This window comes from Micropterus salmoides, unplaced genomic scaffold (genome assembly GCF_014851395.1).
Source record: "Micropterus salmoides isolate LMB-PRFRI ecotype aquatic unplaced genomic scaffold, ASM1485139v1 Ms_hic_scaffold_8, whole genome shotgun sequence".
Classification (NCBI taxonomy): domain Eukaryota; kingdom Metazoa; phylum Chordata; class Actinopteri; order Centrarchiformes; family Centrarchidae; genus Micropterus; species Micropterus salmoides.
The window spans coordinates 23,250,510-23,322,598 of record NW_024044570.1 but is presented as its reverse complement, the minus strand read 5'-3'; the positions used below and the strand labels follow the sequence as shown (position 1 = coordinate 23,322,598).

The 72,089-nt window shown below is 41.4% G+C and overlaps 2 protein-coding genes across 2 annotated transcripts; one reads left to right on the top strand and one right to left on the bottom strand.

Moving 5' to 3' along the window:
• The first annotated feature begins 58,153 nt into the window (after positions 1–58,153).
• rag2 (recombination activating gene 2) lies at positions 58,154–60,186 on the top strand. Its single transcript, XM_038705154.1, has one exon. It carries the CDS (start codon positions 58,161–58,163, stop codon positions 59,757–59,759), a length of 1,599 nt encoding a protein of 532 aa, XP_038561082.1. The 5' UTR covers positions 58,154–58,160; the 3' UTR covers positions 59,760–60,186.
• A 600-nt stretch (positions 60,187–60,786) lies between these two features.
• Positions 60,787–66,530, bottom strand: rag1 (recombination activating 1). Its single transcript, XM_038705015.1, has 3 exons — positions 66,196–66,530; positions 64,975–66,107; positions 60,787–64,111 (listed from the first exon to the last, which is right to left on the bottom strand). The coding sequence occupies exons 1-3, from the start codon at positions 66,528–66,530 to the stop codon at positions 62,364–62,366; spliced, it is 3,216 nt and encodes a 1,071-aa protein (XP_038560943.1). The 3' UTR covers positions 60,787–62,363.
• Between the last annotated feature and the right edge of the window lie 5,559 nt (positions 66,531–72,089).

The window sequence follows — 72,089 nt, the reverse complement described above, 5'->3', positions numbered from 1 at the left end:
TAAGGTCAGATTTCACCCTGCAATCATCCAGCAAGGCACCGTACCTGTGTTTAATGTGAGCAGTATACAGAAAGAGGGACTTTAATGGATAGATGCAGCAAGTAATTCAGGCACTGCATGGGACCTAATGAGGGATAGAATTCAGAGAAACCAATCTTTTTTACCCCATTGATGGCGCCAGGTTTTTTCATAGAGCTACACTGCCCTCTGAAAGGTCTGAGAGGTACTGCAGCATAGGTTCAGACACACTCAGGCTCTGGTAATGTCCCTTTTTGTGGATTTTAAAAATGTTGATTCAATAAATCCTCATTGTGTTAGCCCCACTGACCAGTAGATCCCACTGACTCCATATAGACATGTTGCAAAATGCTAAATTTGAAGGTTTGCCACACTGCACAGCCTTGGAATATGCCTAAGGGGAAGTCAAGGAAAGCACAAATGTGAATTGATCTCTCCAATCAACATGATGAACGAGGAATGCCAGGCGTTCTTTCTGTAATGCCAGGTCTCACGCTGCAGTGTTGTTCATTCCAATGTGTTTTCAGAGAGGATCAAGGTTTTGTAGTCGATATGCCTTTAGCCATAAAGTGAGGCTATGCTGTTATTACGCAGGTCAAGACAATATTTACATGGAGGTTTTTGCAGATTTGTTGCTCGAGTCTTTGGATTTATCTCGCAAAAACAGACTGAGGGATGCAATCCTGGTGAAGTAAAACATTTTCATCACGCATAACTGAATGTGGGTAGTCTGCAATCTTGCATCTCAGTGTTTCTTTTCATACATTTTTTATGGACGATAAAGGCAGTGAGAGTAAAAGGCAGCCAGGTGCATTGTGATTGCAGTTGCTTTATTTCAAACCTGGCTTGCATGATGATGTGCCCCTCTGATTGGTGGTTACAAAATATTTTCAAAACATCTCAAAATGATACATATCCAGATATGATAAAGAACTTCAAAGATCTATGTTTTCTTTAACAGCAGATCACATGTACAGTGCATCCAGTACATCACATACATAATTCCTTTATATCAGTTAGTTATTCTTGCCACCTGCTCTGAGAAATGCACAGTGTTCATATCAAATACATATCGAATTTAATACTTTATGCACTGTTTTTCCTCTCCAGTTCTCCCACTCTCTAGACAACAGGGTGCACAGCAGATGGTAACTTCTGTAAACTTTGCCTTAGATTGCTCACCATTGGAGGATCTCATTAAATGTGGGCTTCATGCATTGCTTTTAATACTCTACATAAACACAACATTTATCTCTTTGTCATTGTTACAGCTTCACAGGGCTAAAGGGCTGCACCGCTGGGCTCTACAGGAAATATTTTATTTACAATCTGAGTGCTTTTTTATAATTTTGATAAATCATGTTTATGATAACATTATAATCTCCATCGTTACTGTAGTGACTTTGGGCAGCAGCACCACAGAGTATCACAAACACAGACAGAAATGTTCAATTCAGCTAAACTATGTAAAATCTCATTTGGAGATGAGAGGCAAGGTGAACATCCCCATCTACAGTACAACCATCTTCAGAATTTTGTCATGCTTAATAAAGTGCATTAGCAATGTTTTGCAGTGTTTTTCGTTTTTGCTTTTATTTCACCAACATTGGGTTACAAATATCAGTTCGTTAAGGCAGATTTCGTGGACAGGTGATGAATTGAGGTGGGAAACTCAAGCATGATCGCTGGTGGAGAGGTGCAGAATGACAAGAAGTTAGAGAACAACAAAGAGAATAATCGGATGAACTAGAGCAGAAATATACTGAAAATATTTGGGTCTGAATGTAATGAAGTAACAGGAACATCTTGAGGTTCTATATGAATATTTTAAAATATTTTAGTTATTCTATCGTTTACACAAATGTTTGTCTCATTGTACTGCCACTCAATTTGGCCAGATACAGATAATAATATTATCCATTGTGAGTGATAGTTTAATTAAGTTTATGGAATTGGAAATTATATATTCATTTATTTATCAGTTTGGAAACCTGAAAGTCGTTCCAAAAATATTTCTTTCCCTCAAGACACAAGTAAGATGTTAAGTTAATTTATGATTTTATTTGTATGAGAACCATTTTATCATATTGGTTAGATCTGACCAGTGCTACAACTGGAATCATCTAAGAGCACTTACGTAACTGCCGCTGATTCTTTCCAACAACAGTGTATGTCAAATTTGCAAAACATCCTCCTTCGCTGCAAATAAACACCAACATTTAAACTGGAAGTCTTTTTAGAATATAATCTCATTTAATAAAACTAAGTAGAGTCAAGTGTGTCATGAAAAGGCAGTGGCTGATCTGCTTAGTCTCTATACTTTGATAGGAAGGTTGGTGCATATATGAGCAATACTGCACTATTGATTTTGTGATTCCAGCAGATTAAAAGCAATCGAAGGGTGTCCTTTTACCTTGTCAGATGGCAGGTTAACAGAGTACCTTTTTTCATACAGTTCTGTTTTTTCCTTCCCAAAAGGTAACGTCACAGGGAATGATCCTTTAATGTTGATCAATTCTGCCACCTGACACCACCATGAGTACAATTAACTTCTGTGCCAGCCCTGAAAGGAGACATGAGGGGAAAGCTAATTCTGTGGACAGATAAGCTTTGTTCTGAGTGCTGGCTTGTGTGCCAAAATCTCCAGTCTCAGTACTATTCTGCCGCCCTGTGCGTAATGTTTGTGGCACTGTTATCAAGTGGACTTCAGATTTCTATCCACCCCACTAGAGTGGCTTTCAAACTTCTCTGGGAGCCTTTTTGTTTTGTGACCCACAATAATTTAATGGACTATTGTGCGGGCTTATCGAGCAAAATGTATCCCATTTTCAGGCTACTACTAACCTGTTATAGTGTTTTATTCAGCTCATCACCCATTGCAGAAACCAGAAAGGGCTTTGGCAAAATAACATGGCTATAATTTTGATACAAGCTTATACAGAATCATTCCTGACCCAGTTTAATCTCCCTATGAGTCATCTTTGGGTTTCTACCCAAATGATCTCTAGCCTGTTAATTTTGTATGCAGACTCTGATGGCAGCCAATTGTCTGTTGTACGTTAATTATTATTTCATATCACACACAAGTGATGACACTAGGCAGCAACAAATAACAGCCTCCATATGCCCCCCAAGGGTGTGTTAATAGGAAAGAAAACAAAGGAAAATTACACAATAACATATAGAGTGACTTTTACTCTCCTTTATTATATGAGGAGGTACCACATCTCCAGAAATGTATCCATGCATTCACACACCATTATTTCCTAATATTCTCTTCTGTGTGAGCTTGGCTGGACACATTTCTCCTCTGCGTGGCATCTTCCCATAATCATCTTATGCTCTCACACACAAGGCAATGTGTGTGTGCAGAGTGGTCTGGAATATAGGAGAACCACAACTGATGGAAAGGCAAAATGAGAGAGAGAGGATGAGCTTACTCATTCAGGCCATCTCTGCCAAGACAAAACAAACCCTGAGAGTGAAAATCATCTTATCAGGACGATAGCAGACAAATAAAGGGAGACTGTCAAGAAATGATCGCGTTGGTATTCAAGCCATAACTTGCTATGTCTTGTCACAATAAAACAGAGGGAATGCAAGCAGAGGCTCAGAGAGTGCGGGGCAGAGAGAGAAAGAGAGAAAGAAAGAGAGAGAGAGAGAGAGAGAGAGCTGTTGATCTGTTTAGCCTGCTTGCTTCATGTCACTGCAGTGCATCTCCTGTGAAATGGCTGTATTTGAAATCAGCTTTATAGAGTAGAAGACACTGCAGAGCACTGTGTGCCCAGGCATGCCTGTCAGACCCAGGAAGAGTAGACTTCACGGATGAATTGTGATTGCTTACATACACAGCTACACACCAAACATTAATCACAGACAGCAGTCTCTTTCCAAAAATACTAAAATCCATTGGAGGATCAGAGACAGGTGCAGAGCTGTATTGAAAGTCAGAGGGCAGGATGGAGTGAGAACAGAAGAACACAAAGAGTGGGTGAGACCTGGAGAACATAAGGCACAGGCTATATGTAGTTTAAGGTACGAGAACACTTTATTTTACCATGTAGAAAGAAAGAGTGCAGTGGAGAGATTGCGCGCGCTTGTGTGTGAGTGCTGCTTGCAATTTTAATGCAAAGCACGGCTCTACTGCAACCTGTCTGAGACAGCAGGGACTCTCTCAAGTGGCTCTGACAGGGACCGTCTGTGAACCTGCCTGTGGATCATCATAAACCCTGCACCTGCTCATGACTGTATCACAGTGCCCCACCGCTTTATATGCACATTGCATACGGCTCAACACATGCTGAATATATGCACCATTATGGACCATAATTCATCATGTGTCGTGGGGTATTGATTATGTGCTCAGTGATAAGGCAGTAGAACATGCTTATTGAATATAGATAAACACATGTATCTGCATTCATTTGTCCACACATCTAATTACTGATGAATGCAGCGAAAAAAATAATAACAAAGGAGCTAACAACTTTAATTATATGAAAAAAATGAAGAGCAAAGGACACCGCCCTACCAAGCTGAAGACATGTTTGGATGAGAAATGTGCACGCCCCATCACTTTTCTTTGTTTGATGCAGACTTTTGCTGCTTTTCGCTCTAATCGCTCTAATCTAAACTTTCATGGCAAAAGTGATTTGTAATTAATGGTGGTTTTGTAACTCATCTATATCCCTGAACCTTGACGAGACCGATCAATAGCTCTGCCTGTGGCCTGCTCTGTGTTCTGGCTCTCTCTCCCTCACTGCAGCAGAACCCGGAGTTCTCTCAAAGGAGGCCACGTATACACACACAATGTCAATTTGATAAAAAACAGAAAATATTTTTTTGCCTGCATGAACATGAATATAGTCTTCAGTAAGTGCAGTATTTATTTAATACAGGGTTATTAATTATCATTATTGGGGAGGGGTTTACCCAAGACTTTCTAAAGGCCCAGGATCAGATGTGATTGATGATTTGCTGATGTCATTTGTTTCACCCAATGACCAAGAAGCTAGGTCGGTCTGCCGCTGCTGCTGCTTCTGATATGGTAAGTAGAGTCTTTAACACCTCCAGCGATGATTTTCCACACAGACGAACGCAAACGTGCAGCACCTAAAACGACCAATAACTGCGGGGGATTAGTTGGATTCTAGGCAGTTTACAGGGACTGTTGGGCAGCAAAACAATCAGACAGCTGATATTAACATAATATCACTTTATAAAGTTTATACAGCTAACATGTTAGCAAACAGTTGCCTATTTACTCATTCAGCAGATACGGAGCAACATTAGCATAAATTTGGAGTCATGTTCCTGCCCACCATTTGAATGTAAGTAAAATTTTTACTCTTCTTTTATCTTTGGTTTGGTCTCCACCAACTCGAGAGGGAAATATCTGTGTCTGCTAAATCCTCAGCAGTTGCCAACGTTATTCTTGAAAGAGTGAAAATGCTGTAAAGAGCTGAAGGGAACAGGTGATCATTCTCTGTGGGTCCTGGGTGCTTTTCACATTACACATTACGTTGGTTAGTTGTTATTTTTTCCATTGTTAATAAAAGGGTTAGGTTAGTGCAGCTTTAAAGTTATCATTGTTAAGATTTACGTTCTGGGTTATTAGGCAAAATCGTGTGGTCACTGGTGGTGGCGTCAAATGTGTTTTAATCATAAAAGCCCCAGAGTCCTATTTTAAATAACACAGAATATGAACACATTGAATGGCTATTGCTGAAAAAAGGATGGCCACATACAATAAAGTTACATCAGACATACTGAAAATCTTAGTTTTGCCAATGAAAGAGTACTACTGCATGCGAGAACAAAGTTGCACAACACCTTTTGTGGCTCCAGAGAGTTGTGTCTATTGTGAAGTCATCTGGTGTGGGGTTAGGGTTAAGGACTGAGATTACCAGACCTCTGTAGTTCACCATCCTCATCTCCACTTGAGGCTACGTTAGACAACGTATAGTTTTTTGTTTTTTTTAAATGTGCCAGCAGTTTGCGCCTGACTGCTTCCTTTTTTTCCTGCCATACAGAGATATTTACTGTTGCATCCCTCTGCTCATTGCACAGCCTCTATTCAGTTCATACAGGTCTACAAAACTCCCAGCTCACTCCCTGGGCTCGTAGTCTGCTTTGGTCTTTATTTGATTTTATGTCTCTTTCAGACAAGTATCTTTCAATCATTCCCCTTAGGGTCATACCCCTGAGTTGTTCACATAAAGAACACTACACCACCAAATTTACGCTTCAGTAAAAAAGAAAAAAAAATCTAATTCAGGAAATAAAAGAAGAAATAAGGCGACAAGGATGGGGAGGGGGAGAGAAAGAGAGATGGGGGGTTAATGATAGACACCAACAACATTTTTCCTGAAAGGTCACTTCACAGACAGATGGCAGCCCTGTGCTGTTCTGCTAATGTTCCCCATCATAATAGGTCCTGATTTTCATCTTCCATTTCCTTCATTTTGGGAGTCACCCATTCATTTGGCAGTGGGAAACTTTCCATTCTCCTTGACACAATATCAGTCAGACCAGTGTCACAACCAAACAATGCAGGCATCACCAATGTACAACTTATAACAACCTTATCAGATAAGACAGAAACGAAACCAGCTGCCTTTTACACTTCAATCTCCAACACGAGATGACATGAACAGGTGCGCAGCGATGACACAAACAAATTAGAAGAGAAGGAATGTCTGACAGGACGTGCTATCACCTTGTGTTAGGTCCATGAGGAGTGGCACTGTATTCAGTTGTGTCAGCACTCCCACACACACGCAGACACACACGCTCTGGATAGCTGCTAAGGAGCCTGAAGAGTGGGATGAGGTTGCTATAAAAGCAATTTCCTCACGAGAGAAATGTCTCATAATTCTTGTGAGACACAGCATCTGGGATGATTGGGGACAGATGGGAAAAACTGTATGAAATTCAGCAATGTCCTCATTCACTACAATTGTGTTTTTGGTAACCTTTCTCTTGAAAGTTTCTCTGATGCATTTCCCCTGTTTTTGAGGGACTTCACATTAATCATGGTTGACAAGCAGCAAGGCTTTCCTGTTGACAGCAGTGTTTCAAATGTGGAGTGTGTCTACATGGATAATGTATTGCTCTGGCAATAACACATGTATCCAGTCATCTGGTCCAGAGCGACCTTTCTTGATCAATTATCAATGAACATATATTCAAAGTCACAACATTTTTTGCAGTATTTGCTAGATATGCATCTGAAGTAAAAAAAGACAAAACACAAATAAACAAACATTTTGTATTATGTTTGTTGTTCACAAACGCTCATTTGTGCATACTTTCAAACTAGGAAAAAATTGGGCTTCTTCTGTTGTATCAAGGAGAAAATATCGAGCCAAGTGAAGGACCTGGAGCTTGACCCTGCTATTTTGTCCAAACATGGGAATGACTTGACTCCCTGATTAAAAAAATAAATAAAAATGGTTGTAGTATGGCGGACCAATTTGAATCTGTGTATGGTTCGTTCTTTGATTATTTCGTTTCAAAACAAAATCCGAAAAACAAAACAAGTCATTTTTTGTTTTTTCTGTTTTAAAACCAAAACTGAAAAACTAAGCAGCTGCGTTTTGCTCTGTCTACGACCGGTGTTGTATCCCTACTGGTTTTCAAACTAACTGGCTGCTGTACACGTGCGCCTGTTGTTTGCAGCAGCAGTGATCTGCGTCGGGCTTCATCCAACCACAGGGAATGACCACCAACCCTCCACAGCGCACCAGGCCACTCCCGCCCTCCTCTCCCTCGCCCTAAATGCTCCGGCTCCCCGCTCCCTCTCCGGGAGACCTACTATGGGTTGTGTTGCCAGTGGAACTGGCGCACTGGACGGTCAGTGGCTGTTCCCTCTGGCTGGATGAAGTCCAATGCTCCTGATTTTATGCATAAACTAATCCATGTGTTACTGCAGCTGGAGGCTCTCTGTAGCGCCACTGCAGAGTTCCTAAATTCTTCCATTTCACGAAGAAAATAAATCCGTGTATGATTTGTTAATATACAGCTCACCGATTTGACTAATAACAGTTCATGTTTGCTGTGTACCATTGGATGTACTGACAACTATCACTGAATTAATTAGATTCTGAAGAAATCTTAAAAACCGGAGGATTCGTAGGCAACTTCTGAGGCGTTCCTTTCCCAGTTGCTAGTGATTTACAAACTGAACGGTGAGCGTCCTGTTTTTCTAACTAAAAACCCACCTATGTTGATGTTCAAGCTAATCTTAATTACACTTAATCAGGCACCGCCCTCACCCAAGTGTATCTGCTGCAGGTTTATCAAGTGTAACACACAAAGCTACACTAATTGGATACATTAAATATCAAAATCAATATTTTTACATTTTGGTTTTAAAAGAAAAAATGACTTGTTTTTTTGGTTTTTCCAATTTGGTTTTGAAACGAAATAATCAAAGAACGAACCATACATTAGTTTGATTAGTCTCAAAACCACTGCACATAAAACCACGGGCTTGTAGGCTATGTGATTGCTCAACACTCACAACGCACCCCCAACTGCTCAACACTCACTCACTCGTCAGCATGACTTTTGAGACTTTGGAGGTGTGGATGGAATAGACAGTGTCTGATGTCACCCCTCCTTTGAGTGGTTTCTTTCAACACCCACTGTCTCTGATCCTTTTTTGGCGGCAGAATCATCAAGAAGATGTAAAGTGAGGAACAGCCACCTCTACAATAGGCTATTTGTGTTGACAGCAGTCGTTCCAGATCTGCAACTTGACGAGTGAGTGAGTGCTGAGTAGTTGCGAGCATGTAGGACCGCATTTGTGCACCAAAAATGGAAATGCTCCCTTGTGAGAATGGTTTTGTGCTCAAGGATACTGTTCTGTGCACTCATGTCATGTGACTCACCTGCTTTTTATATGCGTGGATTTTGAGACTAATTAAGCACCATATTGTGGCAGGTGAAATTCTGGAGCAGATCCAGGGACCATACTTTGTGGTGGTGGTGATATCTGTGCCCCCTCTTTCTCTCTCCCTCCATCTTTTTCTGCATTGGTTGCAAAACTTAGCACAAACAAACCTGTAACAATATCACTTTGCTGATTTCACAGCTGTTCCTTTGGTTGGCAAAACTTATGTTTGGAGAATCATGTACCCTTTATTTCTTTTCATTGAGTCCAAGGAAAATTAAAGTCAAGCGCAACTGGATTTTTTGACATTTTGTCCCTCATCCAAGAGACTTCTTCAATTCTGACTGACTGGTAGGGAAACTCAGCTATTTAACCTCTGTAAGGTCGTTTGCCAAGATCATCAATACCGCTGGTTCGTTAGTGCTCCTGGCTGTTGTAACGACAGTCGCTATGTTCATTAGAGCCACCCCAAATGGACATTTGTGAAAACAGCCACAAGATCCAGGAAAAACACCAACACAACAGGGATAAGACAAATGCAACAACATTGAGATTCCATACGTGTCTGGAGTATCAGAGAAACTCTCTGAAGGATTTTCAACAAACACCACATCCCTGTGTTTTTTAAACCCAAAAACAGACTAAGACAGATACTCGACCATAACGACTGTCAGGAACACTAACGAACTAGCGGTATTGATGATCTTGGCAAAGACTCCACAGAGGTTAAATAGCTGAGTTTCCCCACCAGTCAGTAAGAAGTGAAGAAGTCTCTTGGATAAGCGACGAAATGTCTTCTAGTATCTTCAACCAAGTCCAGTTGCCCTTGATTTTAACTTTCCTTGGATCCTATGACCTGGATAACTGAGAACCTTCACAGACATCTTTTTATCTAAACTGTAAAACGTGATTATTTTCTACCAAAAAATGAAATACTCTTCTATAGAAATGTAAAATTATACATTTGCTGATGAATTTCAGTTCAGAAGTTTTTTTATGCAGCACAAGGACCACACTGAATGTAACCATGTATAGTGCAGCCATATAATGTAGTGGTTTGAAAACTGTAGTATTGCAATTTTGGTAAGAAATACCAAAGAGTAAATGTCGCCAAGACCCAATTAGGAGTAGTAGGATGTATCGGCGCACTGGCAATCCTGACTCTGGTTAAATCTACATCTGCCCACTGCAGATACACTATCCACAACCTGGCCGAGTAACTGGGATATGCTAAAAGCTAACGTGTCAAGAATCACAACCATCCATGCATAACAATGAAATCAACATTTGAAAGTTTGCTGTAGCACATTAACCTTTTTTTAATGTCCAGCCCCATCCAGGCTATGATTGGTCAGTTCACAAAAAGTGGCACTAACGAGCGCATCGATCAAAAATTTGAAGATGTTCCTCCTTGTGTTCCCAACGAAATCCCTGGATACTTTCTCTCCTCTCTACTTTTAGTGTTTCACACAAACATTCGGGAATGTTTTCAAAGATCTGTTGTGTCATCACTTGACTCTGTTCGGGTTCTCTCTGTGCCCTTTTAGAGCCAGGCTTTGTAATGTTGCTCGAATTGCCGACGACACAGAAAAGCAGACAGATGAGAACAGGAACAGGTGAGTGCCATTATGAATCGCCTGGAAAACCTGACATAGAGACTGCAGAAAAGTACCGGCAGCTTGTGAAGTGCACAGTAAAAGTCATGGTACACTAAAGAGTAAAATGTAGAAGTGCCTGTACTGCATAGTGTGTACTGGCCCACTTCAAGCACTGGTTTAAAAGAAGAGAGAAAGAACGTATGTTTTTGATCACAAACCATTAGCTGAGACACTATACCCCCCGCTCCCCTCCACTGCTCTCCATTTATCTTCCCTTGTGTCACTGTGTTCTTCAACAACTACTATGTGAAGCAACACAACAACCATTATCCGGAATGAAAGACTCTTTGCCAAGAAGAGTATTTTTGGGATTTAGTCAGCAACTGGCATACAGTTTGCACAATTATGCTGCATTTTAGCAGCGCGTTTCAATGAATGTGGCTACCATCTTGTTTATCAAAATTACAGTATTGTAGGCTTTTAAGCAACTTTATGCAGCTTTAATTAAAAAACATTGTCAGCACTGACATATTATCACTTTTAAAAGTTGTTGTAGCAACCATTAGCAAACAGCTGCCTATTTACACACCCAGGAGACATATAAGCAATAAGCAGCATATTTCAGGCTTTGGCTGCTCAATGCTTTGCAAAAAAAAACAAATGCAAAACAAGTTTTTGGAGCATTTCACTGGAAATGACTGCCTGCTGTGTCTAGAAACAATACTGATGAGAGAGGTGAGAGTAAACCAAAATAGTGAAGTTGCGGGCCGTAAAACCAAAACAATGACAGAAGCTAAAATGCTTCGTAGAGCTAATGGGTTGATAATTTGGGTGATCTCCCAGGTGGGTGCTACATATTGGAGGTGGTTGCTTCCCCCCTTCACTCTGAAGTGTTTTGAGTATCTGAGATAAAGCGCTATATAAATGAAATCCATCATTATTATTATTATGATTCTCTGTGGGTTTGTCAAATGAGTGACCCTTTTGCCATTGCATACTCTATGGTCATTTTATCCAATGATGATATAAAAAAATATTGATTACTACAGCTTTAAAACTTCAATGATGTTTTATTTTTAAAAATGAGTGCAATTACATAAAGCTGGACACATTATTGTGCACACGTCTGCGAAATCTAAGTTTTGTCGTGTCCTAAAATAGAGGAGTGCTTTTTTTATGTGTTGATGAATAATTTAAAGGTATGGGCTGACGAGATTTCAAAGGTCTGGAAGAAATAGATGAAAATGCAAAACAAATGGGTAATGAACTCTTGAACATGTGAGGATGCATGGGGAGGGAAGTCGAGGTGAGAGCATGGAGGGAGCTGCTGAGTGGGACAAGCTGATTGGAGTCTACACTGCTGCACTGTCAGATCAAAACGCCTTTCTGGGCATCAAAGACACCTGCAGCAGCAGTGTCTCCAGTGATAAAGATGCCACTCTCCCTGCCTTCCTCCTCCGATTTTAATTACAAATATTTATAAGCCGCTTAACTGCATGGACAGGGGTTTTTCTTTACCAGGCGAGGGTGTCTGGGTATCAACGCAGCTGTTGGATACGATAAGATTATTTACCCTTTTTTTGTTTATTTCCTGTTAATTATTCATACCCCCACACGATCATCGACTCCACTTTCTCCTCCCCAATACGTTAAATGGGGGATAACATAAATAAATAAAAATAATAATAAATAAATAAACTATACTTGGGATAAACATTCTCAGTGAAACTCTGGAGGGTAAGCTTGTTTCCATGGAAGTTAAGACTCTTGTCTTGTGAGTCTGAGACTGAGAGAAGGTTTCGCATGTCAATTCCTTCAGGATGTTAATGTCCTTACTTAACAACTTTCATATCTTTTTCAATCAATTTTTCATCTCTCGTTGCACATATTGCATTAGGCATAATGCAACATGGTTCAAAACTGCTCATCTGACAACAGCTTAACTTTGGGATACCTAATTTCACCAAAGGTTTAGAGCCTATAATGACAGAAAGCAAGAGACAGAGTGGGAGAAAAAAAGTAGAGTGCACCACACTACTTTAACCTCCATGGCACATTATAATCCTAGAGAAGTGTGGAAGTCACCTTGTATGAGGAGAATGTAAAAGGGAGACAGGCGGAGGGAGTGTGTTAGGGAAAGAGATTGTCAACACAGTTGCTTTTTTCTGTTTTCAGTGCATTTCAGAAACTTCAGAAAGCAACATACATTGTTTTCCAATGAAACAGGCTGAAGGAGGTTGGGAGGAATTTATCTTATTTGGTTCAGATTTCGTCCAACTAAGCATTTTGGTAAACTGGTAAATTTCCTGCGGGATACTGTTAGAATGTCAATAACTCAGCACCTCCTGTAATTCTCTGTTTTTTAATCAGTTCATAGATGTCAGGAAGACTGTGGTGGCTGAGCCATCAGCTAATGAGAATCACAATGAAGAGCCTAAACACCGATCTCAATAGTGACAGGAAAGCCAATTGTAGCGCTGAGTGGTGATGAAGAAGGTGTGTTCTCTTCCCAGTGTTCGGAGCCTCAAATGGGAGTGCAGAAGGGGTTTTTTTTGTTTTCAAATTGGAGGTGAACAGTAATTACATTTAGTCTCATTAGTTGTTCCCCCTTGACTTTGCATGGTCATCAAGTTAATGTATGTGGCCCTTCCTGTTTGGGCAAAAATGGATTTGTGCTGCATTAGCTGATGAGGCAGGTAAATTACATTATGTCTCCCAGTGTGATCTTAATGTCAGGGTTTCTGGGATAGATCAGCCATGTGGACAGTCTCAGACTTGTAAGCGTATGCCGTTTCACCACTCAGTCTCTCTTTCTGCAATAACACGGGGTAAAGAGACAGGGTTATGCTGCTTATGCAACAAATACAAATTTCAAAGAAGAGTTAGTGAAGAGTCACTCTGTAATTCTCTTTCATTTCTGACTCCATTTTGTGCCAAACAGGACTATTGATGAGGTATTACAGGAGCAAAGATATGACGGTCAGTGAATTACCCGATAAAGCAAAGGGTTTGAATGAGTGGCACAAAGGGGGGAGGGGGGGCTTTATGGAATAGAATGAAAAAGATGAGCGCATCAGCACTTTCATCAATCTTTTGAAGGCTTAGTGTCCTTTCACTACATTTCAGGGAAAATAGATTTAGGTTTGCTCTGCTACAGGTGTATTTTTAAAGTATATTATTTTGTTTAGTGTAGGAAGTGTGTGTGTAATGGAGGTCTCACAACAGCAAAGTCATATACTAATACAAAGTCATGTATAGCCATGCAGCCATATTCTGTTATATTGAAATCCTCTGTGAAGAAACTATCAACTCATTTTTAGGAAGCAGACTAACAGAAGCAGCTAATGGACTTTATTATTTGGCCTGACATTTATCAAGACACTGATCGCTGCCCCATCTGTCAGAACCGGGTGTTAGGGGTAATTTGGGGTTGAGCATTTATCCTGACATTTTAATATTATTCAAGAGTGTGTGAGTCAGTGAGCTCGTGTGTGTCTCTGTCAATGTGTGTATGGTTACAATGTACTTGAGTTGTGTGATTAGTGTGTGTGTGCCCGACAAAAGATAAACATCTGTGTTGATATAAGCACAGTGCCATGTTCCCATTATTGTTCACTACTTACAGTACAAATATGTATTCAGTTTACAGGATGTATAGGGTGTTATACGCTGTATTCAGTAGGTACACCTAACATTATAAAACATGCATTAACACTGACATGGCACATTTTGTATGAAAACAAACCCACTGAAACCCCCTCTAAAATTGAAGAAATGACCCTGGCCTGGCAAGTCTAAATCCAAGACCAAAAACAGTGGAGTCCCATTGGTACGCAGACCAAGTCAAGTGTTTTCCTTCATTTTTTCCCCCCTTTGGCCTGATGAGGGTCTGATTTATGAGTGAACTAAATAACCCAGAACCACTCAGAGCGATCTACTGCAGCTAAATGTGTGATAAAAGGCATATAATGAATGGTTAGATCATTTCTGAAGTAGTGGGCAGAGGATGACCTGAAATTTCAACACAAATTCTGGTAACTGTCTAATCAAAGTGAGTACAGTGCACATGCCTGTTTTCCGGTTGACTACACCCCTGGAAATGACACAAACCCATATAATCAATTACTTACCTATTGGTTGCACTTGATGTAATATTTTGCTGACTGGACTAGAGCAATGGTTCTGAAAGTGGGATCCGGGGACCCCCAGGGGTCCTTGAGGTGGTTCCAGGGGGTCCCCAGCAAAAAGGGGAATGATTTATTTTCACTATAATTCCATCCATAAATAACATTGTGACTGAATGCTTGACTATTTTAGTCATGGGTTTCATACACTTTCTTTAATAAAACATCTAAAAGCAAAACTGGACACCAAAACAGTCAGTCAGTGCATGGAAGCAAACATATTTGGTACATTGACAGAGTGAAGAGTCTCTCACATGTGATATCTAACAGAATTAAAATGACACATACTCATTAATGCTCTGATGACCACGGGTCACGCCATAAAGGTTTTTATGAGAATTGCTATCTCTGCTTTGTTGGGTTTTGCCAGTAGTGTAAAAGACATAATTACCAGCAAACTAAATAAAAAATAAAAAATGTATTAAAAATTAAAAAATTAATACAGCTGTCAGATAAAATAGTGCAATGTAGTACAACATTGAAATACACAAGTAAACAGCAGGTCCCTTCAGAACTGTTGTGTGCAGCTAATAAAGTTCTGCCAACAGAAAAGTCACACGCAGCCATATTCTCTATTAGCCCAGCACTCGTTCAGTAATTACAGCAAAAGGTCTGCTTCTTTCCGGCCTTTGGTTATCAATAACCACAGAAAGCAGATATGTTACTGTTTGATCCTCTCAAAAATAAAGCATAGATATTTGAAGGTTTTGTGTTCTCCCTGGGGAACTATAATGTTTTTGGCATGCTCTACTGTTTTGTTTGATTTACATTCTGTTTCTGTTACCTTCAAGGGAAAGATATAAGGATGAGCAGGAAAAACTAGGCCACCCCCCAAAAAATAGATTCAGTACGTTTTCAAGGTCTAATATTGTAATATGCGAGACAAGACCAGAGTTAAGGTCCACATGAGAAGCATGAGCAACATAAAAGCCAGAGAAGAAAGTTTGAACCAGCCTTAAACCTTGCTGTACTCAGTAATGGTTCCTTTCTACTGAACAAAATCAGAAAACCCAACCTTAAAAGCATGTCAGATATTAAAGGATATATGAAACTATTAGCTTCAAGAGTTTCACTGACACACTCAACGGATTAAGATTGGTCCCCAAGCTTTCAGCCACATGTTTTCAGAGCAAAAATGGATCAGTTGGGACCAAACCAATGAATATAGCAGTTTCAGGGTAATTCCAGGAGAAAATGGGACATGCAGCCTTGGGTCCTTCCACAGTTCTTGTTCACTGGATGAGAAGCAAAAAAATGTTGTAATTCACTAGGAGGTACTAAACAACTCTATGAAGTAAATAAACACCATAACTTAAGATGTGATTCGTTCTCAATGAAACAAAGTCAACAACAGCACATGAGATTAACATGTACAGGCACAACGTCAATACTGATGTAACATCTGGGTCACAGTGGTAGAACAGACTCATACAGAAAGAGATATTCAGTGTAGCTGTGTGTGTTTTAAGCCACACTGTGGAGTAACAGCTTTACTCACCACTGTACCTTACTTGCATTAAAAGTGCTGATCAGAGCCAAACTGCAAGACCAGCATAGACTATAATGTTTTAACAGATCAGTATCCGCTGTATGAACCCTGATTAATTTCTGATTCTTTGTTTATTATTACACATCACTCCACATATACACTAGCTATCAATTACACCCTATTGGACTTGACTTCAAGTGGAACATATTTCTGTTACACAGTGTTGCCGGCAAGTAAAATGTAGAGCAGCAAGCATATAGAAGCCACCAGTTTCGCACATTGCAAGCTGGTTTGGGTTTTTAGAATGACAGGGCTAAATAAAAAAAACTGATTTATTACAACCTGGATTTATTTTTGTTTTTTTGTAGCAGAGGACACTGGTATGATAACAATGTCCTTACCAATGTATTTGCCAAGATCTTGGAATTTGGCAATACAACAGGGCAGTCAGATAATGATGCATGATGTAAACAAGCCGGCTGTCATATTGGCAAAAACATTTTTTAGGCAAACCCATAGTTTCCCTTAAAGCAACATTATGCATGATTATTTTTTTTGTCACTGCTGTCGTAAATATGGACAGCTGTACATATTCGAAAACTCACCAAAATTGCACATGATTCAGGCGGGGGGAAAATTTTCGTATTTTATGGGTTTCGTGCATGGATGTGGCAAAATGGCTCGATAGCACCCCCTACACTGCAGACAAAGTTTCACCTACATGTACGAAATTTCTGTGGTACGTGTATCATGTCCAGAAGTCCAAAAAAGCCTCTTGGAACCATTGCCTAAACCCTAAAACTCGGTCATTTTGGATTTAATGGAAGTTTTTTTTTCATACTCCGTACTTTAACAAACTCCTCCTAGGGAATTAGTTCAATCGACATCAAATTTTCAGTGCAGTCTAAACCCATTGACGATGTGGTGTGTCGTCAAAAATAAATGATTCACCATGAAACAGGAAGTTGTTACAACAGTCTACATGCTCACATCTGCATCAAATTTTACATGTATAACAATAGTCCAGCTCTGAACACATCCATATGCCAATATTCACTCAAAGACATAGCGCCACCTGCTGGTAACAGGAAATGACACGTTTTACACTGTAATGTACTACTCCGAGCAGGTTAGACATATCAACTTCAAAACTGTCCCCGGAAACCCTTAACACATTGATGAATTTTAACAGTGTGGCAGTGGCGGAAAATTTCCACGATTCGCCATGACACAGGAAGTTGTTGTAACTTGACTGTACATGCTCAGATTTGTACAAAATTTTACATGTTTGATAGGAGTCCCGCCCTGAACACATGTACATGCCAATATTCATGCCACCTGCTGGCAACAGGATATGACCTTTAACGAAGCAGCCCCCGTGGCACATTTCACCTACATGTATGAAATGCATTGTGTGGCACGTGTATCATGTCCAGATGTACCAAAAAGCCTCATAGAGCGATGCCCTAAACCCAACAGGAAGTCAGCCTTTTTGGATTTAATTTTTAGTCATTTTGGATGATTTACACACTCTATACTTTAACAAGCTCCTCCTGGAGAATTAGTCCGACTGACTTTAGATTTTTGATATCTTTCTAGTGTAATCCCACTGACGATTAAAAGTTGTACAAATGGTGAGTTTCGTGGTACGGTGTAGCCGTGGCGCGGCGTCCAAAATCAATGATTCGCATGAAACAGGATGTTGTTGTAACTTCAGTGTACATGCTCACATCTGCACCAAACTGCTTGATAATGGTCCTGCTACAAACACATCTACATGCCATTGTTCAGTTATATTCCTAGCGCCACGTACTGGCAACAGGAAGTAAACTCTCTCTGACTCTCAGTGTGAGATTTAAATTAATTTTCACCATGTGTTTCACACTTGACGTGGTGAGACCTAACGTATAGATACCAGGTGCTCTGGAGCACAACATAGGTGACAACAGGAAGTGATGTTTAAGTCCTCTGTGTTCGAAGCCTGCGACTAATCAGAGCCGCAATGGCAGAGCTGCGGAATATACAGCACAACCTCGTCACACCCCGACACGCTACACGTGCGACGGCCAAACCAACGCTGCTTGCAGCTTTAATTGAAATTGTATTTAAAACTTTTTTATGTAAGCCTGCTTTTGGCTCATTTTGAACTATGCTGCACTATTGTTAAAGAAATATAGAACTATCAGGCTAGGACTTTTGTCTGCATGATTCAGACCAAGATAGATAATAGCACATGCCAGATAATTAGATGACGAAACATCACACTTTTCTGGAAACATAGCTGTCAAAGTGTGTCTGAATCGTACATACACTTGATTAACTTGTGACTACTATAGAATGTTGTGGAGTTACATAACGCTGAAAATGTGTGCCTCCCGCAGATGTACAACAATAAGCTAATTATACAGATGTCACTCCTTCCCACTAACATGCTATGATTTGAATGTTTGCTTGTCATCATATAAGATAATTGCTGACAACAAGTTCAGAAAATTGTGAAAAAAATGAACATCAGTCAAAAACAAAAATAAGTTTTATAGATTCTGGAAACTCACAAACAGCGAGGATCAATCTCTCTTCCAATGATTTGTGCTCTCTGTCACGTAGAAAAAGTTCAAGACAATTCAACTTAGGCAGCGTGAACGTGAGGCAAGCACAACTGCGACAGTTTAACAGGAACGCAACCACTTGTCGCTACACCTTGTGCTCGACCGCTTCACCTCACTCTAACAGGGACACTTGCTACTGAACATTGACTGTTTATGCTGCTCCCTGATAAAAGAAAAATGTTTCTGCTGATACCTGTTCGGGAAACCCTCCCAAGAAAACTGGACTCTGATGGTAACTTGTTTTAACAAGCTAGATAAAAGATAATGCCCTAGCAGTGGCAAATAGCTTTGGTTTAATATTTGATTTGATTACGTTAATGTTTAAGTTGAGATTTACAAGAAATATTTTATTGCTACTGTGTAAAGACAGTGATTTAGAAGTCCGGCTCTGCACCTTGGTAGATCAGTCTTTAGCTACTGTAGCTAGCCAGTCCCCGGTAGTCGGTGCGGAATGGCCTGAGTTAGCCTGTGGTAGCCATCCCCTGGCATCTCCTGAGCAGCCAGGAAAGGGTGGCTGGGTGACTGTCCGAAGGAGGAATAGTCGTAAGCATTCAAAGCCCACGGGTCACCACCAACCTGTTCTCGTTTCTAACCGATTTTCCCCACTCAGCAACACACCTGCTGAGAAACCAACTCTGATCATTGGCAGCTCCATTTTGAGAAACGTGAAGTTAGTGAAGCCAGCGGCCATAGTTAAGTGCATCCCTGGGGTCAGAGCGGGCAACATTGAGTTTTATTTGAAACTGCTGGCTAAGGATAAACGTAAATACAGTAAGATTGTTCCCCTTCGAGGGAACTCAAACTGCGTCGGTGATTACACTATAGGAACGCCTCTGGGCGTGGCAGGGCTGAGTTATGAATGAAACTACTCAAATTCTATTGGTGTTGCTAGAACTGTAGCATGTGATGGCGTAACTGGAGGCGTATATAAACACGCCGGCACACAGGACACATTAGCTTCTTTCTATTCAGCAGGCACTGTCATCACATAACATATCATGTCCGTTAAGCGTTTCCGACAGTGTGTCTTCCCTTGTCTGCGCTTCATCATAGAGGGGGATACCCACGAAATGTGCGTTTCCTGCCAGGGGATGTCGCACGCCCAGGCAGCTCTCGAGGGGTCTGCCTGCGGCCGTTGCGAGGCCCTGCCCCTGAGGGTGCTGAGGTCTCGTGCGGCTCTCTTTCTGGAGGATGGTCGGATGCGCTCCCCCTGTGGCACAGGCCCCGCGGTCGCTGAGGCGTCGCGGCGGCTCCGATCCTGGGGATCACAGTGTGAGATCTCCGAGGGTGCCGTGACGGATGAGGCCTTTTCCCGGTCCTGATCTGCGGAATCCTCCTCCCCTCTTCCCCGGTCGGGAGCCCGTTTCTTGGCTTCTCCCGCTTGAGGCATGCACGGTCTGACTCTGAGGAGCTAGACGTGCTTAGCATTCTGGAAGAAGACTTCAGGGAGCCGGGCCCACGTCATCAGTCCTCACCCGGATACGATGAATTATTGGAAGTGGTGACGTGGGCTGTGGCCAAGCTGCACATTGATTGGCCAGTGCGGTGCAGGAGCCTCCGGCTGGCAGTAAACTTGATGAGCAGTTTCTGCAGCACCGAGCACCACCCCCGCATCGGCCATTGCCATTTTTCCCGGATCTACACAATGAGTTGTGCAGATCTTGGAACAAACCCTCCTCCGCACGGCTGTCTACGTCCCCTCGGCTGGACTACGGCAACGTAATGGGAATCAGACAGCACGGCTACGGAGCGATGCCGCAGGTAGAGGAAGCGCTTGCGAGCTACCTTTCTCCCACCCGCGTTTCATAACTCCAGACGCCGGCGCTCCCCACCAAGCCGTGTCGGATGACATCCGATTTGGTGGGAAAGGCCTACGTGGCAGCGGGTCGTGCTGGTGCCAGCCTGCACACGATGGCAGTCTTGCAGGTGTACCAGGCCGATCTTCTTTGGGACTGTGACCTGGGGGGGGGTCCCTCTGAGGAGGACCTGACCCTCAACCTCTAGGGCATCCAGGGGAAGGAGAAGGCTTTTCTCCTGGATGCGCCCCTCTCTCCTACTAGCCTGTTTTGCGAAGCAGTGGATGCTGTCGTCAGCAGGTTTCAGCACGCTAAGACACAGGGAGAGGCATTCGAGCAGTATCTCCCCCGCCAGTCAGGCTCCAGGACGACTCAGCCCCGAGGGGCTGGTTCCCTTGACAAATTTCACGGAAGCTTGGCAGAGCCTCGTGAACATTTCCCCGTGGGTCCTGCGCACGGTAGTGGATGGCTACAGGCTGCAGTTCCAGGTTCGCCCCCCCCAGATTCTACGGGGTGGTCTGGACTGCAGTGCATGCATGGCAGAGCCGGGTGTTGGGACAGGAAGTTCGCTCTCTTCTGGAAAAAGGGGCCATAGAACTTATTTCCCCGCCGGTCAGAGAGGTTCTACAGCCGATACTTCATAGTTCCCAAGAAGGGTGGAGGGTTGCGTCCGATTTTGGATCTGCGGTCCCTGAACCAATCTCTGAGGAGAATCAGGTTCAGGATGCTCACCATCCCCGCCATCATCAGTCACATCCAATCCGAGGATTGGTTGGTCACGATAGATCTGCAAGACGCTTATTTCCACATCTCCATCCGTCCCTCTCACAGGAAGTTCCTGAGGTTCTTCCGTTCGGCCCACACTCTCTCCCCGCACGTTCACCAAATGCATGGATGCAGACCTGGCCCCGCTGAGGCTCCAGGGCATCCGCATTTTAAACTACATCGATGACTGGCTCATTCTGGCCCAGTCCCGGGAGTTAGCGGTTTGGCATCGAGATGTCGTCCTCGCCCACCTTCAGCGTTTGGGGCTGCGGCTCAACGCAAGGAAGAGCGTGCTGACGCCCGCCCAGCGGACTACGTTTCTAGGGGTGGTGTGGGACTCAACGATGATGCAGGCCCACCTGTCTCCCGCACGCGTCGAGTCCATTTTGTCCTCAGTGACCAGAGTTCAGTTAGGCCGCGCCATCACTGTAAAACACTTTCAGAGGGTGTTGGGTCTCCTGGCAGCAGCGTCCAGTATAATACCTTCTGGACCACTGCACATGAGAGCCCTGCAGTGGTGGCTAAAATCCAAGGGATTCTTCCCGAGGGAAAACCCGCTCCGTCTGATACGGGTTACGAGCAGCTGACTTCGTTCCCTGTCTTGGTTCCTGTCCCAAGGGCCCGTGTTGGGAGCGATCTGTCACCGAACAATTATTTCCACAGACGCCTCACTCACGGGATGGGGCGCGGTCAAGGACGGCCACTTTGCGAGAGGCTCCTGGCAGGAGCATCATTTCTTCTGGCACATAAATTGCCTGAAAATGTTGGCGGTATATAAGGAGTTTCCTGCCCGCCCTCCGCGGTCACCATGTCCTTTTCAGAACCGACAGTACGGCAGTGGTGGCCTACTTGAATCACCAGGGGGGGTCTGCGCTTGCGCCCGTTATGCAAACTGGCACATCAGATCCTCCTGTGGTCCCAGCAGAGACTGCTGTCCCTGGGACCCAGAATCAGGGAGCAGACCTGCTGTCGAGACAGGGGCTGAGGCCCGGGGAATAAAGACCCCACCCCGAGGTGGTGGAGTGGTTGTGCGAAGGTTCGGCCCAGTAGCCATGGACCTGTTTGCGTCTTGAGAGACTACGCACTGTCCGCTCTGGTTCTCCCTCTCGCCCCAAGCCCGCAAGGGCAGGATGCCATGGTGCAGACATGGCCGAGGCTGCGTCTGTATGCTCTTCCCCCGGTTGCTCTGCCCCCGGGGGTTCTGGAGGGGTCCGTCAGGACGGTGTCACCCTACTATTAGTAGCCCCGTGTTTGGCCGGCCCGAGTGTGGTTCTCGGACATAATATCGCTCCTAGAGGGCTCGCCCTGGCAGGTCCCTCTGAGGAGAGACCTGCTGTCCCAGGCAGAGGACCGGATCTTTCACCCGCACCCCGCCCTGTGGCAGCTGTGGGTCTGGCCCCTGAGGGGGCGCAGTTCCTGGAGGCGGGCTTAATGGCAGGAGCGGTCGAGACACTACTCAGCTCTAGAGCCCCATCCACGAGAAGGATGTACGGCCTGAAGTGGAATGTGTTCGCCACCTGGTGTAGAGAATGGGCGGTGGACCCAGTTACCTGCTCGGTAATTATGATACTGGAGTTCCTCCAGCACCGTTTCTCCGCGGGCCTCTCCCCGTCCACGCTCAAGGTGTATGTGGCTGCCATTGCAGCGTTCCACACCCCTCTGAGTGATGGGCCCCTGGGGAGGCTTCCACTGGTCATGCGCTTCCTCTGTGGAGCCCGGAGGATGAGACCCATGACTCGTTCCAGGGTTCCCACCTGGGACCTGGCAGTGGTTCTCGAAGTGCTGGCTGAGGCTCCCTTTGAACCCCTGGAGTCGGCTGAGGCCAAGCACCTGACCCTTAAGATGGCCTTTCTCCTCGCTATCACCGCTCTGAGGAGGGTGGGGGATCTCCAGGCACTTTCGGTTTCTCCGCGATGCCTGGAGTTTGCCCCGGCCATCCTGCACCCCTGTCCAGGCTATGTCCCTAAGGTTCCGTCCAGTTTGGCAAGGTCCACAATGCTGCAGGCGTTTCATCCCCCACCTCATGTGACTGCGGAGGACGGGAGACTTCATCTGCTCTGCCCTGTCAGAGCACTGAGTGTTTATACTATGAGGTCTTCACAGTGGAGGAAAGCAGACCAGTTGCTGTTGTGTGTTTCGGGTCACCCAAGGCTCGGCTCCCCGCTTCTAAACATACCATCAGCAACTGGATCGTTCAGACTATTTCCCTGGCCTATCAGGTGCGCAGTTTGCCTTCACCTATGGCCATAAGGGCGCACTCTACTCGAGGCATGGCGGCTTCTAGGGACCTCCTCGCAGGGGCGTCCCTCACACTTTCATCCGGTTCTACAGTCTGGACCTTCCTTCTGCACCCAGCACCTGTGCGCTCTCCTCTTAGTCATCAGGTTGCATCAGGTTGCACGCTGGGGGCAGACGGGGTTTCAGCGCGGCCCAAGTGGGTATCTCGTTCCCATAGTGTCATCACCGACGCAGTTCGAGTTCCCTCAAAGGGGAACGTCTCGGGTTACGTATGTAACCCTTGTTCCCCGAGAAGGGGAACGAGACACTGCGTCGGTCCGCCACGCCTCACCCCGCCTGGAGTGCCTTGCTTCATAGAAAGGGTTAATGTGTCCTGTGTGCCGGTGTGCTTATACATATATATATACGCCTCCAGTTACGCCGTCTCATGCTACCATTCTAGCAACAACAATAGAATTGGAGTAGTTTCATTCATAACTCAGCCCTGCTGCGCCCATAGGCGTTCCCATAGTGTCGTCACCGACGCAGTGTCTCGTTACCCTTCTCGGGGAACAAGGGTTACATACGTAACCCGAGACGTTATTCACGTTGGCGGTAATGACTCCCGGTTACACCAATCGGAGGTCACTAAGATTAATGTTGAGTCGGTGTGTACATACACAAAAACAATGTCGGACACCGTAGTTTTCTCTGGACCCCTGCCAAATCTGACCAGTGATGACATGTATACCCTATAATGACGGTGTCTGTCCCCCGGACCATTGAAATTATTTAAATCAAAGGTAAACAGAAGAGGAGCTGTGCATAAAAACCTCATAAAAATTAATACCACAAGAGCAATAGTGCAAACGAATAGGAGAGTTAAATGTGGACTCTTAAACATCAGATCTCTCTCTTCTAAAGGTGTACTAGTAAATGAATTAATATCAGATTATGATTTTAAGAATTTGATGTATTTTGTCTTACTGAAACCTGGCTGGGTGACGGAGAATATGTAAGCCTAAATGAATCCACCCCTCCCAGTCATATTAATACTCACATTCCTCGAGGCACAGGCCAAGGAGGTAGATTTGCAGCTATCTTCGACTCTAGCCTACTAATCAGCTCTAAAACTAAACTAAATTATAACTCACACCCAAGTTGGAAATCATTGCAATCAATTCTTTTTGTTATAGTGTACCGAGCACCTGGTCTGTACTCTGAATTCTTATCTGAATTAGCAGAGTTTTTGTCAAAGTTATTATTGTAGGGGATTTTAATATTCATGTGGACGTTGAGAATGACAGCTTTAGTACTGCGTTTATCTCTCTTTTAGATTCCATTGGCTTCTCTCAGAGTGTTCATGAACCGACTCACTGTTTTAACCACACCCTCCACCTTGTTTTGATATATGGTATTGAAATTGAACATTTAATAGTGTTCCCACAGAATCCATCTTTATCTGACCACTGTTTGATAACTTTTGAGTTTGTATTGCTGAACTACACGCCATGGGGCAAAAGTTTTTATACAAGATGTCTGTCTGATGGTGTTGTAGCTAAATTTAAGGATGCGATTCCATCAGCTCTAAATTCATTATCAGGTCACAAAGTAAGTCCCTCCCAAATCGATCATCTTGTTGATAGTGCTGCAGGCTCGCTGCGAATGACACTGGACTCTGTAGCCCCTCTAAAAAAGAAAATACTAAAACAAAGACAGTTAGCTCCATGGTATAATACTGAAATAGTAACGATTTCATAAGCTTCTATAATGATAAAATTCAAACTATTAGAAACAAAATTCACCAAGACCTGCCCTCAACTGGCACCGACTTATCTCTAAACTCAGGAACCTTAGAAACAGCTGTAAAACCAGATATATGTTTAGACTGCTTTGCTTCCCTCAGTCTTTACCAACTAACTTCAATAATTTCTTCATCTAAACCATCACTCTGCCTCTTAGACCCCATCCCGACTAGGTTACTTAAAGAATTTTTACCCTTAGTCAGCACTTCTCTACTAGATATGATCAATCTATCTCTATCAACAGGCTATGTACCATAGTACTTTAAAGTAGCTGTAATTAAACCTCTTCTGAAAAAGCCCAAACTTGATCCGGATGTTTTAGCCAACTATAGACCTATATCTAACCTTCCATTTCTCTCTAAGGTCCTGGAGAAAGCAGTTGCTAAACAGCTGTGTGACTTTCTACAGAGCAATAGTTTATTTGAGGATTTTCAGTCAGGATTTAGAGCTCATCATAGCACAGAGACAGCACTGGTGAAATTTAACGAAAAAAAACGACCTCCTTATTGCATCAGACAAAGGACTTGTCTCTGTACTGGTTTTATTAGATCTTAGTGCCGCTTTTGATACCATTGACCATCAGATCCTATTGCAGAGACTGGAACATTTCATTGGCATTAAAGGAACCGCTCTAAGCTGGTTTAAGTCCTATTTATCAGATCGATTTCAGTTTGTACATGTTAACAATGAGTCCTCCATGAATGCCAAAGTTAGTCATGGAGTTCCACAAGGATCTGTCCTCGGACCAATGCTCTTCACTTTATAAATGCTTTCTTTAGGCAATATTATCAGGAAACATTCCATAAACTTTCATTGTTATTTAGATGATACTCAGTTATATCTATCGATCAAGCCAGATGAAACTCATCAGTTAGCTAAACTTCAAATGTTAGGATGTTAAAACCTGGATGACCTGCAATTTTTTTATGTTAAACTCAGATAAAACTGAAGTTATTGTTCTGGGGCCCAAGCACCTTCGTGATGCATTATCTAAAGATATAGTTTCCCTGGATGGCATCGCCCTGGCCTCCAACACCACCGTGAGGAATCTTGGAGTTACCTTTGATCAGGACATGTCGTTTGAGTCTCACATTAAGCAAATTTCAAGGACCGCCTTTTTTCACCTACGTAATATTGCAAAAATCAGGAACATCCTGTCTAAAAATGATACAGAAAAACTAGTCCATGCATTTGTTACTTCTAGGCTGGATTACTGCAATTCCTTATTATCAGGATGCTCGAAAAAGTCCATTAAGACACTTCAGCTGATCCAGAATGCTGCAGCACGTGTTCTGACAGGAACCAGGAAAAGAGATCATAGCTGTTTCTCAATACCGAGTTCGCCAAGTTCGGACTACTGTACTTTAAAGCTCGGACTTGGCAAGTTCGGCTCGGGAGTACAAACTCCCAGGAACAGGAGCATGCAGTCAGTCATTCAGCAATTGGAACAGCAGGGACCCGTTAGCGGGCAGGACCTCACATCTCCAAAAATGTCGTAGCAATTTTTTAAATCAGCTCTGTCTTGAGAAATCAACCACATATTTGTAGTTAAAACAACTATATTCCCGCATAAAAAACTCTTAAAACAACTATATGTGACACAAGAACAGCAATATTATAAGTTACAGTTCTGAGTTTTCTCGTCTGACATTTCCACACAAGTCACCATCGATGCAGGCTCGGTAAAACGGGCGGAGCGAGAACACATCCGGGTATTTGACTGTACTTGGCTAGATGTGGACTTTTGAATTGGAACATGACTTTGGCTGCGACTTATGACATTTCACAAGTCCACAAGAACACAAGTACTGTCTTACAGATTGAGAAACAGCCCATATTTCTCCTTCTCTGTATTGGCTTCCTGTAAAATCTAGAATAGAATTTAAAATGATTCTTCTCACCTACAAAGCTCTTAATGGTCAGGCAGCATCTTATCTTAAAGAGGTGGTATTATGGTCATTTTCAGGTTCAAAATCTTAATTAGGGGTTGTACCAGAACAGGTTTACATGGTTTAATTTTCAAAAAACACCATATTTTCTTATACTGCACATTGCTGCAGCTCCTCTTTTCACCCTGTGTGTTGTACGCTCCGCTCAGAGCTACAGAGTGATGTATCTTACTTGTACAAAATCTTTGTTGGGAGTTGCACATGTGCAGTTACCAGGTAAGGACTACTAGCCAATCAGAAGCAGAGAAGCGCGGGTCGTAAGAAACAAGGTAGTGTGATCCAAAACAAAGCCGCTTCAGACTGCGACCGTGACCTCGCAGATGGTATAAGTTACTCTCAACCACACATCACTGTTCCACATCTTACCATAAACCACTACAAAAACCACCATATTTCAACTCAATTTTACCTAACAATTGGCCAAACAATTTGAACGTTTGCACAGTAGCTTTCACATCAGGTGTAACATTAGCATTATTATTATAGCTATAACTTTAGCTGTGTTAGCCAACAACTCCGCACTTGAACAGTCTGTGAAGTTACATTGCCGTGTTTATTTTAAATATAATTCACAACCAATAAAGCATACTTACAGGTTGTGATTGTGAATTTTCAGGCCCAAACAGAGTCGGAGTTGCATCGTCTTTGTTGACTAAACGTTGAACTGTTGCCAGTGTTTTGCCGATCTATGCTGCCTTGCCGAAAAATGCTACCATAGCGCAAATCGATAGACTCGACTCTACTCGGCCCTGCTCCGTTTTCCATTGCAGATAGTACCCAGAGATAGTACGTAGCTTGTGTGTGCCGTCGCTATGACAATTCTAAATCTACCCAGCTGATTTCTCACCTCAAAACTTCTCAGAAGTGGATTTAGTGATGAAATTCCATACGAAAACTGTAAAATATAAAACTTTCTGTTGCTGGCCTCTGTCTGGCACATGTAATGATGCAGTGAATAGTGACGATTCTCTCTGACCAATCAGCAGTCTGTTGTGTTTTAACGTTACATTTTAGTATCCCTCAGCTCTCTTGGAACCTCCACAGAGGTGAGGTGATATGAAAAAAAGTACCTGGAAGCAGGTACAGTTGCAACATTTCTACAATGGAAAACCAAACAAAGGCGAGTCGAGCCAAAGGGCCTCCGCTCAGACTAGCTTGGTTTGAGGGCGTGCCTGACCCCGCTAGCCGCTTGGCAAGCTTTATGACGCGTTTTCATTGTGACGTCACAAGTAAAGGAAGTGAAGGGCTGGACTACAAACGAGCTGTTTTCAAGCAGTTCAAAGTAGTGTTTTCTGTGGGAGATGGGAACTCCCTTTGGGCTGGACTTTGGGCTTTTTCACTTTGCAAACCTGTTACATGCACAAAAAAGAGATATAACTCAATAAAGGAGAGGGAAAAAGCCAAAAAGCATAATACCACCTCTTTAAAGAGCTCATTGTACCTTACTATACTACCCCACCAGAGCACTGCGCTCCCAGAATGCAGGAATTTGTGGTTCCTAGAGTCTCCAAAAGTAGAATGGGAGCCAGAGCGTTCAGCTATCAAGCTCCTTTCCTGTGGAACCAGGTTCCAGTTTGGGTTCAGGAGGCAGACACCATCTCCACATTTAAGAGTAGGCTTAAGGCTCTTTGATAAAGCTTATAGTTAGAGCTGGCTCAGGTGAGTCCTGAACCATCCCTTAGTTATGCTGCTATAGGCCTAGACTGCCGGGGGACTTTCCATGATGCACTGAGCTCCTCTCTCTCCTCTACTTTCTCTCCCTCTGTATACAACCTCATCCCATTAATGTATGTTACTAACTCGACTTCTTCCTTTTCCCGTAGTCTTGTGCTTTCTCGTCCCTCTCCTCTCTCCTCCTATCACTTTCTGCAGGTGTTTCTGGATCTGTGGTTGCGAGTCACCTGCTGCCCCCGTGTTCCTGCTCGACTCCCTCTGCTACAATTATTATTACTAGTCCTATTGTTATTATAATCATTAAGATTGTTATCATTAACACTACTATAAATATCTGTACCATTTTTCATTTAGTCTATAACATCACCACCTTTACTGTCTGTACCTCCGTGTGTATATTGTGTAGGCTGCCTCCCTCCCCTCTCTCTCCTTCCATCCCTCTCTTTTTCTCTCTGTTCCTCTCCTGCCCTCTCTCTCTCTCTCTCTCTCTCTCTCTCCTTCACCCCCAACCGGTCGAGGCAGATGGCGGCCCACCCTGAGCCATGGTTCTGCTCGAGGTTTCTGCCTCTTAAAAGGAAGTTTTTCCTTGCCTCTGCCGCCTAGTGCTTGCTCTTGGTGGGAATTGTTGGGTTTCTGTAAATATCATCACAGAGTGCGGTGTAGACCTGTTCTCTTTTATGAAAAGCGCTCTGAGATAACTGTTGTTGTGATTTGGCGCTATATAAATAAAATTGAATTGAGGGAATACTGCTGGTAAAAAGCGCCTTATTTGTTTAAAGTGTTTGCAAACCACATGTTATTGTACTTTTGTGTACATAGCAGTACATCTAAATTAAAAGTGCGCAATATACTACCTTAGAGTTCATTATTCAATTTTGCGCATAATCGCAATTAATCACTAGAAAATCATGCGATTAATCGCGATTAAAAATTTGAATCGTTGCCCAGCACTAATTACTATATTTTACTTCATAGTGTCCTCCACACTTCTGAAAACAGAAGCTACGCCCTTGGAGATGATTCATATATCCTATGGCTGCTGCAGGGCTTTATCACTTGAATATAAACATGTTGTTTTGGGCGATTTCCTGAAACAACTGACGCTGTCTATTTTTCTTGAAAGGACAATATCTAAAATTTAGAGCATTTGTCTTTTGAGGCAACATTGTTTGGGCTGGGAGGGTCTTCATGTGGAGCATCCCTTAACATATCTTAACATATCATAGCTTAAACATATACATCTAAAATTATGTATTTGTCAAGTGAATTGGCCACACTGATGATATCCCAAACTCAGTAGGCTTTGGCCAGAAAAAGCATACTTTCAGCGCATTTCCATATTGGATTACAGGTGGATGTGTCTTGAAGACACAATTGAAGACAATGGGCAGAAAAGAGCAGAAAGGTTGTTTTTTCTTTCAGGTATTCTGTTGTGCTCTCTCCTCCTTTTCGAGCTCCAGCAAGAGGACAGAAGTGGGTCGTGCACACAGGAGGGCTGTAATGTGGTTTCAGTGTCTGTGGCCCTGTGGTATAGTACCCTCAGGTGGAAAACCTCTCAGACTGTGTTGGCACATCACTACTCCAATTACCAACAGCAGGAGTGCCCTTTCATTTCTATTACATCTTTCTTCCTTTCTTCTTACTGCACCCTGCTTCTGCTTTGCTTGTGCTCTCATCTCTGCTACTGGCTCCTTCACCTCTACTCACTTTCAACACTTTTCTTCTAATCTCCTGTCTCAACCATCATACCCCCCAACCCCACACACCCCATTCACCACTGCATCATACTGCACTGAATGACTACCAATCTCACCAACGAATTAATTACTTTACTCAGCCAAGCCAGGATTTAGCCAGGAAACGTCTCTTTAAATGGAAACATATTAGACTCTAAAGATGATCAGACTGGAGAGGATCTGATGATTCAACTCATCTGTCGCAGGCACAGGCTATCACTAAAACACTACAATCCACCAGAGAACTACACTATCACATTCAAGTTGGGACTCTCTAATCAGAAGACCAGTCCTATTGATTTCTTTCTTCCTACTTTCACACAAGTCTCTTCCTCTTCTATTCCCTTGCTTTTTCATTGATTGTTCTTTTTTCTTTCTTCCTTCATTCCAGTTACTTTTTATCTAATCCGACAACCATCTTCAAGTTTTTCCCATTTGTTTCGGCTCATCATTCCTCATCTGTGCTGCAACTTTCTGTCTTATATTTATTTAATCTAGCATTTTATAACATGAGCTTGTGAACTCATCAGTAGAACATGGTAAAGGAAGGGTTGATTTGTTATTACTAGGGGTATAACAGTACAGGACTTTTGGAACGGTGAAAATATGCACCGAATTTAATCTATAATGTCAAATATTAGGCTTGTCTTGTGTGTGGAACATACGTAAATTCCAAGTTTCCACATAGACATATCAAGTGCCGCTCTAAATCTCCGCCTTGCACTTGAGGCTTGAAGACTCTCCCTTACTGTAAAGGTCTCCTGTTTGGGAACACTTTGGTTTCTTAACACGAATGAGAACGTCACTGCGACAAGGGAAAAAAACTCAAATGAGTGTAGTGCAGTTAAGTATGTAGTTAATATGAGCAGGCCTTCAAGCTGGGATTAATAATGCTCATAGACGATATAGAAAAAGAAGAATGCTGCACTGTAATCGATATTTATTTATATTTTTTTATATTTTATTAGCTATATGCAGTATTGTTTTGAGAATATGTTATTTAGTGGCAAACTTAGTAGCAGTATTTTATTTCTTATTCTTTATTTTATATAATTTATTTATTATATGTAACTTGAAAGTTTGTTTAAAAAATTGTAAACTAATTTTGATGTTTACAAAAGTTCATAATAAACAAGCAGCAATATTATGTTTGCATTTTTTTCCCCTTACTGTACCGAAAATAAACCAAACCGTGACTTCATAACCAAGGTACATACCAAACCGTGATTTTTGTGTATCATTACACCCCTAGTTATTACTAAACTATCAGCATTTTTATGTATTAAGCAAATTGATATTTAGTTGTGTTTTGTAAGATTTTGTGTTAAAATGCTCATGTATTACCATCATCTCACCAACACCAAACAGCATCAGGTTTTCTGATAGCCACAACATTAAAATGAAATGATTTATCTTTGAATAAATCATTACATTCACCTTATATTAAAGATTGCATAGTATAAAATGTGTAATTTCAAGACACTTTGCATTGAAGATTTCAATTGTTAGTTGAGTAAGATTGCACTGATATAGTGAATGTGACATTTTTTCCAAATAGGGTAATGTTTGGCAGCTTACAAATTAAACATTAGCTCACATTTTCTGCTCCACCAAATCAGGTAGAATGATCAGCAGACTTATTTGTTGGAAATATCTGAAGATTCTAGTAACTGATTTATAGAAACATTCCTAGGTATGATGAGAGCTACCATCCCCAGAGTTATCCTACCTCTAGATGCCTGACATTTGTTTCTATAACCACAATTTCAAGGCAAATTTATCAAAAGGAGCTACTGAGGTGGAGTGTGAGGTCCCCCTTGGATCCACTTTACACTTCGTGTTTTTGATAAAGTCATCAAAACTGTGTTGCATAGTGATTAAAAGACTCACATCATAAATTTGATGTTACTGAATGAACAGTTTGACATTTTGCTTATCTGATTTCTTGCTGAGAGTTAGATGAGAAGATCAATATCACTCTTATGTCTGTATGTAAAGTACAGAGTTAGAGCTAGGAAGCGGTTAGCTTAGCTGAAGACTGAAAACGGGGAAACAGCTAGACCGGCTCTGTCTGTTCACAAATATGCCAACCAGCACCTCTAAAGCACACATGTTGTATCTTGTTGGTTTAATCCGTGCACAGACAGAAGTGTAAAAATTTGTGTTTTTAGGAGGAGTTATGTGCACCAACACTTGGCAACCTGGAAAGTCACTGTGCCTGGCTGAAATATCTAGAGCATAAACTACCATTTAAACTAGGCTTATGGCCTCCTGGCACAGAAAGGACACGTGGTTTGTCCTCTTAAAGTAGTTAGGGTTTTAGGTTTTAAGGTAAATCTTTTTTCAATACAGGCAAATATCAAATCCCATGATTAGTAAATTAAAACTTTTGATGATTTAAATTCATTCAATTGGAAGAAAGAATGAAAAGACAAAGTTTAATCTTTCTCAATACAAACATACAACATGTATAATGCATTACAAGTATGTTCAAGTGTGTCTGCTATAGTGCTCCAGTATCATCAGACAAAACACACTTCGTCCTCTGCCCTAAAGAATACTTTGTTCGAGCTGGTGTTGTTTAACAAATACAATTCATAATTTTAGTACCAAATTACTTTATTATTAGCATGTGAGTGAGAAAATAATGAACTCTTTGTAGCTGCGGAACTGAGAGACATGATTCATCATTTTGGAGATCTTACTATATTTCTCTTTACTTGCCCGCTGGGGAGACTTTGTCTTCCCATTATAATTAGCATCAAGGCTCCCTCTGTCTACAAGCCAGCCAGCAAGGGCACTCAGGGATGGTTGAGTCAATATGTCTTCTCTGCAGTTTTAATACAGAAGTGCAGACTGACTGACAAGTCATTTCAGCAGGGCTTGATTCCCAGATTCCCATCCCTTCTCACAGTGCAGTCTCTTATGGAGGTAACTGACACAAAGCAGCTGCTTTAACTTACTTTAGCAAATTTTCAAAGACTGAGAAAAACTTGAAGGGAAAAACATGCACCCTTTTCAGTCACCATAGTGTGCATTAGTAATATTACACTCAATTTTACAGTAGTTAGACAGCCAAAATTGTTTAAAATGGCTGTAAATTGATGTTGATGTGGAGTGGATGGCAATCATACCATTACTGGACAAATCATACCATCAGTAATAAAAATGTCTTTGTGGAGCTCTGACAGGTAGAAGATGTCTTACCATTTTGTTCAAACTAGTGTAAAATTGTATGAAAATGCTAAGAATGCACAGTAAAAAATAGAAGAAAGGTGATGACTCAACACAAACAACGTTACAGAGAAAGCTGCAATAAACACTAGTAAGAGCTATTAGAGCATATGGCATCAATGGGATAAATACTTAGGGGAAGAAGTAAGAGGTAACGAATAGTGCAATCAGTACAAGAGAATTGTAAGGAGATAGAAGAAGAAGAGCACAGGAAGTGCATTATAGAGGTTAGGGGTTCAAGGTGTTACTCAGAAACGAGTTTTCAAGAGTTTCTTGAAGTTAGAGAGGGACGGCCCTGCTCTGATGGCATGTGGTAGCTTGTTCCGCCATTGTGGTGTCACAGATGAGAACAGCTGGGACTGAGATTGCTTTGTGTGTAGGGATGGCAGAGCCCGATGGTGTTTGTTGTGGCCGAGAAGGAACTGTATCATGGACTTTAGGTAGATGCATGCAGACCCAGTAGTCACTCTGTATGCAAACATTAGTGACTTGAATTTGATTTCAGAAGCCATGTGTAGCAAGTGGAGGTTGCTGAGTAGTGAAGTGACATGAGTCCTTTTGGGTTGATCGAAAATCAGACACGGATGGGATTTAGCTTACAAAGCATAAAAGAACTTTGATGCCATCGTAGCAGCTTCACCCTGCATGTTGGTAGATTTAGCCTTCTTAAACACTTGGTTAAAGTTAGGGAGAGATCATGGTCGTGGTTAAATGTCAAAACGGTCAACACAAGAATAACACTAATGACTTTTTTTGATTTCCTGACTTTTCCTCTAGTGCTAAGTATTCTGTACCTGCTAAACATCAGCATGCTTTGTCCTTGAAAGCATGTTATAATGCCAAGCTTAACATTTAGTATAAAGCACTGCTGTGTTTAAATACAGATTTATACTATAAAGATTTCCTTGTTTTCTCTTATATTCACAAAATTAAGATATTTTAGCGAGAAAATCTTGTAGCCTACTGCAAGTTTGCAATTTTGTGTGGTATTGTGTTTCCTGTATGGAATAAGGGAAACTTTTATCAATACTAAAATGCAATTAACATACACAAATAAAATTAATTTAAAAAATAACACCTATCTTATAACACCTGAAGAAGAATCAATCCTTTATCATCAACAAATGGGACTTTCAGAATTAAAATGTGTCTCTATGATGGCTCCACCTGAAGTGATATGAAAATCTGAAAGAGTGCCCAAGACCTGTTTCCCCGCCACCTTTACAAAGATAGAGAGTTCAGATAATCATTCAAATAGTTAGTGAAAATAGTAAGTGAAATGTTAGAAGTGATTGCAACACTTTGCCCTTTAGGAGATGAATGAACCAAAATCATACAAGAAAAAGCTGCTCACACTTTTTGCAGTGCCTTTATAGACATGTTGCCATTAATGTGGCCACACCCTGTGTATTTCAGTTATCCTGCATGCACGTCATGTTCTTTGGTGCTGGGCTGGGTCCCCATGCGTATCTACAGTGGCGACCTATTGCCTTTTCCCTGCACTGTGTCATCTTGTCCATCCTGCCACTGTAATGTATCTGCGAGTATAATGAAAACAAATAACACTAAACAGGTACTTCACTGGAGTTGAGTAATGAGAAAGTGTGGGTTTAAGGGATGAATCGGTGTAGTTGTTTAAAGGTAACACAAGTGGAGCAGCTCTTTCTTTCCCTCTGAAGGTTACAGAACAACAAGATTAAAGGAGTGTCAGTCTGCAACCTTAAATGGATGGCAATGAATGCATCTCTGTGAAGAAAATGAGGGAGCGAGAAAATGGAAGGGTGTGCGAGGGATAGTTGAAGAGGAGGAACAATGGAGTGAAAAGTGAGAGAGATACTGGGGGAGTTTGGTGAGACATTTAGGAGGAGACGACAGTATGATGATGGGTGAAGAGGCAAGTGATGGATGAGACAGAGAGAGAGAGGGAAACAGAAAGATAGAGGGAAGACGGGGGAGAGCAATTGTGCTGTTCTTGACACCTCCACAGAAAACACCTTGGCAAGCTGTCAATCAGACAGGCTTGCTTGATTGATTTTCTCCTCTTTCAATCAGCATTTCACTTTGCGTCCCTCTTTTCCTTCAGAATGTGTCCTGATGCCAATGTTCTGGGAGGTTTGTACGTCCTATGTGTTACAAGCCGGGGCCAGACCCTGTCACGTCAGTTGTCCTGAAGCAGCAACACAAATTAGGTTAGAAAAAAATTATATAAAATTATAACTTTTTTTACGTGGTATATGTGCACCTGGGAAATACTGTAATGGGATCTTCAAATTGCATTAGAGCAGCTCACTAGCAGGAGGGTCATTTAATGATTACTATATTAACAGGTAATTAAAATTACTCCGGAGCTGTTTAGACAGTTAAAGTCTAAACACAGCTTAAATTAGAGTTTTACATACATATAGTCATTTGATTGTTAATACAAAAATGTTTATCATAGCAGCTTTAAGGACATATCGGTAGAAACTCACTACCTACTTGTTAGTTTGGTTTGTTAAGTAAATTATCAGTATGAAGCACTTGATCATCATCAAACAATTAACTCGTTTTTCATGGATAGAATTAGTTTTGTGCTGCTCTGTGGCCTATTCAGAGTTAATCAGGAACACACCTGCTACTCATTAAGAAAGTGGTCAGTATGCAGATTAAGACATATTTCGGATCTAATCATTATGTATTAACCTACTGTATAGTGCTGGATCAAGAGTTATTTAGGGAACTTTAAGTGCAAATACGACCACTATACTTCTTTTATATGCTGTTGCATAATATATCTTTCAAAATATCATTGATAAAATATACTGCTAAGCAATAGTACAGCATCTTTTGCTATGACGAGGTGATAGTCACCTGCTTTTGATATACCTTATAGCACAAGCAGACTGCATGTACAGTAAACGCATACAGGAGAGTAAACTTATAAATCAGAGGGGAGAAAAACAATGAGGAGAGAAACCTTTTCATTGCCATCTAAAAGGTTAACAAGCAGCCAATAAAGCCAGGAGCAAAGCCACTAGTCTCATTCGGAGAGAAACAAAAGCATGCAGTGTGCAGCATGCAGCTATACTGCATACCTACTGTAAATAAGCTCTGCAAAACAGCTGCCAATCTATCTGTCGGTCCCTCCTCCTCATACACAAATTGTTCTAATCTTGGTTTCAAAGCAGTATTTCTGAGAGAGGGGATTTTCTAAGAAATAATAGTCTTTTATCTTTAAATGCGTTATCATATCATTTGAATTGATGCAGATGACCGTGTTTGTTTTAACAGTGGGACTCAACGCCCCTGCTGTTGTCCGCTTTACACGTGTGCAGCTGACTCAGATAGTGGGCAGAATTCCTGTGGTAAAAAAGTGAGCGTGGACAATGGGGGTGTGTCTGAGAGACAGAGCCCATTGATTTCCATGCGGATGGATGAATAGATCAAATGCTTTTGCGTTTTCTCCTCAATTCCCCAAGCATCCGTGAAGGCCAAGGCCAATCAAATAGCCACCAATTGTTTTGGTTTTTCAATGAAATAGTGGGGCAAGGGGGAGCAGGTTTTATATTAATCAGAGAGACAAATGGGAGAGGGCATGTGGGAGGCATCTTGGGAGAAAAATTCTGCAGTTATTAACAGCAAGTGGAAGGAAAAACCAGCAAAAATTAAGGAACACAGAGGTGGAGTAAATATGAAATGACTGCACAGCACTTGGCAGGCACAGGTTTTAATGTAAAGGTACTACCTCCCACATAAAAAGCTGCTTGCGCTGCTTGTATGCTTAAAAAAATTATGATGCATGGAGAACATAGATGCATGCATTGATTTAAATTTAAAAAAGGAAAACAGAGAAGGTGCTAGCAGAGAAAGCGGGAAATTACTTGAGAATGAGAGATGTGCAATTTGTCTCTCCACCGGCCGCAACAACATCATAAGGTGATAAAATCAGACAGCTTTGCTTGTTACATCAGCAACGACATCTATCCATCATTCAGCATGCATGATCACAGCTTACTGACGTGTCAACCACTGCATCCTTCTCACATCCCACCAGCACCCCCCCCAAGTTCTTGACCCTGTTGCTATTTAGCATTTGCCATGAATATGAAATTCTTGATGTAGATTACATGCCTGATTACAGAACTGCCGTCTTCCTTTTGCAATGTGAATAGTAGGTAGATGTAATCGGGCCCGGTGGCAAAGGGGTCCTTATTTAGTTTGTGAGTGAAGATAGCAACAGGGAAATGAAAAACCCTGTCTCATTTCCTGTCTGCTACAGCCGCTATGAGGTTTCAGAGCACAAAATGTTCCTCTGGTGATACATATCACTCAGCCCTTAGACTCCAACCGTAAACCAAACACAAAATTGCTTTTTTTCACTTTCTCTGTAAGCCACCATGAGGGCATGTGCTGAGTAGGGCTTCTGAGGGGGCCATTATGCAAGGAGCCATGCCTTTCACAATTTCCTTTTGTCCTCAGCACACTGGCCAGAACTGGAAGTCTCATTCACCAGGGTCACACTGATAGCCATGACTCTAGGGCTAATTAGTCCAGAGGAAATATAGTAGCATTTATTGCATTTTATATCCTGTCTACAACAGATACAGGCTTCATAAATATTTTAAATTTGAGATACCCAGACGCCAGACGGTTATTAAAAATGAAGGGAATGGTTGACCTCCAAACGCACCATACATTTCATTCCTTTGTGCCTTGCACTGTGCCTGTGTGAGGCCTCCCAGGGAAGAGGAGGGTGAGTGAACCTAGAGGATCCTCAGCATCATGTCAAAGATCCCTAGCTGCTCATTTTGCTCGATAGAAACTAAGTGCTGATTGTCCTGAGCCTGCAGAGAGCCACCAGGGAGAGAGGCCAAAGATTTACGCTTTCAAGTCAGCCCCCACCGAGAGAAAACATGTTACAAACATACAACAATGTCACATTAGACTGACTCCCTGGTGTGGAAGGAGACAATGCTGAATTGCCAAATTTTAAGGCAGCCATGCTGTTTTGTAATGCAGAAGGTTACTGGATGTCATGTGTTATTGGGCAGTAACACAGCCATGTCACAGTTGCAGTCAATCATTTAATTTCCCATGAATCACTTTATTAAATGGTTGGGGGGGGGGGGGGGGGGTGTGAATCAATAGGGGAAATGTGTGGTATCTAAAACATGTCCATTGCAAAAAAATTAAAGCAGCAATATAATTTTTTTCCTTGTTTGTTTGTTTGTTTGTTTCGCCGTGTCTCATCTGTGGCATTTATATTCCTTTCACTGACATTTTAATCCAATGATGAGTGGATATTTGTAAAATCACTGTTGACCATATGATACTATTTGTGTGCTTTTTTGCCATGCAAGTGACGTGCCTCTGGGGATGGCAAGGCTGGTCTGTCGGTTGGTCCGCCACATTGATATATATGTCAACAGCTACTAAATTGTCTGCAATGAAATCCCTGTCCCTGGTGAACTGAATTTTCCTCTAGCGCCATCATGAGGCTGACATTTGTGGTTTCGAATGAGATGTCTCAACAGCTACTGAATGGATTGCTGTAAAACCTGGTACAGACATTCATGGCTCCTCTAAATTAATTGGCGATCCCTTTACTTTTCATTTAAAACCATCATTAGTTCAAAATTTTAATTTCACTTAATACTTTGGTTTACAAGCAAATCCCTGCAAAACAACTGACATTCCCAACAGCCTCAGCTGTCCTTTGTCTTTAATGCTGAAATGTTAGCATGCTAACATGCTAAACTAAGATAGTGAAAATAGTTATGGTAAACATTATACCTGCTAAACACTTTAGCGTGTTAGCTTTGTCATTGTAGGCACGTTTAAGTACCACTGTCTTCAGTACCGCCTAGTATTGTTTTAACCAAGTTCAGTTGAGAAGACATTGGTTACTGTTGGGACCCCAGATATCAAGAGTACTGATTCTGAGTCTACAGTCATGCATAGCTGCACAAGGTTAAGAAAAGGTTGTCTCATATGTCACTGCAGCAATTGCCTTCTAATCTCCTTTGATCCATGTTAATGACCAAACCTTATGCTTCGTATGTAAAGGTCAGCTTCATTAGACATAATACAAGCTGCAATAAAAAATCAAGTTCATATCTCATTAAAATCCTACCTTATAAATCATCTGGCACCAGCAAAGAAATGGCTATTTTTACTACCTAGACAGTGCTGAATAAAATCACTACAGACGTGGACTTAGAATACCCTCCCTCTGTTGCTTTTCTGCCGTCTCCCTGCTGTCCCTGTCCTTGTCAGGATTCAAGCAGGTAACATAGAGATGAGGAGCAGTACAACCAAATTGAGTTTTCCGCAGCATACATGGAAGTTTACAGTGGCAGTCTGTTTGTCCCCGTAAATCCCACTGATCCACCACAAAATCCAGTCTCGACCACAGAGGGCTCTGTCTGGGGCCCAAGGCAAGCCCTGACAGGTGGTGCCGTCCTGAGTGTTGGCAAGGTGACTGTCTGCCACAAAGGGACAGTAGGGGTAATATTGGTCTAGAGATCCAAAGCCTGCATACTGAACCATGTTTCTCTCTCTGTATTTCTCTTTCTCTCTGTGTGTATTCATACACTGACATGATGCCTTACTATCATATGTTTTTATAACCGCATCATTACATTCCAACATGCATCACAGCTGCCTGCGCTAAAAGATATGTATGTTCACATAAATATCAACAAGAGTAAACGGACGTATCCGTGAATCATAGCCATCACAGTCCATTTATCTACAGCTTTGGGTAACATGACAGGCCAGAAATGTCCTTTATGACAATAATGCAAAGCTGACTTAGACCAGCAGGACTTCTCCTCTATCTTCAAAGCTATGAAATGTACTTACTATTGCAGCTATTTTAGACCAATTGCTTGGTTGTCTCCCCCTGTTTGTCTAAGAAGTGAAAGCAAAGCTGAAGTTCCGCCTTAACAGACTCTCAGACATCGAGTGTAGGGCTCCCTGCTCCCTGCCACAGTCCTAACTGCGGTATGCTCACACATGTATGGTGAGCGTGTATATGTGTCCAGGCAGTGTGTCTGAATTTGTGCGTGTGTTCAGTGTTGCAGAAATTTGGTGGTCTGTGTGCAGCCACCACCATAACTCATTAGTGCGGTGGGACCATTGGATGAGGCTCAGTGCTTCAGATGTGGTAACAGTGACACCCACAGGAGGAGAAATATGCTGACCTTCCTGCCAGAGGGAAACAAATTCCCACCACCTTCACTGATTAAACCCAGGGTGCAAGCAGTTCACAGAGGCATATTTGGCAAGGGTAAAATTATAAAATATTAATGGCAACCAATTGTTTTTAATCCCTATCTTAAATAGGCCAGGAGAAAACTTTCTCAGCAAGAGTATTACAAATAACATGATATGCTTTGACCGCTGGCTGTGCACTCCACAGTACTGTTTGCACCTTATAGTAGTCTGTCTGTCTGTGCACAAAGCAAATGTGTTCTTTCATTTGGCATCAGTGTATCTCTTGGGTATTTTTATGATCTCTGTCATTGCTTAACATCTGACAAATTATCTTTGGAAATATTAAAATGATCATCAGCTATGAAATATTTTTGGCTTATGGGTGTGTGTGTGTGTGTGTGTGTGTGTGTGTATGTGTCTGTGGTGGTGGTGGGAGGGCTGGTGGGAGGGGGCAAGTGTGACTGCAGTATATGAGAAGTGTTTACTTACGTAAGCTGGAGCTCAAGGCAGTAAACATGGTAAGCCATAATCCTGAAAAGCAGGAGGCTCTGTCATTGGTCTAAAGAAAAAAACTTTTGCTCCTATGTGCTCTACATTTAGTAGATATGAGTTTTTGCTTATTTTAATGTACACATCAGACCAGATTAACCGAGACATCTATTTTATGCCATGTTATACTTGTAGTTTACTACATTTAAGAGAGAAATATTGTAGTTTTTGCTAGAAACAACTTACTTAGCATGCTAAAAACTATAATAACCATATAAAACATGATGCATTGATTAACACTAAACTAGTATGTTAAATATTTGAAAGTAGTTCCACCTCAAACAGCTACAATGTCAAAATACCTCTTGAACATGAATACATTAGTAACAACAACAATGTACCACTATGTCTGCAGTCTGCTGCATAATGAGCATGATATTTGATATACAATTTGCTGACAATACTTGTCAAGACTTTTACTTATAATCGAGTGTTTTTCATTGTGGTATTATATATAAGTTCCAAATGAGCTGAATACTCATCATCATGAGTGCACCATGGCACTGTACAGCATTTGTACCTGTTTTATTATAGACATCAACAAAGGATCTGGGATAGGATTAGGCACATAACAGCTAAGAGAAGATGAAGTTAAGTGAATACTCTGTCACTCTGGTTTCCATTTGCCCATGAAATGGACAAATTATTCTGCCCTCCATCCAGGCCTGAAATAACAGCAGTCAGGTAACTTACAGCCGCCTCTTCTGTCCTCGGAGTACACATTTAGGTTCTGTATGTCATCAAACACATCACTTTCTTACCTATTACCAGGTTCCTCATCAATTATCCATCTGGCTAAGCTAAGTTATTTTGTAGTGAATGTCCTGTGAATGCCAAATGTTGCCTGTACAGCTCTCCAGCTGCTGTCTGCTTGGCAGTACATCGGGCTTAAATGGCTACATGGCCGTGTTGCTTGTTGAATCACGGTGGTAAATATAGTATTGCAACAAGCCAAGGCCCAATGTTTCTCTGTGGTAGCAAATTTAGCGGCTGTGTTTTTTAGAAAAACATTCGAGCAGTTTCAGCCCATCATCGAAATTGTGCTAATTATACCCAAACCCTGCTATATTCCCAGAAATGTGTGCAAGAAGTGTAAAGAATGTAGATTATTTTTCATGTCTATAGTGCATCTGCTTTGCTATGCCTTACATAGTTGTGCTTTAGTGCAACTTTATCATTTACAATCTTGATTATATTATGTTTGTTGCATTTTATCAGTTTTCTTGTATTTAAAAATCTTTGCGTGGGTATGGGTCAATTTTATAATGAGTAATTCTGTACAGTAAAGGAACAAAGAGTACAACACTGTGAACAGCTGTTCCAGATGGAGGCCCTATGTCTCTGTTCTGTTTGAATTACTTTCTCTCTCAGCCTTATCACCTGGGTGTTACTGTTGGTGCCCCACTAACAGTGCACCTGCAGACAACAGTAGGGGCAGGCAGGGGCTGGGGGTGCCCTTTTATCTCAATTCTCATCTCTCCTGTTGGGGTAGCACCAACTGAAAGGTTGTGGTCATGGCCCTCACTTCTCTGCCACCACAGGCTGCGGCACCACCTGGGGGGAGAATGAGCCTGTGCTTTAGTGCTGCTGGTCCCCTGCAGCACTAAAGCCCATTAATCCGTGTAGTCACTTTCTCAGCCATACCAACAAAAACAGGAGCACGCTAATGCATGTCAGCAAAACACTGGGCTTAATCAAATCAGAAATTATTTGGCATCCTCAATAAAATGCACTGTGTTTTCAGATTAGTAGATGATCTTCTTGGCAAGTATCTTTGTCCAATTCAGAGTCACACACGAATAATATCCTCAGTCATGATACAAAATGTCAAAGAAATGTCTGTCAATGCAGTGGGATTTGTTCTCCTGCTCTGAAAGTTTAACATAACTCTGAAAAGGTCTTATCCTTTTAATCTTGCTCCACTGTGCCGTCCACCAATTAAATGTGAGGTGACAGGAGCAGACATCAAATATGCATTGCTTCAGTACGCAAATGTGAACACATTCTTCTTAATGTTTTAAAGGAAAGCAAACCAACATGCGTGCTGGAAAATGTGTTCCGATTTTCTGCAGTATGAATTCTTGCCAAATCCTGTTATGCACGCTTAGTTTCTCTTTGCAGCACAAACGTTGCAATTATTTTCTTCTCTGCTCAACAACACAAAAACATAGGCAACTACCCCACACACCCACACTTCCAGATACATAAGAGTACAGCATCAGAGAGTGGTACATAAAACTAATGACACAGAACAGAGGGCCTTTGCAACCTATAGCCAGCTAAGAGAACCAAACTGAAATATTCCAAATATTCGTACGGCAAAAAAGTCACTGCAAAGTCATATCATTAAGAAGGAACTAACACACAAATCTAACCGACATTGAATTAGCGAACACACACTATTTGCCATCACCTCACAGGTTTACATCCTTTGTAAGCCATTTGTTTCTACAGAAAAGCACAGAGACACAGACTGTAGCGACATGAAATTAATTACAGTGCTGCATGTTCACCCAGTGGGCTACAAACACTAAAAAGCTGACAACTGTATGCAGCTACAGCAACACCTTTCCCCCAAACCACACACACGCAACAATCACACACACGCTCCTGTTCCCTCCTGCACACACTTTACTGTAAAGGGCTGTTTTTCATTAATCCGCATGCATTTAATCCGCATTTAGATTCACTGACCTAAAATCAATAAATTTACCAAATATCCAGAACATTTAGCAAGAAAACGTTGTTCAAATGTCAGCATATCTCTCATGGAAGGGTAGTGACATTTTTTATTCAGAAAAGCCATCAATCTACCCACGTTTGTCTTGCACCTGAAGGTATGGTTGAAGGACAATCTGAGCATGACCTTTACTTTTTTCTTGTTTCCTTTGTTAATTTCTGTTTCACATAAATGTAGAAAGCTTACTGGTTTTCCTGGGCAAAGGCCTGGTCACAGTGGCCCAGCAAAATTAATTCACACGTCACAAAATATATGGTAATGGTGTGTGTGGTAGAGGGATAAAACCTCTCAGAGTTAACAACCTTGCTAAACTGTGTGCTAAAGGTCTTTGTCACTAACGGGGCACACTGTTTATTCAAAATATCTATTTGTAAAATCAATTCATGTCTCCTATGTGTAAAACCATTGCTTTTTTGTGGAGCACTTTACACTTCAATGGGGGAAGATATAGAAAAAAGTGGATGGTGCAAAACAACTAATAAAATTGAGAGAAACAAAACAGCGCAGATTTACTTGATACCTGTGAACAGATTGCAGAAGTTCCATTTGGATTTTTTTAGGACGTTGTTCTCAGAAGTTGACAAAGTTTTGCAGCTTGGCTTGACAGATGGTGGGTGCAAACATAACTGCAGGTTCTGTCACTTGGTTGTAATTTATTTTGAACAGGAATGGATGAACACAAAAGTGACCCAGAAGCATAGTAAAGCCAAAGCTATGTTTTGTTATTGTTGTTGTGCACGTTAATAGTTACATTATGCCAGATTTTTGCCAGAACTCGTCCTCAACAACATTTTGTAGACAATAAACTTAGTTAAAGCAATAGGCTACAGACAAATGTAGGAAAATGTTGTATTTTACAGCTACTTTATCATTTCATCAGAAGCTTTTGTGGCTGCCAGGTTTCATTATTGCTATCAGTTGGGCGGTGATGTTTTGTCTCTGTCCCGGGGCCCCTTGCAGTGAGGGTCAGTTGCAGCTGTGTCAGGTGACAGAAGCAGGTGAGTTGGTGCAACATCATCCTCACCTTCCTGGTAGGACAGCACCAACTGGAAAATAACAGAATAACAAACAAAGGACGAGTAATCCTTTTTTACCCCTCTTCTCTTACTTGACAGGACACATGAAAGCTTCATGGATAGATAATGTGTGCACATTAATGTAAATGCTTTCACCTCAAGTCACTAAAGGTACATTGACATAGTAATGGATGTCGGCACCAGAGGACACTTAATTGCATATAGGCAGACACATGGTGAGATGTGGAAAGACAAAACCATTAAGTCCTTTTCCAGCTTTTCCCATCCTCGTGTTGGATGCTCCACTGGCTTGGCCTGATTTGGAATGACAGCATCTCTTACCTTCACGACAAATCTGATGTATTCCTTAAAATCAAAATAAGTACAGCATCACACTGCAAATGATTATCGGATTGGCTTTGTTTTGTGCAAGCATCAAACACAATTCAGGAGTGTGACAATCAAATTAGTGGAAATAAGAGCTGACTCGCTGTTCAATTAAAATCAGGCTTCAGTTGTTTCTGAAAGGGTTGCTTGTCAATGTAATTGAATTGTATCACCGGGAAATCATGCATGGAAATGATAATTTTGCAACGTAATTATTTTACCTTCTCACATTCTCATCCAGTGGATGTTGCAAGCAGTACATTTTATAACCTTTAGGAATGGAAAGTGGCAGAGAGTGCTGGCAGGGCCTGCCAAACACAACACTTTTGTTTGAAGCAATCTGTCTCTCAGCTCCACCCACAGCCCAAGCAAACAGCTCTGTCTCACTAAGAGAAAACACAGGCTTCAGCCAGCATGGCTGCACGTAGAGAGAATTCCATCAAAATGAAAGGCCTTATTAGTTGTGTCAAATACTGATATTCACCAAGGTAAAGTGCACAGAATACAGATAGCATTACAGGAGCATACAGCAGGCCATATCAACACCTCAAGGGAAAGGCTCCCAGACAATAACTTGAGGGATGGTGTGATGGCAGGCATTTGAAAGGCATCACAGATGACGTCTAATCTGTATTAAAAGACCTGGGCTGGCTGTAATCACCTCTATGTCACTGTGCTAATGGAATTCAAAGGCAGATAACAGACACAGTGCATGCAGGGTCAAAAACAGTGCAACACACAAAAAAGCAGAAAAAGACACAAAAACACTACCGATAATAGCAGGCAGACAAAAACATCACAGTTATTTTGAAGGCCAAGACAGAGAAGACTGTAAAGAGAGCAGAAGGCAACTGTCAGAAAGGCTAGGGTATATGATTATGTACTCCCCTGTGTTCATGAAAGGGAATTTCAATCAATTTGAAAGAGCCAACACTATTAAATATTGACACTCTCCTCCTCCTGCTTGCCTGCTAACCCTTCCTCCTCCTCAGTTTGGCAATCACAGACATGATGTTGATCATAATTAAACAGCCAGCCCCTCTTGCTTTTTTGACTTGCTTGTGCCATTAATTAGGCTGCCAAGATTTTGCTCTCCACTAGTTAAATGCTGCTGCTGAAATATGTCACCAGTACCTCACAAGCTAGCACTACAGTACATGACTACAACATTGGTAGAAGTAAACGTTCATTCAAAAGCTTAATTAATATCCTGCTAGTGATTCCCTGTTTAAAAACTCCTGTTGTTTCACTTTGAAAAAAGTTCACCTGCAGGACAATTGTTTCAATCATTGTGTGAGAACATTTCCTTTTTTATTGGTAGTCAGGGGTGGTGGTTCCTATTTTAAGAGGCACTTGAGCTGCAAAACGTCTCTTCATAATCAGCATGGCATATTAAACAAAACCAGTTCTACAAATTAAAGTAATTAAATAAGCTCATTAGCAAGTAGACTTTAAAAACACAGCACAGTATAGACTACAGACGTTTGACGGCAGGTGTAAAATACCATCTTTGACAATAATTGTAATCAGTAACAGGTGTGGGCGGGCAATGACTGGAATAAATAAAAAAAAATGTAATATGTTTTTTTGTGTATGGTTATTTGCTCTTGAAGGATATATATATATATTGCCTGGATATCTGAAGAGACTCCTTTTGAAACTCGTCAGCAGTTTCATTCTGTGATGGTGTGTTTTGACAAGTTATGGTAGAGGGGATCAATAGATTGACCACCACTTAGGTTTTAGCAGTGTTGCAGTAACGTGCCACAAAGGTCCGGAGAAAGAGCTGAACCATAAAGCACAGTTTTCCATCACCGTTGCTCACCTGTGAATGAGATAGAGGAAGTTGAAATATGGTTGCTTTGCAAGGTGGCCTGCCTTAGTGATTTGTGACAGGCTGAGGAGCTCAATGAGGAGGTGGACCACAAAATGCTTGCTGGGAGGAGACCAAGGAAACACAGCAGTACATCTCCCTGGAGATCCCCAGAAAGCGCCAGAGGAAATTAGTGGGGGGAAAAGGACATGTGGGCTGCTGTGTTTAGATTGATGACTAGATAAGTATGAAGTGTTTTGTTAGTCAATTCAATTCAATTCAGCTTTATTGACATCAATGTCAAACAACAATATTGCCAGCGCTTAAAATATAATACAAAAGAACAATTCATTTTATACAGTTAATTAAATAAAGAAAATAGTAAAAGTGTGTTTGTGTGTTGAAATAAAACCGTAAGCGTGTGTGTGTGTGTGTGTTGTAAATTCAATTCATATGGTTCATCAAATAAATAAAATAAAATAAAATAAAACAGTAAAAGTGTGTTATGTTAGTCTCCTTTGTCACTCCTGTCCTTAAACGACCTTAAAAATGGCTTCCGGGCTGCTGCATCCACCGAGCAAGGAGCAGAGATGAGCACAGACAACAATACAATACAATACAATATCTAATGCTGATGTCTGTACTGTTCTTTAAAATCTTACAGCTTTCCATCATATTTGTGACGGATACGCACTTAATAACTACAACTAGGCTCAGTGCTCATCATCACACCCACAGCAAAACATCCCAAAAATGTCAAAAATGATTTTTATAAGCCAGACCAGACAATCTAGTTTACAGGTAGCTACACTACAATTTTGTCAACCGCAGATGGGGAGGTGGGAAATTGACAGTGGGGAGGAATTGGTAGGAACATACAGTGTCAGGGAGGAGGGAAAAGTGTCATGCTGAGCAAACTCTGACATGTGTCAGGGTATCATGGGGCGTCCCTCACTCAGCACTGGCTGTCGTCCACCATGTCAAACTAAATGGAATATGATTGTTCTTGAAGCTTATTTTCATTCTCAACATGCCAACCATGTACCCACACATACATGTCTTTCAGCATGAGCCATTATTGGACTGACATAGCCTAGATAGATCCTTAGACACCCACACATAGAATCTTAATTTGATATATATATATATATTATTATTATTATTATTTTTATGTTGCCCATTTATTTGTTATTTCTTGTTGTTTTAATATCAAAAAATTGTTAAGGTTTGGCTTTAAAACGTCTATAGACTGTCTGCAGTGATTGAGGAATTTTTCAGGTATTCCTGCTTGTTATAAGTTATTGAAATAAAACATAACTGCTACAACTTGGCCCAAATCTCCCCAAATAATCCAGACGGGCTGATTCATACAGATGCCAAATGCTGAGCAGCCATTGATCGCATGGTAGAGGCAATTACAGGCCATTCAATGTCAAAGAGAGATAGTCACTGTCCTTAACGCCTCCTTTCACCGTGATTTTAAGCTTACAGCAGCATATTTATAATTACACATACTAATCAAGGTGGGAGTTCACAGTAAGCCATTCCATTATGTCAGCATCTCTGAGTGTCAACAGAGAGTCAATAGCCAAATTACTTCTGTACCATTTGGCAGAGATTTTACACAGACCCCCACCTCTTCACAATCCTCCTCTCAACATCAAATCACAAAAATGCTGTTGATTGAGCAGGTCTATATTATGCAGAACATGTATGAGCTAAACACACTCTGGCTCACACCTGGCTTTTAAGTTGGTGATCAAGTTTAGAGCTTTGTTATAGAAGGTGCACCGAGAATAAAAAACAGGTAGAGTTTTACCTTCAACACTAACAGCATGACACTTGCACGTTGATTATGCATAAAACTGCAATTCAGACTATTTAAAAGGAAATTACTTCCTTAATCACACGCATAATATGCATTTAATATTATCTGTATCCTGCTAAATTAAAGGTTGGTGCATAAGTGCCTTTCAAAGGCTTACTGAGGAGTTGTTGAAGAAATATTTGACTTTTATTGAGTTTTCCATTTTTTTGTACAAATTGTTAAAACTGTATGTAATTGTGAAAGTGACTGTAATTTATTGTCAGAGCCTCAATTAAAATAACCATTCTCCGTGAAATAGCATTGGCCGTCTCAAAGGCTCATATCAATACAGCTTGGCAAGATGCTACCTCTCTAATTCTAGCATAATCAGAAAAAAATGTGGATAAATTGATATTAATGAAGATTCATACGCATAATTAAACAAGCTTATTTTCAAATAAGAATGCCTTTGCTATGATTCTCCAATAACACCTGCCTTAATATGCCAATCTGAATTCTAACAAGACAGATTTAAACATTTTTTGAGTTGAAAGAGAAAATTCCTCAAAGGTGGGCTGCAGTTAAAAACTCACCCTTTGGTGACAGAAGTCAAATTGTTTCATTGACAAAACTAAGAGTCGAAAGCCAAACTAGCAGCTCTGTTAATGTCAGCATGCTAACATGCTTGCAATGACAATGCTAACATGCTGATATTTATTGCAAGGTGACCAGATTTCTGAAATGAAAACTGGGGACATTTTTGGTTTGGTTGTCAGTATGTCATTAAAAAAATATATATTATATATAAAATAAGAAGGGGGACAATTTTGGTTTTATAATCTGTCAAATATAATTCTTCTGAATGAAATCAAGTCATTTTGAAGCAGAAACTACCTTTCAGTCAATAAGTACAGGCTGCAATCACTTTCTGGCAAGTACAATACTGCATTTTATGTGATGTTTTGGCCATTTAAAGGTATTTCAACAGGTAAAAAGGACTGGATTGGTTGGTAAACATCAAGTTAAATAATGTAGAGTCATAAGGATAATTGCAAAAGAGATCATGTTTTTATTTTATATATAACTCAGCAGTAAGTCATGTTAATTATAGGCTACAGTCTGTTTTCCAAATATAAACAAGCATATTAGACATATATGTCTACCAAACACGTATTCCATCAGCAACAACAGGCTTCTATTATTGCCTATAATCACATAAATGTCAGGCCTGGTTGCGCTATAAACTGCACTTGACCACATTTGTGATTATTCCGTTAAAAGAAGCATTAAAGTATCACAAAGACATACCTTTGCTATTACCATGGACATAAAATTAAGTTTATTTGCATGTTATGTCTTTTTGATCCAGATAAAAGCAGCTGTAGACGTAAGGAGACGGTAATACAGCTTTACCATGCAATCAGTTTTCGATGATGACTACGACGATTACGACGATCACTTTTCGGCATGACACCTGTATACTCTACTGTCCAGTCTTTCTGGCCATGTAAAATCTGATTTTGGGTCTGTTAACTCCGTAAACAGTCTATGATTAACACACAGTTAACATTTCTGGGGACAGATCCAGACGGGGACAGGCAACCAAAATCGGGGACTGTCTCTGGAAAACGGGGATGTCTGGTTACCCTATACTATTGTAGCCATCTAAGTTTGTCAGGTTAGCACGCTAACATCTGCACTACAAAGTACAGCTGATGCTGTCAGGACATCATTAGTTTTGCATTTTGGGTTTAATTAAAATTTTGGCTCTAGATGAAACGTTACAAGGTCATTAAAGTTACAATTTATTCTGTAGGGACCATGAATGTTTGTAACGAAGTGTATGGCAATCCATCCCTTTTAAGTTTTCTCTCTGGTGAATGTAGGTCCAGCATTCACTTTTCTTTCAGCTCTGTTTTGTTCTCCACCAACTATTTAGGGAAATATGGAGCTTTTTAGCCACTACATGCTCCACTATGTTGTCTGGCTTGATGTTGAAGTGAACAGCGTTTTATTATCATATGATCATTTGATCTATTGTTCATATAAAAATATTTATTTCCGCTTTTATCTATATTAATATCTATATATCTATAATTGAAGAATATATTTGAATTACATTGAAATATATGAAATAGATATATAGATAGATAGATAGATAGATTTGGTTAATAAATAGCATATTACACCTTTGTAATAATACCTAATGCAAAATCAGACATCCAGCCTGGCCTCCAGCACTGTAGCATTCATTCCCACAACTGCTACCCTTCAAACCAGCAGCAGCATCATTTATTGCAATATTACTCAGTGAAAGACATCGCTATGACAGGAATATCTTTCATCAAACTCTTATCGTACAGTGTACGATGTCTAGCAGCCCATAAAATGTAATCATGATGATTAAGTGGTGATATTGACTGTAGTTGTTGCATTGAGTGTCCAATGCATTTAGACAGTCGAGAGCCTCGCAAGGTGAACTGTTTTTTATACCAGGGATCTTGTGCTCACTCAACTGCCTTTTAATCTTAAAAATAATCAACAGCGTGATTAATTGGAAACCAAATAGGGGATACTATCTGGGAGCATCAGTTTCACTGTGCAGTTCACTGATGTATGGTTATCGATTACAACAGGGGGCCCTCTAATCAGAATCATAGTAAAATCAATAGCTACATAACATTGCCTGAGGTCCTGTTCATGCTTCAGTGTACGTATCGGGAGTAAACTCCCCTGTGCTAAAACAGTCCGTCCACTGTGGAAATAAACGGCAGGAGACAGACAGAGATAAAGGACGAAAGCTTTGAGAAAGGTGAAGCAGAGGACTGAGAGGGTTATTCAACGAGAGGATTCTGTGTGATTGAAAACTGTTCTGTAGGTTTTCTAACTCAAACCTTCAAGCCATCAAGCTTCCAGGGTGCGCCGAAGGGTCAACATGCCACTAACCTCAACCGGATCCACAGGCGAGATCCAGCCACCGAGCTGTCGTGCTATTGTCACATCCCACTACCTCTGTACTCTGACCGCTACGTTCCTCCTCTGTCTCTTGATCACTCCATCTCCCTCGGGAGCGAGTTAAGTTGCACGGTTGCAGTCATGTGTAATCACAGCATTCCCTGTTGGGAGAATGGAGAGGCAGGGTGAGGGCAGACCTGACTTTATCAGTTTAAAACTTGACTTTAGGTTGCCTGTTCAACATATAACAGTCACAACCCATGAACTGTGACACTGTCCTGAAGACAGCTAAATGAAGCAGACCTAGAAGAGCTCAGAGGAGCCGCAGAAAGACTCCAGGGTTTCCACAAGCATCTGGTCTGGTGCCAGGCTATCTGAGGCATTCTGCACTCCTGGCATCCTGCCATGTAACAAGGAAACCAAACCTTTGCTGCTCACCTACACAGAGAGAGGACAACAGAGGAGAAACACATTTAGTAGAGCAGGAAATCCAAGAACAATAGGAACAGGATGAGAGAAAAAGAGGGATTTGGAGCAAAGGAATTTTGAGCAAGGAAGGGGCACTGTGAATTCAACAAACCTATTTCTTACAAAATTCTCTTATATCCAAGTGTGTCTATTTGCGTTGCCAAATATGTTTTTGAGCATATGTATTGTACCTTGATTGCATTAATTAACATTTTTTTCAGTCCAGGAAGTCAGACAGAGGTAATAGGATGAGAGTTGTTTGTGGGCTTAGGTACAGAAGCCCTAAGCGGCCACCCATTCATGTCTTTATTTTACTCGTGGTAACGGGATAATTATCTCGTGATCTCGAGATAAGGACTGTTGTTTTCTCGTGATAACGGGATCATTTTCTCGTGATCTCGAGATAATAAACAGTAGTTTAACACAGGGTTGGCAAGAACGTTTCTTAATAGTAATTTCAAGTTGTTTTTAGTGTCATTGAGGCACAGGACTCATTGTCTGAAGATTATAAGTTCAATGCTCATGGAAATAAATTTCATATTCCTCTTCAACAAAGTTGTTATGAAGATGACTGATTAACATGCTCACAATTAAACACGTGCTGGAGTTTGCACATCCCAGCGACTGGTCCACATTCATCAACCTATGGACTTCATTTCCCCATCATTCCCAGGCAGATGAAATTCATCCGCTTCCATTCAGGGAAAAGAAGAACAAATCAATCAGAAGTACAGCCAAAGATTTTGACATAAGCTTCTGACATCGCTATTGGCTTCATCTATGTGGAGCCATTTTTATACAGTATTCCAAAGCCCTTGCAGTCACCTGCAGCTCACGTTAGACTATCAAGTCAGTGAAAGTCAGCTGCAGTCATCTCAAACGCACCTATTGTATGCTTTAGGGTGTGGCTACCTTGTGATTGACAAGTTGCTACCATGGCAAACTGTCAGGTGTAGCCATTTGTATCCCTACCCAGCACCACCCTCTTGTCCAAATGGTCACTTTTTGTTCCAAATAACCAATATGGCGACTACCAATATGCCAAACTCGTTCAAAGTATTAGTCCACAAACCAATGGTGGCTCGACTTATTTTATACCGTCTATGGCTCCAGTCTATTCTACTATCCTACTGACAAGGTTAGCGTCTAGCTATTGTCACCAGCTAGCCGCTGACCTTGTCTGTCTGTTGTAGGGTGCTGAGCAAAAGCATACATTAGGTTATCAAAGCTTTTTCACTAAATCTATCAAAACAACAAGCTGAAAGATGGTAAAACCCTCTGTAGAGCTGAGGGGAGATCGGGGTTAGGTGATAATTATCTGTGGCTTTGTCATTACAAGTGACTCCTTTCACATTATATGTAGTACTTTTTTCAATTGTTAATGCAAAAATATTGATTAGTGCAGCTCAAATTGCTTTGAGTTCATAAAAACATGACCACAAAAACATTAATTAACATTAATGTTAGCTGCAAGTTTATTGTAGGAAAAAACTAATCAGTGAATGTTTTGCTACACTATACATTCCTGTATGTAAATACATTCAATGAAACAATTTCCTAACAATGTTAGCCAATAACATGAAGTTAGGGGCATTAGGTGTCCTACTAGATTGTATACAAGATTGGGATCCACATAAGTTGCAGTGTGAAAACAATGACCCTGAATGTAAAAGCTTAACTGTGGTGCAGGTCGCCTATCACCAGATAATAACTACCGTACCACAGCAACATTAACCAGAGTGAGATGGAAATGCGCCACTGGCACTCAGTACCAATCACCACAAGGGGAGCAATTACCGTAACATTAAATAGTGATAAACACAACTGCACAGTGATCGTCAGAACATCAGAGCTGTCACCGCGTCATCCGTCAAAACCACGCTTCAGGGTAGCAACAGTCAGGTAGTGATACATTACAAGGGACAGAAACAGGTGCTACCATAGATTCTAATTACTTTGTTCTATCAATTATGTACAAATCCTTGCATGGCCTGGGGTCTGCCACACACTGCTGTGCCTCCTACTCACTCTCTGCACCATCCCAGCTGCAGCTACATAGCAGTCAGTACTTTTCAACAGTGCTTTGTGAGGATGCCTTGAGGTGACTATAAAGGTTTATTTTTCCAAGGCTGAATTCATACGGATGGAACAGTTCTCAAAAATAAATTGAAAAAAAAAACATTCTGCATATCCTACTGACATCTGAATTTGTGTGTTACATCCTCTCTAGTAACAGGAGTAAATTCTTTTCTCTTCCACTCAGCCCTGTAAGCATCAGTTTAGACACACAGGTGCTCTGCTGTTTTGTGTTTTCAAGCTGTAACGGTCTTCCAGGCACTTGTGGTTTCTGCCTTTGTTTTGCACACTTCTTAAGTTTTCTCTCAGACGCTTGGTGCACAAAAACATTATGGTAATGAGCTGGTAGACATCTGCTTCCAGCTCAGTTTTTCTCTAGGTGTTTAAGCATGAGTGTGTCACTCATATAGGGGATCTGCTTTTACCTACAGTAGGTCAAATCTTTAAAAGGGAGGCATATACAGGGGAATTTCAGAATTAAACAGCTGCAAGAATCAATTCATCATGGTTGAAGAATGATGTTTTGTTTACCCTCCCCTCATGAAACAGCATCGTAGTTTTATAATGCATTAGGTTCGGTGTACTGTGTGAATTAATGACTTACACTCCCGGTACGGCACGTCATTCAGTGTAGAAGGAGAGCGTTATGTATAAGGCAGGCTGCAACTAACAGCCATATGGGGTTTTACAGCAAGCTATAAAAGCAGTCTGATAGTGTTTAAAGGATCAGTTCATGTTTTCGTGCCTAAATATGAAGGCACAACGCAAGACAAATAAGCAGAAGGGAGAAACATCTGATACAAAGCTTTTTTTTATTAAGGCCATAAGTAGCAAAGATGAAAATGTGAATCTGGGCTGCAGAATAGTGAATACTTTATACCCATACAAAACAGGCATACTTATGGCACTACATTTGAAAGGACATACACTTTCTCATGGAGCAGTGCTTGAATAAATGTTTCTGTTTTCACATTTGAAGCGTTGCCCTCGACTTATTTTCCTGAATACCAATGGAGGATCTGTATACACTGCCTCATAATTAAAGGAAAACTCTGTTGGATCCTGTAATCAGCTTTGGAAAGATTGTATGAATTAGGAGCCCTGGCCATGGTAAACGAACTAGAAAAATAATGTCAGTTGTTACATGATGTTAATTATCTCTCAGAATTAGAAAATGTTTTGGAATGAGGAAGAAATTATTTTAGAAACCACAGTTTGTTAATTGAGAGATTTTAAGGAGTTTCAGAGGTCCAAATGACCGTTGACAGTTGAAAAGGGGGATTGGTATTTTGGTTTTCTCTCATAAAGTTAGTGAATGTATGGATATTTTTATCCAGAAATAATATAAGAAAACTAACAAACTATAAATATTATAATATACTTTCTGTCTGTCTGACAATTTACATCAGAGTTGTGTAATTTAAAAGATGTGGTCATGCATTTCCTCCACAGTGTAGGTCATGTTCCCGCCATGGTTGTTATCTGGATTGTTATGAAATATTTATTTAGTTACCATATCACTCAATTGAATAATTAAGTGTAAAAATCTGATAAAGCAGAGCAGTGTGTTGCCTTTTCTTTTGGGTGTGACATTTAAACTTGTTCAACTACTGGAGAGAAGAAAAACACATACTGCATCTAGACAGTTTTGAATTTCTTAAGGTTAAGACTGTTCAGCAGACAAGAGTCTCACAATAGCCTGTACTAGGCTGTACTATTGTCTTTGGTATCACTGATATCCAGTGATATCAATGAAGTGACTCACTAAATGCATTCAAGCAGCACACCTGCCAGTGAGCAGCAGTCACAGACTGTTAACCACAAGATCTGGAAGTGTTTGTGAGTCAATGAAGCTTCACAAACTCTGTCACCGTCTGCTTTTGTCAAAGTTCGGCGCACATAAAGAGCGATTTAGATTCATCTTCGTGATTGTATGATTCACACTAAAGTGAGCTCAAGCACGGCGTCCTGGCACTGTTGTAAGGTAAGCAAATAACAAGTTATGATTCAATATTAAAGAAAGAATTAACAGTTCTCAGGCTTTTTAAATCAATGTTGTGCTACTATTTCTCTAAGTTGACTTGTACAGTCTATGTAACCATCCTTCTGACTGTAAAATATAGTCAAACAGTGTCTGTATTGAAGTGACTCATATTGTCCACAGCAGTATTAATGTTGCTGTTAAAGCTAATGAAATAACATTATATTGTTACACATGTCAATAATGATGGCATGACAGTCTCAGGCAGACCGTCTCAGAATAAACTCTAAATGGTAGAATTTCCTTGTGCCCAGTGTCCACGCTGTGCCATTGTCTGGTAATTTCATAATGGTCCTGACAATGTTGCACCAGAAAATGTAGCCCATTTTCCAGGAAAATCACGCAGAGTACTGTCTCCATGTAAACAGTCCCAGAAAATGATTGGCTGAGTGAAGCAGGTCCTGTTCGTGTCTCATGCTGCCTTAAAGTACAAGGCTCTGATTCAAAGATAGAAAGTTTTAATATGAGGTTTTGTTTGTGGTCTAAAATAGTGTGACCGAAAGACTTTACTTACCTTGCTTATCCGTGTGTACAATTATATTTTGGTGCTTATGTTTGAGTCTAGGTACTCTAAATGCAGCACTGCTGTGTGCTGCCAAACAACAGCAGCAGTGGCAGCAGCAACATATAGTCATAGTAGTAAGTTAACCTACAACACTGTGTTGGTAGGTGTGTCAGTGGCATAGCATAGTTCTGTGCTCTTCATCCTCACAATGTAACATCTTGGCAAAATCACTTTTTGAAAATCCAGTTTACATTCTACAATTTAAATGAACTCTCTAATAATGATAATATTGTTGGCATTCATTTCATGTTATTACTTTATTGTTACCATTATTATTCCTTCATTATACCATATATTTATATCATCACATGACATGCTGGTAGTCATTGTGTGTGCCATCTTTCATAAATTTCAAAAGAGATATTGTCTTGCAGAAAGGCTAAAAGATTGTATGCCCTTATTTATTAATTTTTTGGGGAGGTCTGTATAGCATATTCTGATTACGTGGATTATGGTCGTCCAGGTGTTACTATAATAAACAGGAAGTCAAAATTTAAAACCCCTGACTGAAAACAATAAACAGCTGACTGACATATTGTGTTTGTGTGCTGTTTTGACACAGGCACCTGCTGGAAAATGACACTGCAACCATTAACTCCAGTGAACTGTGCAGGCCTTCTGCAGCCTGGCTGCTCCCTGCTACAGCTGGATGGTGAAGTTCTCCTGTTTGGCCAGAAAGGGTGGCCCAAGCGTTCATGTCCAACAGGTGTATTTGGGGTTCGGTTGAAATGTGGCGAGATGAAGTTGAGGCCCATTTCCTTCTCCAGTGACTCATGCTACCTTCCTCCGTTACGTTGTCCAGCTGTTTGCCGCCTCGACCCCTATGACGGGCTTCCAGAGAGTTATCTCATCCATGGCGGCCGCACCCCAAATAATGAGATCTCATCGAGCCTGTACCTGCTGACCACGGATAGCCGTGGCTGCAATCGTAAACTGACCTTGAGCTGCAAAGAGAGGGAACTGGTGGGAGAAGTGCCGGGGGCCAGATACGGCCACACAATGAGCATGGTTCAAAGCCATGGGAAGACAGCTTGTGTTTTGTTTGGGGGTAGATCCTACATGCCCGCAGGAGAGCGGACCACAGAGAGCTGGAACAGCGTTGTGGACTGTCCTCCTCAGGTGTTCCTGTTTGACTTGGAGTTTGGTTGCTCTTCTGCTCACACTTTACCTGAGCTCAGCGATGGACAGTCTTTCCATCTGGCCCTGGCCAGAGAAGACTGTGTCTACTTCCTCGGGGGACATTCACTCACCTCTGACTCTCGTCCCCCTCGACTCTTTCGCCTGCGTGTTGAGCTCCTGCAGGGCAGCCCCTTGCTTTCTTGTGAAGCTCTAGACACTGGGATATCCATCTCTAGTGCCATAATCACCCGTACAGGTCCCACTCACAAATATATCATCTTAGGTGGGTATCAGGCAGACTCTCAGAAGAGGATGGAGTGCAGAACTGTGATTCTGGATGAGAAAGGGATTCACTTTGAGCCCTTGGAACCACCTAAGTGGACCCCAGATATCATCCATAGTCGCACTTGGTTTGGCGGCAGTGACGGGGAGGGAAAGGTCCTGCTTGGTGTACCCACGGAAGGAAGGCCATGCCAACCAGATATGCATTATTTTTATCAGGTGAGCTTCCAGACAGAGGGAGAAGGCAAAGAGGAAGCAGGAACACAGGGCTGCAGCCAGGAGTCAACAGATTACGACGACTCCACTCCTCTTGAAGATTCTGAGGAGCTCTACTTCGGGCGTGAGCCACACGAGCTGGAGGACAGTGATGGAGAAGGGGATACTTACAATGAGGAAGATGAGGAGGACGAATCACAAACAGGCTACTGGATCAAATGCAGCCTGGGCTGTCAGGTAGACCCCAACACGTGGGAGCCATACTACTCTACTGAGCTCCACCGGCCAGCCATGATCTTCTGCTCCAGAGGGGAGGGGGGACACTGGGTCCATGCTCAGTGCATGGAGCTGTCTGAGACCCTTCTGCTCAGGCTCTCTGAGGGCAACAAAAAGTACTTCTGCCTGGACCACGGAGGCCTGCCTTACCAGGAGATGACACCACCCCGACAGGTCATGCCTCTGAAGCGCACCCCCATGAAAGTTAAGGACAGGAAAACTCCTCCTACAATCAGGATGTCCCCCGCAAAAAAAAGCTTTTTCAGAAGGCTTTTTGACTGAATTCAGTTTTGATTATGACGCATGTAGATGGTCACTGTTAAAAACGCTATGTAGACTGAGAACATTTCTTGTTCATATTTAGAGAATAAATGATAGAGGAAAAATACATAACATACTGATCCGTACTCAATGTGGAAAATACTGTAAAGAGAATAAACTGTAAAATTGCAACCTGATATGTTGTATCTAACAGCTGTGTATTTCCATTAGAATCTCACATTGTTTTTCAAAAAATAAGTACTATTTTAGCAAGTTCGTCTACAGTGTTTCTAATTTGTGTTTGTATAATCTGTATAACAGGCAATTTAAATTTTGCATTCCATTAAGTATAACAGGTTTTACATCCTAACATTTTCTTCCATGGCCAAATAGAGCTGCATTCTTTTTACAATTCTTTCTACTATTAAGATGATGATTATTGAATGAAATGAAATATCTGACATGCTTATCTGTACTCAATGAAATAAACAATAAACAGCCACAAATTCTCAGTCATTCTACCTGTTTATTTCTAATATTTTTCACAGATTGTCAGTTTCTAGTTTGCAGTTATTTTACATTTCAATAAGAACACCTGTGAAAATAACACTATACATTAACACTTCTTGGCTTCCAGAGCCAAATATACCTACATTTACAATAAAATGTATCATAATTTATTAGTAGTATCTAATATACAAATCTGTGTTCAGTTAAATAATTAATTTAATTTAAATAATAACAATCAATCAACCTACATGAACAACCTAAACCTAATTGTCTTTATAGTTTAAAGGGCTTTCACAATCTTTAAATGTGACAGTAAATCTGTATTATTTTATAAATTTTTTAGCATATCTCTCTGCAGTGTTTCTACTTTTTCATTAGCTGTGTAACAGTTTCTTGTTGTTTTGTTTTCCCGGACCACAGTAAAAATAAGCAGTTATGAGTGCTGTCTTCCAGGACCAAATGTGCATGAATTCTGTGCTGTTAATGCAATATTAAAACACAAAATAAAAACTAAATAATAAAATAAACCGACAAAGGATCAAGATCAAGATTTTGACTTTATTTATTCTTTGAAGGAAACAAGGACAAAAAATGTACACACTTCCTCTTCTATGAAGATAACACATCAAAAGAATGTTAAGTTGTCTGCTTCAGTGAAATATACAGCAGATATCTGAATACTGTACAGCATTTAAGAACAAATAAATAATGTAAATGAGTAGTGGAAGTGCAATACTGTATTAGTACTGTACTACTATGCAATATGAATCACTACTTGAAGTCTTCTGCAACCGCAGTAAACAGTTTACATGATATTTAGTGTAATATGGAAACACAAAATGAGGAAATACATCATCCACTACTTTGGAAATGCAATTCATTATGGCAAAAAAAAACTAATATGAGACAAGTTGCAATATAATGCACTCTAAAACATGATGTTATTGTAGAGCTGTGACAAATTGAATGAAATGTGAATATTCCACAGCTGTCACATGGTTAAACTTGTGACAGTAAAATAAAATCAAACACTCAATCAAATAAGAAAACCAAATTGCCTGTCACAATTCAAAATTGTGACAGGCAGAGAAAGAAAATATATATCAATCAATCTAACAAATAAAGTTGCCAACAAATCAGGTCTTTCTAGCTCCTGCCCATCCCTCTCCTCTGTCAACCGTGTGAATGAAGAAATATCAGCAGAGAAAAAGAGCCAGGTTATATACAGCACTTAAGAAAAATCTCTGCCTGTTGGAGAGTCCATGGGGTATTAAGCTCCGTAATGGACCATACTGGATTTTTATGATATCAACAAAAAGGTCAGTATATGCTTTACTTTATGTGAAGAATTCGAATAAGTATCATCTATCCTCCACTGTGCAAAAACTAAAAGAGATAAAAATTGGTTCAAAGTGACCTAGCATCTATTCTGCCCCTAAGGGATCCCAAGATAAAGCACTAAAGTAATCTTTTTCAGAGGGCACTCATGAAACAAAGAACATTTGGGTCTCTGTGATTGCATTTTGCTCCAGCTCAAATGATATATTAATACAGTGGCCACAAATGTGGTCTTTTTAACACAATTTCCCTCCATGACTTACAGCACTTTAATCCGTTTCCATAAATATCCTCTCTGTATAAATTCATAAATGTGTCATATCCTTGCAATACAATAAACTGCGCAATTTTTCACAGACGGTGGAGATAAAAGAAAGAACTTTCCAGCTTAGAGCAAGAGAAAAGAAACCTGTGTGTTACTTCTATGTTCCTCCGCTGTCCCATCTTTGTATTATTAGCTACACAGCTAACAAAGCAAGGCAAGTACTCAAAACAAGTAAAACACATTTAGAACACATTTTCCATTACATTTTGGAAATTAGCATGTGTGCGAATGAAAAGGTATTTTGTGAAACAAAGATACTTTAATCACACCAAAATAGGAAAAGTTGTAGAAATTTTTTTTATCTGTTTCCATTTCTGTTATTCTAAATATCGGTCAATGTTTATAGAAAGTAAATTAAGTAAATCATATTACCGATAGAGACAATTAAACATTATAGAACTATCTTGAAATCAATAAAATGGTAATACTTAAGGTTCACAGTAAAAGAAAAATCAAAAATCATTGATTTCCAAAGACATGTCTTCATCATCCTGGTTCTCTATCGGGTCGATGGTAGCTTGCAGAGCTTTGGCAGAGTCTTTGTGAGCTTCCATAAACTTCTGCAAGTACTTGGAGGTATACAGCCAGTGATGTTTCAACACATCCTCTAGTTCAAAGGCCTTTGACTGGCGTGCATTCATCTTGCGGAAACGCCTGAACAGTTTGTTTGCTGACTCATTCCCCTCGCTAGCCCAGGCTCCTATGGATCCATCTCTCTCTATGATTTCAGGCACATGGGCCAGGGTCTTGTGCAAGTAATTGGTTATCTTTCCATTGTACCTGTATTTGAAGGTAGAGGAGAGGAGGTCGGCAAAGCTCTGGGAGTTAAAGCTGTAGCGGCACAGCTGGTCAGGGCACTCTTTGGCTGGGCAGGTGGCACGCCACACAGGCTTCATCTGGAGGTAGAGCCTCATAAGCTCCCTCAGGGCCTCCCTCCTCTCCTCTGAGGGCACCAGCTCACACACCACCTCCACAGCCTCCTGGGTCATTAGCCTGCGAGCATAGTTCCCATTCATCCTCATCACCGGTTTCAGCTTCATCTTCTTCCTCAGCTGTTTATCTAGGGCTGCCCTCCAGCTCCGCCGTTCCTCCCGGCTGGGGTTGACCTTTTTGTATACCTCACCGATCTCGTCCTGGAAGATTTTGTAAAACTCAGTGGCATTTCCAATGTCACAGTGTAATGCATCCAGTGTGGGCTGGGTCTCCATGAAGGGCTTGGCAGAGACACCTTTGACTCTGTCTCGCAGCTCATCTGCAGACTCAGAAAAGGGGTTGGTTCTCCATATTTCATAGCGTTCAAGGTTCTCTTCATGACTGCGAGTGACAGAGTGTAGCACCATGTTTTGAGAGGCCTCTGCCCGACTGGAGTCACAAAGAGTGCAGATATAGGTGGACCCTGAGGCCTCGAGGCCCTCCATCTCACGCACCATCTTCTCATCGTATCCAGTGGCTCTGAAGTGGAAGCGGAAGGAGCGTGGTAGTCCGCCCATGGACAGGATGAGCCTGCTCTCTTTCATTGCCTTACGTTCTGCAACTATAGGGCTCAGGACAGCTGTAAGTGTCTCATGGTCGGACTCATCCACAAATGTCAGACAAAGGGGCTTACAGGACAGTTCTGAGTTTGGCTTTGGCTCGGTGAAGATGGTAACCTCTTCTTTCTCATCGTCTGCCAGGACAGAGACACACATAATAGTGAAAGAGTAACGTACCGCCTTCTCAGGAACAACTGGTCCTCCACCGTGCTTCTCGCTGACATCACCCATGCCATCACAAGATTCCTTGATCATGACATTGAAGCCTGAAGTGCAAGCACTGTCTTCCATCCCACTCTCTCTCAGCCCCTCCATGATGTCCTCCTCCAGATCCTTTAATGCTGACACCAGTGCCACATCATAGCGAAACCGCCGAGTGATAGTGTCAGCTGGAGCATCATCCACCGAGGAAGCCCATCCTGAGAGCCCATTAATAATGCCAACATTGCACGATGTAGACACATTCTTAAGAGCTGGCTGCCATTCAAACTGGTGAAAGCCTGGGAGAAGCTCCTTCTCTGCAGCTCGCAGGGTGTGCAGGGGCTGAAAGATCTGGCGGCCACTGGTGGCTTTGACAGTCCGGTACATCTTGTGATACTGACTGCAGCTCAGGAAAGTGTTGACCCGGATGGCCAAGCACACAGCAGGATGCAACCCAAAGCCTCTGCCTGCAGAGAGAGAGAGAAAACGAAAAGAGAGAGTGCTTTAGAGAGAGACAAAAAGAGGCAAGTTTAAAAAAAGTCAGGCAAGAATAAAGAAGTGAGACATTGAGAGAATCTTTCAACACCAAACTGTGGAAGCCCATTTCTTGTGCTTTGAAAAGAACTGCAGTATCTAACATTCATTGGATAGCCTGCATTTAGAGTCATTTATACTGTGAGAGAGAGAGAGAGAGAGAGAGAGAGAGAGAGAATTGCAAAATTAACATCCAAATGTGAATGTATCATTGTCAAAAGCCCACAAGCCCATGATTACAAAATCCAATATTTCCTAATTTCCAAATGTTATAAGGGTACAGAGGGTGAATCAGTGAAGCTGGCAAAAGTGATGTATTGGCTGCAGATGAAAACAGACACCAGCTGGCTTCTATTCCCCAGAGAGGAGGATGGTGCTGTCTGTGTAATTTGCAGATACAAGAGCTGCTGATGTTGTTTTGATTCTAACAGCTCCGTCACAAGAGTTGTTATTGTGCATTAAAGGGAGTGTGAGACTCTGAGACTGACAGACAAGCAGACAGAGCGTGAGAGTAGGGGGGTATCAGAGAGGGGTTTGCTGTGTAACAGCGGCAGTGGTTCACTAAACAGAGATGGACAATGATGAACTGCTTTTCAATCAAAATCACATAAAACTTTATTCTCTCTCCTCAATAGTGAACTTTTTCAGCTCATTGTTATTTATGAGATGACTATTCCTCAGAGATATGCAAAAATATAAATGCGCAAACACTATCATACTTTTCATTTGTTTGTGTCCTTTTTTGGCTAAAGGGGGTTATGTTGATTGAACAAAATGTCTTATAATAGCTTCTTACCTTGCATCAAGGCCTCTAGTTCATCAGCCTGCCGGTGTTCATTCCCAGATCTCAGTGCAAGCAGAAACAGCGTCAGACACACAGACTTCAGGTCGCCACCTTCCTCTTTGTCTGCAAACACCTTCACCTGGTTCTTCAGATCCCTCAGCCGATGCTTCTGGGCACGACGGGTTAGCGATAGCAAGTGCTGACGGGGTCTTCCACCTTTATTGGTTAGCAGGTAAATGTCAAGTTCTGATGAGTGCTCATTTGCATCCTTTTCATCCAACTCATGGCCCAGACAATGAGCTTTAAATGAGTCTAGCGTTACCTGCTTGCCACATCCACTTCTGGGGCAGAGCAGGGGCAGCGAAAGTAGGGCTGATAAGAAGGCTTTGGCTGGTAGGGTGAGATCATCAGGGGCACAGGGCAAGTTGCAGGCCGGACAGTGAGGTCCCAGAACGTGGGTATATTTTATAATACAGCTGCGGCAGAAGAGGTGCCCACAGGCGGACTGAACTGGATCAGAGAGCAGGTGGTCACACACCAGGCAGGTGAAAGAAAAGAGGAAGTCTACAGGGAGCTTCTCAGAGATCAGCTTGGTACTCAGGTGGTCTTTCTGGCAGTGGGTGATATTCCTCACCCATTGCTCTCTCTGGGTGATGGGTTTCCTCCAGCCCCTGAGCACTGGAGTATGATGACGGTCTCCAAATGGTCTGAGAGCCCTTCTCTCACCAACAGCAATGCTGCCGCCATGGTCCCACCGGGTCCTTTTTGCCAAGCTCTGGGCTCTGGGGATGGCTTTCCGCCTCTTCCTCCCAGTCCGCTGGAATGAAGTTTTCCTGGGGTAGCAAAGGTGGCAGAGGGAAGAGTGGGGTTTCCACTCAGGGACTCTTGTTCTGGAGAAGCTGCAGACGCCCCCTCCTCGTATGGCAGCCATCCAGCAGCGATGGCAGAAAGAAAGAGGGTGGACAGATTCTGTGTCCTCTGTCACGTCCACTTTGAAGACTTTGAGGATGACCTCTGGCCAGCTTGTAACCTTGCAGCCCATTTTACGCAGGGCACCTTTGCTTGACTCATCCAGATCCTCATGAACATTGTGCACTGGCCCTTTGACTTTTCTCAGGACCATTCCACAGAGACGGCACAAGCACCTTCATAGAGAAAAAACAATGTTGTCAAATTCTTATGCATATGCACATGATATGGTGTAGTTTATATAGTATTGTGACATTTGATCACCTGAGGTGGTTCATGTGAGTGTCCATTTCCTGAAGCTTCATATCTACCCTCCGGCCCGGGCCCTCCACATTTTCCTTGCTTTTTCCTCCTAAGCACAATTTCATAACGCTCCCTGGAGCCACACCATTATCTAACTCTATATTTGGAGCTTCAGTAACTGAGATCCCTAACAGGGCTCCTTTTTCAGGCTGTGTCTCACTGGGCAGGGGGGCCTTCTCCATGGACTTCACCCTAAACAGTTTAAACTTCCACTGAGAGTACTTAGAGTGGGGATGGTGGAGCTCAGCCGGCATGGAGGATCTGGGGCCATCTGTCTCCAGGCTCTCCTCCGCCATGATGCGTCTTAGACCTCACACCCTGGAGAGGAGAGGAGAGGACGGGGTGGGGGAGCTTAGTTTGATGTTTCACAAAAGTATGAACATAATTTCAGGGGTCTGTGAGAGGCTCATTAATGGATACAGAGAAAACATTTGAAGGATCAAATGCTCAGATATCCCCAGTGCCTTCTCAGAGTTGAGCCCATGACACAATCTTACAGCTTTACTTGATTCCTGTTGAATTTATACACCAAGTACCCTGAAATCCCACTGAACAGAGAGTAGTGAGCCCTGACCTAGAGTGCTGTATTATACCATAAGTGGCATTTAGATCTTGTGTAAAATGCATGAGACAAGCACTGGGGGATCGATACAGCACCAAAATCTTCATTTCTCTCATCTCCAATCCCATCGCTCAGGGAGCCATTGTGGATTTTTTTTTCTTTGACACAGCGAGTTTGCTAAATGGGCAACCTTATCCCTGCAAGGCTGCCAATCATTTATATTAGTCATTTTCTTGGCTGGAAAGAGAACTGGAGTCCTGGGAGCCTCTGCCTGGCATTTTAAATGCAGGGGGAAAATCATAGACGTAGGAAACTTATTTCATCATGCATAGATATTGACCAAACTGTAGGGAAAAGAAAACAAGAAACCATCATATTGAATAAAGATCATAAAGAGTTATTCCAAACACAACATTGTTAAATTTAGGAGTCATATTTCAACAGCCAAGTGCTCTTATGATATGACACAGGTAAGATCAATGATACTGCTGCACTGACAGACATTATTTCATCTCCTCCCAAACTATCTAGGCTCCATTACCAGATAAGACAATAAAGCAGTCAAACAATCTTACCATTGTACGCCTATAGTGCACACGCTCTAGCATCTTCCGTCTATCCATCTTTCAGTGTTCTCACTACGCTTTCTCCCTGGGAGGCTTGAATCTGGCAGTTTCCATCATATTCGGGCTCTCAGTGTACTTCACATGCTGAACTCTCCTTTGAGACAAACAGCTGAGCCTGTGTGCATGTGTGTCAGCTGGGCTCTTACCTTGTTTTTCAGTCTCAGCTGGCATCAGCTCCCCTGGGGGTCCTCTCCGCATGGGAGCACAAGGGAAGCCCTAGAGTCGGGCCCTCAACACTACATATACTGTATATGTTTGAGTCTATCACAACTTGAAGCATCTGTTGCCAGGATTTGTGGCTCCATACAGTTGGATTGCTCCTGTCTCTCTCCTTGTGTGTTGTATTTATACTCTTCCCTTGATGGGATCCCAACAGTCAACTCCTGCCACCTGATACATGCAGCTGATGTGAAAAAACAAACAACAAAAAAACAAGGTCAACCCCAAAGCACAGTTGCAAATGTGTACTTACAGAATCCAACAGAATACCCCAAGCAAGCATCATTCTACCACATCACACTGATCCTCAGCTGGAAACACTTTGATGCCACCTTTATCTCCCCTTTCTCATATCCATCTGCAAGCTCACCTCATCCAGGTGGCCTCTCTCTGACAGAAAGAGAGATACTGTTAAACTTATGAAAAGGCTACTAGAACAGAGACACAACAGATCATAGAATAAATGCTTTACACAACAATATGGACATAACAAATTGAGAATTTGCCTAAGATCACATTTTTAAACATAAACAATATATTTATACATAAAAAAAACAAACATGGATGAATATAAGAGTTGATTACAAGTCAGTGCAATTGCAATTGTTACAGTCTTTTCAATTGCTAACCTGTATTGGTCAAAACTGAAGTCACATTGTCAAAACACTTCACACAGTCAGCGAAAAATAGTTCTATGCGGACCAAATTGTGAATAATTTTTCATTGCTTTCACTCAAAATGCATTCAATGACCACTTTCTCCAAAATCCATGAACTATTTTCTCATTACTACTTCACCACCTGCAAAACACTATGTATATGCAGCACATTTTTCAAATGCTAACACACTGTGTCCAAAACTGTTAAAAACACATTTAAAACAGAATTATTGAAAATGTCCTGTATTTTTGCAGTAGCTGGACAGATTATAGAAAATCTTAGCAGAACATTTACGTACATTTTATGTTTACATCTACGTGTGTAGAGAAATGTGTGTGTGTTTTGAATGTGGTTTTACTGTAAAACTGTAAGCTCAGTGTACAGCAAGACATGTACCTGTATTTTAGCAGAATTGGTCGAAGGGGTTGGTACATCAATTACAGGTTGTGGTCATTGTGTCTCAGGTCCCAGTTTTACAGTGTAAACAACTGAGAAAAACTGACATTTCAGGAACTTTACTGTAAGTAAATTACTGAATGCAGTGATAAAAAAAAAAAAAGAATATTGAAGCCAATTTCTGCATTTCTGATTCATTCTTGTTACATATACTATAGTACAGTCAATAAAGTGAAAATATATTTTTGCAGTTATTTTTGCAATTTTCTCAGTTGCTTTGATACATTTCTAGAATCATCCGTACAGTAACGTTTGCAAAACCATTTGTATTGTATTGTATAAACTATGGCTAAAGTTGGATGACAATGATTGAAAATGCTCAAGGCTGCACATTTTATTCACATCACAACATATATCGTCATCAATATACTGTAGGACACATTTACAAAAAAAGTCTAATAGACATGTAGAAAAAATGCTTTGCAGATTATGACGTGTTCAACTACGCAATGAACTTTTGACTAGATTTTTTAGGGGGTCATCAGAAAACCTTTATAATACATTGTGATCAACATGACATACAGTAAGCAACTGATATTGTCGGAAACAGCAGACAATCATTTGCATAAATGTGTCAAAGCATTTGCAATTAGTAATTTCTGAGATTGAGAAATTGCTTCTTACATATGATGTGCACAAGTGACTAGATGATGTGGAGGTTCAACAAGTAGAATTTCAGTTCTGATCTGAGAAATGTACCAAAGTGACTGAGAACAACTGTACTCTATATGAAATACTGATTTATATATTTTTTTTAAATCACTCACATTTTGAAGATAAAAGTTCATTAAATTTACGTAATGCTTCCTGTTTTTAGTGTTTTGTAAGTCAGTGTGTTACAAGTAACAATGTATGTTTTCTGAGTGAGAACTGTAATGCAGACTATGTGAAGAGTTTTGAAAAAATGGCTTCAGTTTTGACCATTGCATCTTAGCAATTGAAAAAAAACTGTAAAGCTGATCTTCACCAAATCCTGATTCGTTTGTTATGTGTAACTGTCAGAGTGTTGAAGTTTTCAACTCAAAGAGCACTAATGAGGCCATATTTGGGAGCTGTTTCTTTAGTCTTTTTTATTCCTTACCTTAGTGTGATCTGTCAAAACATAAAGGTGACATTATGTTAATGTCTTTAACAGAAATGATGTCTACATATGATTCAGACATGACAAAAGACAAAACAATTACAGTATACATGTTATATCAAAGAGAGAGAAGGTTATCAGATCAATTTAATTTTGTGACAATTTTGTGTGCGTGTGTGTGTGTGTGTGTGTGTGTGTGTGTGTGTGTGTGTGTGTGTGTGTGGAGAGGCAGCAAACAGGGATAAAGAAACATGTGTTAGTATTTACAAGACAATATGTGATATACAAAAAACTAGACAGACAGAAAGAAACTAAATAATGGTTTAAAATGGGCAGAAATCAATGAACAAATATATAAAATACTAGTAACTGCAGTGATAATAATGACTGTTATTGTTTTTATTGTCATTCTAACAAATGTATTATTGAGACTTTACCCCTTGCCACTTCACATCATCTTTCAGTGTTGACTGATGTTGTGTGACTGATGCACCAGCAATTCAGGTGGTGACTGCTGTGAATCAAAATGAAAAATGCAGCGACACAATTGAGTCAAATTAGGTTGAATACTAATTAGCAGTGTGTGTTAGCTGTTAGAATCTCAGTGTTCATCTGCCAATAACCATTTTGATAGGTCTTCAAGGCAACTGATGTATGGGTCAAACAAGCCACAAAATATATGTATCATTCTTCTTCTTCTTTCAAGGTAACTGCATTATGTTGTATGACTGTCATCTAGCCCCATCTAGGTGGTTTTTATCTACAGTTCTTCTCTCTGTACAGTGTCAGCACATTTCATTCATCTCTCCAAATGCTGTCTCTCTATCAATTAATTAGACAGCATCATTTGATGTAACTTCTCTGTTGGAATGGGGAGTATTTGCCCAAGATCTTTCTTGTTTGTAATTATCCAGGGGATTTATCTGGTGTATTCGCCACAGGAGCCTGTTGCTGTTGCGTTGGATTTGCCAGCCAAGTCATTAGATTCACAGTCAGTGGGCACCAAACAACAGTTGGGTCTCTCCCACTCATGTCAGCTCAACAGGGGAGCAGGATGAATAGTGGCAGGCTTTGCAGCTTATATTTGGTGGATATGGTCAAGTGTGACCTTAGACACCAATAGCATATTTTTTTGTTTTGTTTCTTTGTTACAAGCATACTTATTCACAAGAAATGCTCAAGAGCAAATACATTGAAAAGTTGCTGACATAAAGTGCTGTTTTCTAGGCTCATTCAAATCCATCCGACTCAGCTGGGAGATTTGAAGTACACAATGCTTGATACATTACTTTTCCAAGAACAAGCAAATGATGGATTGTAGCAAGATGTTCCAGGCCTATTTATAGTTGATATTTAGATTTATGATAGCCAGGTAGCCACATGTTTCCAAGGCAAACGGCACACCTAGCTCTGTGGCAGACAGGGACAGCTGCAGATGTCTGCCTGACAAACAAGCGGTGACCCCCTGAGACCCTCATCTCTCAGCGCCTGCTAATTGACTTGTTATTGATCAACTCAAAGACAGTCTGATTTATGGGGAAGAGGAGTTGTGGAGACAGCCACCTGGCATGGAGCGGAGTGTTATGAATGTGAGGAGCAGACCCTGGGGGACTAGAGGCTGCAGTTTAGGAGGACATACAGGAGTTTGCAATGCACCACTGAGCTGACACCTTGCACTAGGAGGGGGTGTTTTTTTCTAATATGACAAATCCAAACAACATCAGTGAGCAATGTGTGTGCATGTGTGTATATGACCGTGGTGCAGGTGTGCAGTGGGAGGGAAGAGTGGGAATGTGACAGGGGCAGTATATGTGTTTGGTGGGAAAGAAGGGGTAGAGAGAAAAAGGGGGATAGGAGAGGCTGTGTGTCTGTGAGTCCATGCCGGTGCGTAGGTGATGCCGAAGAACAAGGCTAAATAAATAAAAAGTACTCCTACTAATCCATCCTTCAGAAACTTCAGAATCATTACTTTTGGGTCTTTGTGTGTAAAACAAAGAGACAGACGGACAGAAAAGGGAACAAGAGGGAAGGTGTAAAAGGTGAAAGACAGAGAAGGGGCATATAGTAGTGATCTTGCGTAAAGGAGTTGCACAGGATAACAGGCTTAGCTCAGAGTGGAGAACACAAAAGGGCTTAAGGCTGATTGCAGGCTGTGACAAGGAAAGGGGGAAGAGATCAAGCCTTCCAGGCAGAACTATGTAAGCCACAGGTCCAAAAAAGACCCTCTGACAGCTCAAGTCACATAGCAGCTT

Coding starts and splice junctions, on each gene's coding strand:
- rag2 (XM_038705154.1), top strand. CDS start 58,161: ATGACACTGCAACCATTAACTCCAGTGAACTGTGCAGGCCTTCTGCAG.
- rag1 (XM_038705015.1), bottom strand. CDS start 66,530: ATGGCGGAGGAGAGCCTGGAGACAGATGGCCCCAGATCCTCCATGCCG. Junction 66,108..66,195: donor ACTCACATGAACCACCTCAG/GTGATCAAATGT, acceptor TTCTCTATGAAG/GTGCTTGTGCCGTCTCTGTG. Junction 64,112..64,974: donor ACTAGAGGCCTTGATGCAAG/GTAAGAAGCTAT, acceptor CTCTCTCTGCAG/GCAGAGGCTTTGGGTTGCAT.